The 58277-nt window shown below is 42.1% G+C and overlaps 4 protein-coding genes across 4 annotated transcripts in view; all 4 read left to right on the plus strand.

Annotated features, from left to right (window-relative positions):
• Nucleotides 1-1197: 1197 nt before the first annotated feature.
• Nucleotides 1198-1846, plus strand: LOC136393333 (keratin-associated protein 13-1-like). The gene has a single exon (XM_066365947.1). It carries the CDS (start codon nucleotides 1252-1254, stop codon nucleotides 1738-1740), a length of 489 nt encoding a protein of 162 aa, XP_066222044.1. The 5' UTR covers nucleotides 1198-1251; the 3' UTR covers nucleotides 1741-1846.
• An 8361-nt stretch (nucleotides 1847-10207) lies between these two features.
• KRTAP27-1 (keratin associated protein 27-1) lies at nucleotides 10208-12583 on the plus strand. Its single transcript, XM_066365948.1, has one exon. It carries the CDS (start codon nucleotides 10247-10249, stop codon nucleotides 10862-10864), a length of 618 nt encoding a protein of 205 aa, XP_066222045.1. The 5' UTR covers nucleotides 10208-10246; the 3' UTR covers nucleotides 10865-12583.
• Nucleotides 12584-31368: 18785 nt separating this feature from the next.
• KRTAP26-1 (keratin associated protein 26-1) lies at nucleotides 31369-31966 on the plus strand. Its single transcript, XM_066363742.1, is given in 3 exon segments — nucleotides 31369-31462; nucleotides 31465-31617; nucleotides 31620-31966. Coding segments are annotated over 3 exon segments (594 nt in total).
• A 25796-nt stretch (nucleotides 31967-57762) lies between these two features.
• KRTAP24-1 (keratin associated protein 24-1) overlaps nucleotides 57763-58277 on the plus strand; it is a 684-nt gene continuing 169 nt past the window's right edge. Inside the window, exon 1 of the mRNA XM_066363743.1 lies at nucleotides 57763-58277. This exon is cut by the window's right edge and continues 169 nt beyond it. Within this exon, the coding sequence (XP_066219840.1) occupies nucleotides 57763-58277 (515 nt within the window).

Consider the following 58277-nt stretch of genomic DNA (forward strand, 5'->3'; position numbering starts at 1 on the left):
AATAATAATAAAAAGAGAACCAAATGAAGGGTGACAGAGGACGATTTGGCTTTGAGTGATGGGTATACAACATAATCGAATGTCAAAATAATCTGGAGATGTTTTCTCTAAATCTATGTGCTCTAGTTGACCAATGTCACCCCATTAAAATTAATTGTCTAAATAAAATTTAAAAAAAAGAAAGCAATCAATGAGCAACTAAGGTGCCACAAGGAAGATTTGATGCTTCTCATCTCTCTCTCTCTCTTACTATCTGTCTTTCCCTCTCTCTGTCTCTCTCTGTCTCTGTCACATACACTCACACACACAAAAAAGCTATTTCTTCAGTGGCTGCATTTCGGGGTTTCATAAAAGAAGGTAAAGTGCATAGGCAGGCACATCCAATAACATGCAAATGTTATCACATTGAAATGTGTTTTTTTTTCCACCTTGGCATTTATTTATTTTTTTTAATTTTTATTTATTGATTTTAGTGAGAGAGGAAGAGAGAAAGATATCCAGGACCATTGATCTGTTCCTGTATGTGCCCTGACTAGGGATCAAACCGACAATTTCTGTGCTTTGGGATGATGCTCTAACCAACTTAGCCATCTGGCCAGGGCCACCTGGGCATTTATACTTCATGTGATTCTAAGAGCAGAAAAGACTAGCTTCTCAAGTTGTCAGCACAGCATATGATTCCTGCTAGCTTTGAAGACAGGATCACCTAGGTTACTAACCTGGTGATAATTCCTATCTCATAAGGTGGTTGCAATAATTAAATGATTCCACAATTTCTTTTAAATGTTTTACACATAGTAAATGCTCAGGAAAATACATATAAATATTTGGGAGGAAGGAGCCGATGACCACTGGGAGTACATGGTGGGTAATAATCTTCACACTCATGCCAGAACCCCCCAGTCTAGCTCAGTGTAGCTGGCAGGATGCTATTTGCATCATGACCAGTGTCAGAGGACAAACCACACCTTACTTCTAAATAAAAAGAGAAAAATTTAAAAAAAAGCAGAGTGGCATATAAAACTGAATAATTAGATAGCAGTTAAGAACATGAACATGCTCAGTTGTGATTAGTTATAATTACAGCCTAGATTAATTTGTTCTTTGCATGACAAGGCACGCACAAGAATGGGGAGGGTCAGCATCACAGCCAGGGCGGTGAGGGTATATATACAAACATGGCTGGGAGAAGGCAGGCACACTAGGACACCTTCTCACTGTCACTCAGCTGAACTCACGTCTCCCGTCAACATGTCCCACAGCTGCTGCTCTGGAAACTTCTCCTCCCGCTCCCATGGGGGCTACCGCCGCTACCCAAGCTCCTCCTGTGGCTCTTCTTACTCCAGCAACCTGGTCTACAGCACTGACCTCTGCTCCCCCAGCTCCTGTCTGCAGGGCTCCTCTCTCTACAGTGGCTGCCAGGAGACCTGCTGGGAGCCCACCAGCTGCCAGACGTCCTGCTCCAGCCCAAGGACCCCCATGCTCTGCCATCCCCGCTGGACAACCTACCCTGGGTCTCTGGGCTGTGGGTCAGGCAGCAGCTGCTCCCTGGGCTATGGATCCAGAGGATGCTACCCTCTGAGCTGTGGGTCCAGTGTCTGCAGACCCCTGGGCTATGGGGTCTGTGGCTTTCCTTCCCAGAGATATAGAGCCAGTTCCTGCCATCCAACCTGCTTTTCTTCTAGTAGTTGCCAGTCACCGTGTTACAGAGCAGCCTGTAGATCTGGCTTCTACTACTGATTAATTTATTTAGGATTCTAGTCTGTAACTTCACAGTTATTCTCCTTAAAGTTAATGTCAGCTACTACCTGGAAAGAATGATAATTAAATAAAAATTCTCATAATATTCACATTTATTTCAGAGTACCAATTTTGTTTTTCTTCTGTTTTCTCTCTTCTCTGGTTGAAAATGGAGCAAGAAGTCTTTTTTTTCCCTCTTCAAATAAACTTATTTAATCCAATATCTGATCACAAGCCTTACTATTAATTAATTAATTATACATATATATATATAAAAGGATACCTGTTGATAATTCCAAATTAACTGTTACACAATAAGTGTTTGATTGAAGAAGTAGGTTCCCTAGTAGAAAGAACTGTCTGACAACACAGAGTTAGCTCCCCAAAATTTTTGGCAAATAGAATCAGGGCTTGGCTAGGAGATTATCCTACACTCTTCAGTGTGTGGGGAAGAAAAAATATTTTCCTCTCTAACCTTCTAGAATCCTGGCTGAGAAATCCCTGCAATGTAAAGGCGGATTTACAGGAGAAAAACAAACATGATTTTAAGAACATGTATGTGTCGTGTATACATGGAGAAACCCAGGAACACTCAGTGGCTCTGAAATGTCCCCAGCTGTCACCTTTCATCACATCCCCAGTTAAGACAAAAGAAGGTGTTGGATGAGGGGAATGTGGAACGGTCCCAGGAACAGCACAAGAAATAAGGATGAGGTTGTCAAACAGATTTGAATCCAAGGCTGGCCCGTGGATAAGAGTTTATACTAATCTGGGCCCCCTGCCCTACCTGGTACAGGGAGGGAGACATCCTTCCAATGGATACCTCCCTGATCAATGGAAGTTACTCTTATGAAAGGGTAACTTCTCAGTGTTCAGAGCTTTTCTGTGTCCACTGTTTACTAAAAACAACCTGTCTATAATAACCCTTATGCCAAAGAAGCATATTTTGGGGTGGTATATTCTGTCTACCCCCTCCTGCCTGGTCAGGGGAGCCTAATCAGGGCACCTTAGTTTTGATTAAACTACTAGGGTCTGGCCCAAGAAGAAAAAAAGTTCAAGGGACAGACATGGCACCTCAGCAAGCTGACAAGGAAATTGACAAAATGCTTGTCAATGCCCCCCCCAACCTGGCCACACCAGCCATGATGGGTCTGCAAGGTCAGGATTTTAACTACAGCAGTAACCGCTGAAATGAAACAAACATCTTAAGGTCGGAATCCAACATGCATGCATTTTATTATTTTTAAAAAATGAACAAAATTTCTAAGAGTCTTAAGTGGTTGCTTACTCTCCCTTCTTTGTGTTTGGTAATCACAAGGCCATCGGTTTTTATGGACGTCACCTGAGGCTCCCTGGGAATATATCAGTAACAGGAGTAGGTACTTTGAATTGAGAAGGAAGGCCTTACTTCTTCTTTTTTTTTTTTTCTGAAGCTGGAAACGGGGAGAGACAGTCAGACAGACTCCTGCATGCGCCCGACCGGGATCCACCCGGCACGCCCACCAGGGGCAACGCTCTGCCCACCAGGGGGCGATACTCTGCCCCTCCGGGGCATCGCTCTGCCGCTACCAGAGCCACTCTAGCGCCTGGGGCAGAGGCCAAGGAGCCATCCCCAGCGCCCGGGCCATCTTTGCTCCAATGGAGCCTTGGCTGCGGGAGGGGAAGAGAGAGACAGAGAGGAAGGAGGGGGGTGGAGAAGCAAATGGGCGCTTCTCCTATGTGCCCTGGCCCGGAATTGAACCCGGGTCCCCCGCACGCCAGGCCGACGCTCTACCGCTGAGCCAACCGGGGAAGGCCTTACTTCTTGATACCTAAGGCTTAGGTCTGGGTGTGATAACTAGATAGCCTAATAAATTCTCTTGTTGGGAGCACAGTCATCTATACTTTGAAATACGTGAGAAGAAAACATGTCAGTGGATGTGGGCAGCCCACTGCTCATGGCTCTCACAGTTTTCTCCTTCTTTTTCTTTCTCCCACAGAACTAGATTTGTGTGTCTCCTTCCTTAGTGGCAAGTCAGTCCTTTAAATGCACATGGTTATATCCATGATTTCAGAATTGAATCTGCCTAGTCTGGGGGCACCCTGATTCCCTACTGCAAGAGATTGGTTCAGGACAGAACCTGGGACCTGACTTAAACCAACAAGAAGGACCTATGTGAACAGGTGCTTTCGGTAAAGCTTTTCTTGTAAAGTTGTTGAAGCAACCGTCTCTTCCTCGGGACTTCATCATATATTACGGGGAATGCTGGACACATCTTGCATATGGCGTGAAAATCAAACCATCCTGTGCAAAAGGGCAAAACCAGGAGACCTGCAGAGAAAGAGCCTGGGCTGTCTTGTTTCACGACTTAGGTAAATGTGCCAATACATTTTTCTTATTCCTTAAGCCACTTTGAATTACAATTTCTGTGATTTATAGCTAATGTTCTCATAAACGAGATCCTCATTTAAAACCCAGAACAATCCTTGTCCCATCAATGTAACGTGAAAGATCATTTCATTCCACCCCATCTCTTCCAGCCCTGTCCCACCACTGCCCACAACACCCACCCACCAGCAAGCACTCCGCCAATGCTACTTGCTTCTGATTCCATGAAGATGCACAAAGAGCAGAACCCTTAGACAGTCCAGTATTGAGAAGGAACAGCATATATTCTACCCTTAAAAACCCAGGGAACTATTCTCTTTTCTCTCTCTTCTCCTAAGGATATTCCACAATCGACAGAATGGATTATGCACTACACGATGCCCACCCAGCATTATAGATGCTCGTACCTTTGTTAATTAAAATATTACTGTTTTTAACATTTAATTCAAAGTGTGTTTGTTTAATTGGTAAAGTTTTGCCTATTTACCCCTGTTATATTCTTACTGAACACAGAAGAGTCTTGTTTAAGAGGACTGGGCATGTGGTAAATACCCAACAAAAGTTAACTTCATAAATAAATGAAATGCCACCAGAGTGACAGTCTCCAGGATAGTTTATGTCAAGGACATCAAACATACATTTGTTTTGACTGCTCGAACTCTATCTAGACAAGGTAGTTACCATAATTGTCACCCATCCTCTGGTCATCATTTTTGTCAGAACGGACCCATCACAGCTGCAGTACCACAGACAATATGTGGCCACTCAAAACAAACTCACACCAAGACAGGAAAATAGCTTCATGGAGAGCCAACCTGAGAGGCAGGCCAGCGTAAGGCTTCTGAAGAAGGAACAGAAGGCTGGATGTGATCGCTACAGTCACACTATAATAATGCATGACGCTCTCTTAGCCAGGACATAGTGGAGCAAGGAGCTGAGAATATCAGCTGAAATGCTGAGATGGTCCAGATATTATGGTTCATTTTTTTCTCTAATTACTTATCACTGAGGGCTGCATAGACACTATATAATCCTCTAAACTGTCCTCTTTTTTCCTCCAGTGGCTAAGTGAATTAAAGTCAGATATAATTGAATTGTAAATAACCAAGAAGCAAAATGGCTCAGAGATAGTTTCAGAGAAGAAACCCTATCACATGTGAATACTTTTATTATAATTTTCTAAGAGAATCTATTTATCATTAGAAACAATCCTGCCGGCAAGAGGCCATGTCCATATTCCACATAAGGATCATTATTATGGTCATAATTTTGGTGTTCCATATTCTAAAATATCTTTCTCTGTGCATCACAGTGTCTAAGAAGGATTATATGGTCCTTGACTTATTTTTACAAAATGTCCTATCTAAAGGCAGTTAGCCATTCCCCTCAACACCCCCTCTTTTGAGAGGGACTAATACATTCTTGTCCAAGGAGACATAGTTGATATAGTCTCAGAGTTACTCTCAAATACTACAGAACTATTCATTTAAAGTTGTGGATTTCTGTCAGCATGCATGGCAACCAATAGTCCACCGACATCAGTCTTTTGGTCTACCCTATTAAAATTTCCATAAGTAATCTTAATAAAGATGAGATGATTTAATAAAAGTACACTTTTTTTTTTTTTTGGTAGGTAGATTTGACAGATGCACTTTAATGTCCTCTTGGACTCTAAGATATTTAGATTCTGATAGGAAATCATAGACTGTGTCAACTGGAAGGGACCTTATCGATCTTCTCATCTAAGCTCATTATCGTGTAAGATATCCACAGAGGCAGAGTGATGGGTCCAAACTCATGCAGTAAATTAATGGAACCAACAGGGCCGAAAGCCAGGCATCTTCACTCCTGGTCTAGTTCTCCTCCCTTGCTCCGTACTCTGTCTACATGAGTGACTGCCCGGTGGAGAAGCATAAGGGATTTAAGTTAACCGAGGCCATTTGGCGTACATTTGGCTGATGAGATAAAACTAAGGCAAGGATAGGGGAAATGGATTGTGGGAGAAGTGAGATGAATTATGTTACTTAAGCATAACTCTAATTTTTTTTTACCTTACTAGAGCTGAAAAAGTGATTTAAAGTCCAGAATCACCAGATATTCAAATTTAAAAGCAATATAAACTACTCAAGCTTATAATCACCAAGTGTCAAACTCTTGAGAGATGGAGACAGGCTGACTAGATCTTTAACACGAATGATAAATACTTATTCAACCCTTAAAAGAATGAAATGTGCACCATTTACAACAAGCAACATAATCTCAAACAAAAAGACATTGTTTATTTTGCCTTACAGCTTTATATCAACCTCAGAGTGCTATTGCCATGGAACATCTTGGTCTGCATGAAGATCCTTAACCTGACCAGAAATAATTGTTAATTTATATCACTCAATATGTGGCAGGCAGTCCCGTACATATCACCTCATTTGATCAGTAAAACAATCTCATGAGGTTGATCATTTTTTATTTTAAAAATTAAGAAATGAAGGCATAGACATTTAAGGGAAATGTTTAAGGTTTCAGTTTGTGGTTGTAAAACTTGGCTTAGAATCCTGGCGGTATGACTCCAGAATCCTTCCTTATATTTACTTGTTTATTTGTTATAATACAATTGTTATATTTAATTGTAGGTAAGTACACAGCAAATGTTGATATTCTACCCTCTGGTGGTTAGGAGGTGTCATTGCAGCTGTAATCACCTTTAGACCAGGAAAGACCAGGAGATTGTTCAACATTTTAGTAGCAAAGCATCCAGTCACTATAAGCAATCATATAACTATTTCTACTCATTTCTCAGATGGTAGGCAAACTGCACCAGTACCATTATGCAAGCACCTACAAAACTAATACTTAGTGTTTAGTAGTTTCATGAAAACAATTTGCAAGGTAACCTGTTGTTCTAGCCTACGTCGTTCTGTAATCAGAAGCCATGTAACTCCCTCCATAAATCCAGCACTGGTCAAATCTCTGTTTATTCATTGCCATAATTGTATGCTGAAGTACCTATTAATGCAACACTCAGTTAAGTAGAATGTGCAAGTTAGTGCCTCACAGCAAAGAGAAAAGAACTCTTGGATGGCTTATTCACAAGTGATGGAAACTGTGTGGCATTTGGAGATCTGGAACTGCACAGGCACACGCTAATTTTCTGCACATTGCAAGGTTAATGTGAAGGCTGTCATGAGAGACAGCTGTGTGAGTGCTGGCCCAGGTGATGTCCCACCTCTGCCACTCGGGGTTTCTCAACAGGACTTTGTGCCGACAGAGAAGAGTACCACATTTTCTCACAGTAAAAGCTTTTTGGAACATGCTGACGTATAATCAGACACTATGGGGAATAATTGACTCAGCTTGCCCTGTGCTGATGTATGGCTTCCTTAATAATTTCATTCTTGTCTCACAGAGGGGGCAGCGAAAGGGTAAGTAGGCATGGTTGTTTTGTTTTATCTTATTTTTGAGTTCTGTACCTTGGACAGTTTTTGAAAATCTTGGGTATGTCAACATTTCAGAGCTGTGCCTCTTCATACAGTCAGCTATAATTTAAATACCTTTGCATGTATCACTTTCTATTCATTAATTTATTTTTTCTTTTTAGAGAGAGAGAGAGAGAGAGACAGATAGGGACAGACAGACAGGAAGGGAGAGAGATGAGAAGCATCAATTTGCAGTTGCTTCACTTTAGTTGTTCATTGATTGCTTTCTCATATGTGCCTTGACTGGGGACGGGGGGAGATTCAGCTGAGCCAGTGACCCCATATTCAAACAAGTGACCTTGGATTTCAAGAGAGCAACCTTGGGGTCATGTCTATGATCTCACACTCAAGCTGGTGACCCCCACACTCAAGCTGGTGAGCCCATGCTCAAGCTGAATGAGCCCGCACTTAATCTGGTGACCTCAGTGTTTCTAACCTGGGTCCTTAGCATCCCGGGTCACTGTGCCACTGCCTGGTCGGGCTCTATTTCTTAATTTTTTTACAATCCATTGATGGAGCTGTTTATTACACACCAGCCAGGCACTGTGCTCCATGCTGGGGACACAAAGGTGAGAAGACAAACAGATGTCTTGTCTTTATGGAGTGCACAGTGCAGGAGCAAAGGCACAGGGAAGAAATAAGACCATTACATACTCAGGTATCAGACCCTAAGAAGGGAATCTCTTTTCCAGTGAGTGATGAAGGAAAGACATGGTCAGCAGTAACTAACCCTGAGCCGAGACACACACGGTGAGGAGGGAGCTGTGCACAGAGGGAGAGAGGCAGCGGAGGGACAGGGACAGGGTGAGCTCTGGGGAAAGGAAAGGCTTCGCCCACTCAAGGATCTGAGTGAGACCTGAGAGAGAAATGACAAGGTTTAGAGTTAGAAGAGTAGGTGGCAGACAGGTCTTGCAAGTGCTGTAGGCCAGGCGAGGGGGGACGGATCTCATTCTGAGGTCAGTGAGACCCCATTCATACTGTAAGCAGGAGACTCAGAGCTATGGTGAGGCCTCTGTGCAAGGACCGATACAAACATGCGTGCGAGTTAAGGGGTGTGTGAGGGTTCCTGTGGAAGGTGTGATGAGCCTGTAACCACACAAGAGAGGCCACGCAAAGTGATAAATTATTTGCATGTGTCACAAAGGCACATGCCAGTGCCTACACAGTTTCTCAGGTGGAATGTATTCAGGCGTGGCCTCTGAAAGATTATCCCCAGTCGATCAAAGGTCAAGGAGGAGTCTGTGCAAGAGCTGTCCAAAGTTCCTGAGTGGTGTTGGTGGTCTCCTGACCTCAGAAGGGGAGATCAGAGTGTGCTGCTTAGAATACACTTCTGTTGACTGGCTGTCATAGCTGAGCTGAGTCAGTCACGGAGGGTGGCAGAAAATGTGCTGGTACCTTCTGTGCTGTGAGTGGGAACTGTGTGTGCCCCATGCAGTATGCTGTTATAGGAACAGATCGTCACCCTGCAGTCATAAAACTAAACACCAGATAAACAAAAGTGAGCATATCTGGAACAGGTGTGCTACCAAGTCAGCATATCAACCTTTGAGGAACATTAATAGAAGTAACGCACTACTTGGTATAGAATACATCCTAATAAAGAATGTGCCCAAACAGCTGTCAGAGGTGCTGGGGGTTGGGGGGCTGTGTGGAAACACATGAAAGGATGAAGCCAAAAAAATAACCTCAGAGACACAGACAACAGTGTGGCGGTTACCAGGGGGAAATGGAGCGCAGAGGGTGGGAGGTAGCCGAGGGTAGAGGGGGATAAGAGTGATGGAAGGAGACCTGACTTGGGGTGGTGAGCACACAACGCTATATACAGATGATGGATTACAGAATTGTGCACCTGAAACCTGTATAATTTTATCAACCAATGTCATCCCAATAAATTCAATTTAAAAATCCACTGGTAATTCAGAAGAAGAAACAATCACTTCTAAATAGGACAATCAGGAAAAGCTTTATAAGGATACAACATTAAAACCAGGCCTTCGGTAAGATAAGGGGAAGAGCATGCTAGACAAAGGGTAAGTTTTTATAGGGTAATGGCCACATTCAGTATTCTGGGAAAACAATAAGAAGGGATATTGTTGTAGAGAGTTCTTCTCTCATCTTCTGACCAGCTGGACAGAATCAGACCTGCGTGGAAAGAGGCGGGGGCTCCATTGGATTGAATCGGACTAAAAATGTCTTGGTGGTATTAGCACATTTGGCCAAGGTGGCCTCTCTCAAAACTTCAAAGCTGAATATTAATATCCAGTTGGCTGTTTCCACATATATTTCTTATTGTCCACTCACCATTATGGAGGGTCATAGTGACTAAGGAAAAGAAATACAACAACACTCAGCTTGCGTGACATGCTGGGACTCACATTTGACAAACCCTGCCCCAATGAGTCAGCTTTGGGATGAACATAAAAGCTATTTTAAAGATTCAAAAGGCAGTGGCTTCTTTGTTACTAAGACTCATCTTCATATACAAACAAACAAAGTGCTAATGAGATGTTGTCCCTCAATTATCTCAAGCAAGGAGGTGAAAAGGAGTCTTGAGGAGAAGCCAACACCCAGTTTTTCGGGTATATAACTACCTGAGCAAAGAATTCAACCTTCAGACCCAGCACATTGGGTCCTAATAACAACTTCCGTGGAGGGTTTTACCATTATGCCCCAGAGCCCCTGCCCCTTGCTCAGGAGCTCCTATAATGTCCCACCTCTCGCTGCCATCGTGCATGGCTCTAATCCCATAAGCTTTGATGATGGATTGTTTCTACCCAGCAGCTTCCATGACAGGACCTGGCTCTTGGACAAATTGGAGACCTGCAGAGACACCAGCTGCAGCAAAGTGCTTGACCACGACCAAGAAATGTGCACAGGGAGTAGTGGAATGCAAAGTGCCTGCCCTCCCAGCATCATCCAGACGACTTGTTCCCATTCCAGCTCCTGCAGAAGGACAACACACCAATCAGGAAGCTCCTCAGTCATGTCCAAGTGTGCATCTCAGCCTTGCCAATCAGGACGCAGCCAGCAAACAGGTTTTGTGATCCAGAGCGGTCCACCCGTGAGCCATGTGGCCAAGTGCTGCCCACCCAAGACATGTGTGCCTAAGAACTGCCAAACTCTGGAGTGTGAACCTAGCCAGTGCCACACTCAGAGGCCCAAACCCAGTCCCTGCAGACCCCTGGCCTCGGTCACGCCAGAGCCACACCTCCTGGAACCTTCTTCTGACACTTATGAGCCAACATGCTGTGTGACAGGTGGTTGGCTATTGCCTCATAAGTGAACATGCAGCGTGTGGAGGGGAAATACCATTCTAATTGGGATGAACTGGTTCCTGAGATATCTAGGAATTTTTATTTCTCTAAATACAAATGATTGTGCCTGTGTTTGTAAGTGAATAAACCTGTCTTCTACTGTTTCCAAGAAGCAAAAAAAATTATGGGTTTTCCCCCCTTTTGAGGACTTTTCTGGTGCTGAGCTGGGATTAGAAAGCATGTTAACACTCTAGATCATGAGGACCCTATCTGTAATAGGTCCATAAAAATCCAACCAGAGGCTAACAGGGCTTAAAAAGTCAAAATCACATGTTAGCTACTGGTCATTAACTAAGGAAATACTTAGCACCATGTCTGGTATAATATAATAATATAAATGTAAATATAATGTAACTAATATCAGAAATCCACAAATATTGGAGTATAAACAGAAGCCCACCTAGTCCCATAAACCCTAATGGATTTGACTCTACTAGAGTTTGCCTGTGCAGTTACATCAGACCTCCACTTCAATCTGTGTCTACTTACTGTCCTTTCACTACTGCACCTGCTGTGTCACAATGCTCTTCTCGTTAACGATGCGATCCACTCTGCTATGTGAAAAGGGATGGAGAACTTTGAATTTCACCTCAACAGGCTTCATCACCACACAGCAGCCAGGGATCTTTGAAGATGAGGAGCTTAAGTTTAGCTTGGACAGTCTATTTAAGCCATTCTTCTTTCTCTCTTCACTATTTCTTTAGTGGTTTTCTGCACGGGGAAATGTCCTTTGTATTAAACAAATTTACTTCATGTAAAATTACAAATTTAATTATCATGCTATTATTTTTTAATTGAATTCATTGGGGTGAATGCTGGTTAACTAAATATTACCAGTTACAGGTGTACAATTCCACAACGAACGCATCACTTGTACACTGTATTGTGTATTCAACATTCCAAGTCAAGTATTTGTAGTCAATGCTTTTGCAGGTTTTGTATTACAGGTTTTATTGTTTTTTCACCAGGTGACAATGGTATAAATATTTGGAAGGACATGTTTCTGTACCATTGTTTGTATGTATGAAGCTGAATCAGAGGCCATGTTGTGGGAGGAGCAGATGATAGGGAACACATTCACTGTGGAAAACCATAAAAGCCACAGATTAGAAATGTGTGGTCATTTTTTTGTTAGAGCAGCTTCTCTCCTGCAAAGCTGTGGGTGGACCATGAATGAATGCTCACTGTTCATGACAACATAAGGTCGTGGTTGAGCATGGACTCTAAAGTTAGACTTCCTAAACTCTGAATCTTAGCCGTGCTGGGTGGAGGCTACTGGAATCCCAGCTACGTTAGTGCGGACAAGTTATTTAGCCACTGTCCACATCAGCTTACTCAACTTCAACGCTGAGATGACAATGTTAGGGCCACTGTGAGACTTTATGGGCGATCATTTGAAAGGTCTCAGAACACGACCTTGTGTGCAGGAAAAGCTTAGTAAGATTTAACAGTGTGATTGGCCAGCTCAGAGTCAATATGAAGGGCAGAGTAGGGATCTACAGATAAACACAGAAATCTATGGTTAGTAGGAAAGCTAGTCATCTAAGGCAGTGGCCCCCAACTTTTTTGGGGCCACGGACCAGTTAAATGTCAGAAAATATTTTCATGGACCGGCCTTTAGGGTGGGACGGATAAATATATCATGTGACCGAGACAAGCGTCAAGAGTGAGTCTTAGACGGATGTAACAGAGGGAATCTGGTCATTTTTTAAAAATAAAACATCGTTCAGACTTAAATATAAATAAAACAGAAATAATGTAAGTTATTTATTCTTTCTCTGTGGACCGGTACCGGTCCGCGGCCTCGGGGTTGAGGACCACTGATCTCAAGGATGAGAGATTAGCTGTTTTGTACCTTGACAGTCGCAAATAGCAACTTCTTTTAAGAGAAATGCTTGAGAAATACACTCAGGCCTTGTTGACGAAGGCTGGAAAGCATCTCTGCATCTGATGAAGCCGATGTTGGTTTATCCATCAGGTTTGTGGGTGGGTTAGACACAGGGCCCCTAGGAAGATTTAACCTAAAATCTATAAACCACCATGTGCATAGGTGCTTCCATAGACGGGAGGGGCTGAGAGGCAGCAGAAGCAGGTCTGAAAAAGGCAGAATGAACACAGTGTGATCTCGTCACGGGATAGAGCATAGGGCAGCCACGCAGCAGAATGTCTCTGCAGAGAGAAACATGACAGGAGCTGGGGCCCGGCGTGGGCAGCCACACGCACTGGCAGAGGGGGTACAGGCTGGCTGTGTTCGCATGGTCGCATCTTGGGACTCTGGTCACAGCAATCGTGCAAACACAGGCAAAATTCACTCACTCGTGGTGAAGACTGTCACAACACAGCTCAAATGGGGGCATCTGGCAAGAGTTCAACTCCACTCAACCAGTTTCTGGAGAGAAAAACACGCTTTCCCCTTTGCCTTCCAGGCCTGCGCTCCTTCTCTGGGTGTTCGGAAAAAGAGATGGCGGTGAAAGTGTCTTTGTGTGCTGTGTGCTGTGTGCAGTGTGCGTGTGGGGAGAGAGTAGCAGGCTTAAACAAAGCTTCCGTTTCCCAGTCTGCCTCATTCTCGTTCCCACCCTCACTCACTCTTGACAGGCTGAGTGTGACCCCTCCAGGAAGGAGAATTTGGCTGAAGGAGGGGCCAGCATGCAATTCCACGTTGAAGGTTTTTATGGAGAAAAAGGAACTAAGACCCTTGATGCCGGAACAGAAGGAGGTGCAGTGTCCTGCAGTGACAGGTGCTTGGTGGGCGACTGATTCAGTGCCTTGCATGAAAAGGGGCCTCAGATCAGGACGGACCTTATTCACATCCAAATCCTGCCACCTTCTGGTTGTGTCTCCAGGGACAATGAACATTTCTGAGACTCCATTCCTTCACTATATGTGGAGGTAATGCCCAGTTCTCAGGGCAACGGTGACACTCAGTGACGGCGTGCCCGTTAAGTGCTTCGTGGAGTGTTAGTGTCGATATTTGCAAGACATCTTTCGTACCTCATCTGGTGCTTACTCCTGGGGCCTCACCCTCAGTTTATTCTCATGATTTCTCTATACTGGATTTAAACTTGGGGACAGAGACTAAGAACAGCCTTGTGCTATTGGGGCAAAGGACATATGCTGCTTACATGACCCAGATTCTGTGCAGTTCTCGCCAAAACTGCAGATGTCACTCAGTGGTATAGGCCAGTGGACCCTAATGCCCGGGGCACGGACCGGTATCGGTCCATGGGCCATTTGGTACCGGTCCACAGAGAAAGAATAAATAACTTACATTATTTCCGTTTTATTTATATTTAAGTCTGAATGATGTTTTATTTTTAAAAAATGACCAGATTCCCTCTGTTACATCCGTCTAAGACTCACTCTTGACACTTGTCTCGGTCACGAGATACAGTCCCACCCTAAAGGCTGGTCCATGAAAATATTTTCTGACATTAAACTGGTCTGTGGCCCAAAAAAGGTTGGGGACCACTGGTGTAGGCAACACAGTATTCTGCACAGCTCACAACATTTCTTCCTGCCCGAACAGAAGGGCGCTGGTGGGATTGGTGCATGGACTGTCCTACTCTAGGCTCTTCAATAGGCGGGAAGGTTAACCATAGGTTCTCCGAGAAGCCTAGATTAGTGAATTTCAATAACATATATATTTTTTGATTATGCAGAACGGTGCCAAGACTGTAAAATAGCTCTTATTTATTAGTTCTAAATATGTATTGAATACTGTGTATGTCTTTCATTTTATATCAGTTATGGCTTTGATAAGCAACACAATAGACCACAAACCTATAGATACAAGTAGAGTAAACATGTAAAGATTCTTTAAAATTTTGAATTAAAAAAATAAAACAAAACACCTTTCGGGTTGCATAGCGCTGTCAGTTGCTGGATTTTCTGTACAACCTTCTCTGGTTCTATGGAAACCAGTTCGTTAATGGGGTTCAGAGACTTTTCCTTGGAGGCCAGAGGCAACAGCAACACGGCTGAAGGTAAATCCCGGAAACGGTGACGTTGTCGTTAGTCTTCCATTACTTAATATGCTCTTGCTTCAAGTACAGAGCCAGTGCTCCAGCAGGTGTGCAGGTACTTCTAATTGTCAAAGATAATGAGAAGAAAGGGCAAGAAAACCAAAGAAAAAATCTAAGAATGACACTAAGCAATACACTACCTGTCAGTCCAAAGACAGGAGCTGCGGCTTCTTTAAGTGAAATGCACAGAGAGGACACCTGGGCTCCAAAGGGCTCCCACCACAAACCCTGCCAACCTTTACAGCAGGTTCTGGTGAGCAACTTGCCTGTTTCCCCTGGGGACGAGGTCCACTCATTCTGACACTGAACGGCAGGTTGAAATTCTCAAGAACAAAGTCTCTTCCTCTAGACATCATATGTTGTTAAATTAAATTTCAGGGGAGAGTGAAATAAAGACATTTAAGATTTCAACTCTATTAATATTTGCAAGTGCTGCAGTGGATTTGTTTTGTGACCAGGTTTACAGTGAACCTCAGTAAAAGCTTGTAATGAGCACAGGTGCACCTGTACTGTGCTAAAATCAGAATGTCCATCGCCTCTGAGAAAACTATTTCCCAGAAATCCTTCACAGGAGACAGAAAAGGCATCAGTCTCTTTACATTTTTCAAGTCCTCAATGAGCATCAAGTGGCTTACAGTGGGCCTGGCCCGCCTCCATTCCCCATGTCCTGGGGCTCAGTTGGTTGGGGCTTGGTCCCCAGGAGTCCTGCTTCACTTCCGGCTTCACTATGAGCGACCATAGTGTTCTGAGCATGGATCATGAAGTGGGGCTCGGGGCCCTCAGTCCACATGTAGGGTGCTAGGCAATCGAAAACCCATGTACCACTCTGGACCGCTGAGCTTTCCTCTGAGGATGGATATCAGCCAAGCTCGGTTTTGTTCCAAAAGAGGTCCCATCAGAGCTAAGAGGTCCCCATTCCTCTCTCAGGAAGCGGAGTGAAGTCTGTTGGCCCAAGTGTTTGTGGCTAAGACGCATTGGCCATTCGGCACGGGTGTGCCTTATGTGCCCTCATTTTTATCATGGTCACATTTTCATAGAATCGTGACTATTGCTTCCCGTGTAAGAGATCTTTACCGAGCTTCACACACACAGGTGAGCCAGTATACCTGCCAGGCTGGGGCTCCGCTGGAGCCAACCTGCAGCTGGAACTGCAGCCCAGTGACTCTCTTCCCTGAGTGCTATAGGCTGTCCGCCCAAGAGTCCCTCATGAGAAGTATATTAAGAATATTTAAATGGACCAAGCACAACAACTTTTAATGACCCCTCTATGTGCATTTAAAGGCCACGCACAACACATAAACAAACCTTTATGGGGTCATAAATATGCCTTTTCTTAAGTTCATATAAGCAGCTATTGTAAACATTAATTTTACCTGCAGAATTTCAACCCTCTTTCAGTGGGGGCTGGATTATTGTTTCTCTAAATGCACGGTTTATGGAGTGGTAAATAAAACTATAGGTCCCTATAGTTGGAGAGGTTCAGTGAGTCCTTGTCTGTGGCTATAAGGAGCCATGTTTCCTGACATCTACATGATGGAGTTGCGTTTAGCACCATTTTTTGAAACAGTGATTTAGAATAAAGTCTGTGCTAGATGGTAAAACGCCTAGAAGCCCCAGCACCAAAGGGAAAATGGCTCTACATATGGGTGCTTTGCCTAGAATCTGCACTGAGGTCATCTCGTCTCTCAGTGATCATTCAGCTCCGAACTGTTGTTCCCTCAGGGGGCTGGGTTTGTGTCATCTCATCTAATAACTGTTTCCTACACGTGAGCCTCATGTGCCCTTTGCCTAGCAATTCGCAGTAATGGCAGAACTCAGCTCTTGAAGGACTGCTAAGAATCCAGAAGGGAAACCACCAGCTGCCGACCAACATGCCAGCACCCAGCACCTGAACCACTCTCACACCTCGCCTCTCCACTGTGCTGGGGCCAGAACCTGTCACACCGCCATCGCCCACCTTTGCTTCCACCCTTTGTTCTGGCAACCTGCACTTCAAGCTTTGAACCATGTGGACAGCGACTTTCTCATGGCTGCTCATGCCTGAGCTGTCTCAACTGATGGTCCTTGGTGGGTCTTCACAGCTGCTGGCCCAGAGTAAAGGTTCTTGGCTTGTTCGCTGATGGGCTACAGACCCAGCAGCTATTCTGCTTTTGAGTTCTATAATATTAAACCTTCAGGTATTTTGAGGAATTCCTCATAGCTGTCAATTTCTCAATAAAGCACCTAAATAGTTCTACCTAGCTCAGTTGGGAGAGGCGGGCAGGTTCTCAGAAGACCATGTGATTTGGACTGTTTGAAAGAATATTCTAGCACACCTACCCATCGCTTTACTGTTCAGATTTCAGACTGTTTGTTAACTGAGCCATGGTTCACAGTTGTTCCTTCTCCTGTCAGGTTTTAACGCCCTTTATGCCTTTGAGATATGTTTTCAATATGGGGTCAAGTTGTCTCCTTTATCTCCAAATAACAGACGAGCCTCTACTGGTGACCTTTGTTGTATAAACGCATGACTTTGCACTAATTATTTTCATATTATTATGATTATTGTATTTATACTTAAATTCCTGTTTTACTAAATGACTGTTGAAATTAATAGAGTTAGATATGGAATTACAGAGCCAGAATTTCAAGTAGGAAGCAGAAACCTTTGGGAAGGCGGCTGTGAGAACCGGGGTGGTCCGAGGCGTTTTCTCCTTGCAAGCTAGCATGCTCACCTGCCGCAGCCTTGCAGATGCCAGCAGAAGGAGGGAGATAGCTGGGTCAGACAGAGCAAGAGCAGACGGCCCAGTGTTAGCACTGGCATTGATTGCCTGAACCTCGGTCCTCACGGGGCAACAGGAAGGGGCTCCCTGACTGGCACCAGCTTGCGCATGAGTTATCTTTATAGCAGAGGAAGCTTGGGATCAGGGATCCAGGATCTTGGACATGAAGATAGACAGGAAACATGCCTACCCTTTGCCCCAGACAGAAACCCTATATTTGTTTCCCAAGGCTGTTTTTCGTACAAAAGTGCTTGGAAAGAGAATTTAGAACAGTGGGTACTGGCGTTGGCTCTCAAGACATGCAATAATGCAGAGGACTATGGGGACTTTATTTTTCCTGAGACTGATACTTGTCTCAACACTGCCTGCCCTGGATGAGTTTTCCTGTGAGAGTGCCACTGCCCTGACTTCTCTGACCAGAACCAAATCTATTCGATATGTCTCATTCAAGAGTCAAGTAAAGACATTATTAATATGCCTCCAAGCAGCAACCCACAGGCAGAGGCTGCCTTCCTTTGCCAGAGGCTTCGCTCAGCAAAGTCATCAGTCCCAGAGACTTGGAGCTCAGTGGGACCCCAAAGGTGTCAGCACTTCTCTACACACAGTTCTTCACAATCAGGAGAGCCCCCTGTAAAAGGACAGGCCTGTAACACTCACAACAGCAGAATGACATAGACTTGGCCCCAAAGACCCAACCACAAGGTCATATTATCTACTCTTCCTGACTGGGATATCTCCCAGAACCTCACTCCTGAGTCCGTGTCATCCCTTGTCGTCCAGTAGAGTGGGTGAGACGGTGACTTGGGCAAATATGCTGCAAAGAGCTACAGAAGTTTGAGTCCCTCTTTCCCCCGGCAGCCCCCCCAGCATAAAGGAGTTCATATGGGCTCTGTCTTTCTTGGGGGAAGAGACAGACATTGGTTCTACCCTGACCTATGCTGACTCACCTTCTTCCTCAAAGTGACCGTCAGGATAAAAAGGAAGGAGGGGTCATCGTGGGGGGAGGGAGGAGAGAGAGAGAGAGAGAGAGGATGAATAAAGTTCAGCATCAGTAAACAAAGTCCCTCTAGCTTTGTTTACTAGCAACAAGGCACCTGCTAGGGGTTGAAACAATGTTCTCATGTTTTTAGTTCATTCAGTGGCCCACTTTGGGCAGCCACGGCTTCATTCTGAAAGCTATTTAAACCTCGGGAATCCTTGGATTCAGCAGCCACAGACTCAGGGCTTTCTAGCTGTGGATCCCCAGGTGGTACCTTTGGGTACCTCAGATTTGAGACACATGGTCAGAGTCATGTTTAAAGGAGTGTACCTTCATTGGGGCACATATTGCCTTTTTTTTTCTTTTTCTTACTCAGTTTCAACATAATTGCTAAAGATGATTTCCAAGGTGGAGAGGTAGACTGCGAGAATTTTCCTGAAAATTCCTAAAGTCAGAGTTTTACTCTACGGTGGGTTTTCTTGATCAGCATGATAAACCCAATCCAAGGCACTCAATGCTGCATCTCTGGTGTCCCATAGAAGGCTTACTATTTCTGGGAGATTTCCCCGAGGGAACCAATGCTTTGTTGTAGAAACCAGTACCCATTGTCAAACGCGTTGACCCCTGACCATCATCTCTGAATGGATCCAAAGTGGTCAGGTTGCCAGAGGGGCTGAGCTGGGAGATGGTCCCACTGTTCCTACCCTTTCTTGACAGGAGAGGGCATATCACTTCCCAGTGCCCCAGAGAACCAGCCAGAGTCCTCATAAGTTCACTACTTTCTGATCGTAGCTTTGGCGAGTTTCCTCATTTCAAGCTTAATGTAGGTGCTCCTGTCTATCAGTGTTGTCTGAATGAAGGCAAAAACTTCCTCCTACTCAGATCAATCCTAATTCTGGTTACTACATGTGGGAAAACTTGGGACTGGCTGCTATATTAGAGGGGAGCTAAAGGCTGTTTTGTCAACTGTCTTTTATTATTATTATTAGTAGTAGTAGTATTGATTTTTAGAGAGAGAAAGAAGAAGGGAGATAGAAAAAATTGATTTGTTGTTCCACTTATGTATGAACTCATTGGATAATTATTGTATGTGCCCTGACCAGGGAATAAACCTGGAACCTTGGCACATTGGGATGATGCTCTGACCAACTGAGCTACCCAGCCAAGGCCTGGCTAGCTATCTTTGAATCAGTTTCCCAGGAGTTGACTTTCAATCACTTCCCCCAAAACCTCCTTTTTAATAGACAGTAAAGTATTGATTATCAGACAACAAAATGATGCTCCATTAATCATACATTTTGGTCAACATCCTCACTTTATTCCAGTGTGCTTCCCTCAGATGCTATTAATCAATCTGCAAGGTCATCTTCTTCCCTCTTTCAAAAAGTTACTTCTCTTTGTCAACATCCTGTCTTCATTTCCATGGGGACAGATGAGAATGTATGTCAGCGTTTGTGGAGAAGGAAGTTGACAAATGGGCAAATGATCCAAAGTAGTCACAGAGAATACAGAATTCTTGTGACTTCTCAGCACATCCATTCCATTGCCACCCCTCCCTGCCTTTTACTTCAGTTGAAAATTCTTTAAGCTTCTCATGGAATGAGCCAACCATTTACTTCTGATTTAGCTATTAGTCCTGGGAACACTTAATGTTCTTGATTGCCAAGTCAATATATCAACATAAAGTCACCACTGGGCCAACAGGGTAGTTAATAGGCTCTGTAACACCATGGTCTCTAGCTCAAGCTTCTTCAATTTCTTAACATCTTTAATTTTATGCATGACCATTAAAGCCCAAAGCCAGTTCATTCATGGCCAATCTAATGTTAAAATGTTATGTATTGGATGATTGTTATGTAAGGTACTGTTTTCTTTGTCATGGAATTAGGTCCTCCATAGTCTTTAGTGATGGTTCATATGTTTTTGCTACTGAACTGAAGTGGTCCCTTTGCCTACATGCATCAAAGCCCAATCAAATGCAAACAGGAGTTTGCAGCCACCAAAGTAAGGGTTTATTAGTTGAGAAGATGGTGGCAAGCCCAGAATCACAGGTGAGTTAATGCTCAAAGACCTGGCTCCCTGATGGCTTTCAGGGGATGGGTTACATAGAGGAAAATCATTATTCATGGTAATTAAGGAAGTTGGGGCCATGGGCTCTACTGATTGGTTGGGCCAGGGTAGGAAGTCATTGATCAGTGTATCATGGCCTGATGTCAGCTGTGGTATGGTTTTGTCTGGTTTAATGAGGGTTTTGTCCATGAGCCTGGAGCTAAAACACAGCTGAGGTCAAGATGATGCCTTTATCCTGACTGAAACTCAGTCTCTGTGGTCAATAGACCCAAAGCACTGTTCTTAAGGCAGTCTGATGCTGACCAGAATCTGATGTCTTAGGGCAGTGGTTCTCAGAGTATGCACCTTAGAAGATTTCCAGGTGCATCCTATGCTATTCCAGAGAAATATGTGCCTGTTGGAGACCAAAAAACCAGCAGGGTTTTTGGAGTTTAGATTTTTGGGGGACAGAGGCGTGGAGAATTGGCTGTAAGCTGACAGTCTGCCCAACACCCCACCTCACTTGCCTGATTAGGTTGCAAAAAGCTGTTAAGCTGTGGTGCTGGATTGTTTACACTACCCCTCATGTTCCCCGGAAAGACTGGAGGCAAGTTTCTTCTATTCTTTGTTTGGTGTAAAGTTAAAATGATATATATGGTGGGGTTTTTTTGCACTTGGTTAAATTCTTAGGTTGCCTTGGAAACATGATCAAAGATCTCATTGATTTGCTAATGGCCCATTTTGCCCTATAAATAAAGCAAGATTCAGTTTTTGGGCGCACTTTGTTCTTGCCAGCAGTAATTACAGGGCCCTCCCAACCCCATATTTCCTTAATTCCATATATTTTCTTAATTCTGCACCATTCCCACTCGGGACCTGGAATTATTAGCTGCACTGGTTCACGGCATGTGCCCAGATATAAAAATAAATATAGTTACTCTATTATACCATTCTATTACAGAAATACTGCTCTTTTTGTTAACACATCATTATTATATTTATTACTAACACATCATTATATTAGTTTTAGATAAATACACCCAAATAAAATGAATAGATTTCTCAAAAAGAAGCATGATATTAAAGAATCTGATTCTGGGAGTGAGCAAAAGTTAAGTGTAAATAAAATAGAACTTGAAGGCTGATGGGGAGAATTTAATTTATAGCATTTTCCATCACTTCACACTGAACAATATGATTGGATTAGAAACCCATTCATGGGAGCTTCAAGTGATTCTGGTTTAACATTAACAGAAGAAGAACTGGCAGCTATATCCACTGATCGTGGATTAATGATTAAACATAAGGAATTGTCTCTTAAAGCCTTTTGGATTTCTATAAAAGAATAATATGTGCCAATGTCTAAAAAAGCTTTGAACATTTTACTACAATTTTCAACATCCTATTTATGTGAATTAGGATTTACTACCCTCAACACAATTAAGAGTAAAAAGACAAGAATTCTTCAATGTATTGACGAGAAAATGAGAGTTTTCAAATATATGCCCAAACATTGAAGAAATCATTAGGAAACATCAAGTTCATGTTTCTCATAAACACAAGAATGAAAAAACTTAACACATTTATGCTGGGACCTGCCGAATTTACTAAATCTTACTAAGAATGTATCTATATATATAAAAAGATACATTTTTTTGTGTTTTTTTTTATTTTTTAACCCCTCTTTTTTATGAATTCTAAAAAGCATAACTCAAAAATGTAACATAAAATGCTTTTAATGTCAGAATAAATTTAATTTTGTCATATTTATTTCATTTAATTACCATAAAAGCATGCTTGAACTTTGTATTTTTTTCTTTAATATTTGACTTAATTATTATAACATCTTTCTCAGAAATTTGTATAAAGTGTGCCTACAATTATTTGTAGGATTTTAAATGTGCCTCGACTTCAAAAAGTTTGACAACCACTGTCTTAGGAGCTTAATGATCAAAAAAGAGAGTGGACAGACTGAAAGGAGAAAGGGTCATGTTAAAGAAATGGAGTTTCTGTGCACTTTTAAGGAACCTACTGAGTTAGGATATTTTTTTTAAGTTAAAGGTCCGTTGCCTACACAATCCAATCCACAAGCCACCCAGACAAAAAAGGGCCCTCCGTGCTTGTCAGATGTTTTTACATTTCTCGGGAAGGGCACTGTTGGAGAGATGAGGTAGTGATAGTAGAACAAATATCCTTTTCCTACTTCCAACATGAAAGAATACATAGCTATGATGTATGGTGCCCAGGTCTCAAAATCTTAGAGTATGTAATTAGTGATTGACTCAAATATAAAATAAGAACATTTCTAGAGGTATTTATCCATGAAACAAAGGGGATATTTTCAAATATTCAGAGAAAACTTTCAGGGAAAATATCCATTTAGAAAAAAACAATATTATTTTATCAGAAACTGGGAATAGGCCTGACCAGGCAGGCGGTGTTGCAGTGGATAGAACGTCGGACTGTGACGGGGAGGACCCAGGTTCAAGATCTCGAGGTCGCCAGCTTGAGTGCAGGCTCATCTGGTTTGAGTAAGGCTCACCAGCTTGGACCCAAGGTTGCTGGCTCGAGCAAGGGATCACTTAGTCTGCTGTAGCCCCATGGTCAAGGCACGTATGAGAAAGCAATCAATGAACAACTAAGGAGCCGCAACGAAGAATTTATGTTTCTCATCTCTCTCCCTTCCTGTCTGTCTCTCTCTGTCCCTCTCTCTGACTCTGTCTCTGCCACAAGAAAAAGAAAAAGAAAAAGAAAGAAAAAAAGAAACTGGGAATAGTTTGTGAAAGAGACCAGGGTGAAGACTTGAATCACTTAAATGTCAGTCTTTCAACTCAAGCAGAGTGCTTCTCTAGCTTTTATGTGGTGTTATAAATAATGCTTCAGAGGAGACAAATGGTTTAGGAACTCCGATTCTTCACTGGCCCTGGCTGCTGGTCTATCAGGAAGCTGAAGGTCTGTTAGGGCCAAACTCCTATTGATTAGTGGGACTGCGGAGTTGCTGACCAGTCATAGTGTTGCCATTTTGATCTCAGGCAAAGTCTCTCCCTGGGGCTGCTGTGTGCCTACAGCGTCTGGGGTACAGAGAGACCAGAGGAGCCTCGTGCTGTGAAAGGGAGGAACAGAAGGGTGTCTCTGTGACCAAGAGGTGAACCAAGCTCTCTCTCTGCCTGTAAAGTGTGTGTTAAGTGAGAAAACACAGGACATGCCCTATGATAGACCGAGGTCTCCTCGTTCTCTTAAGAGGTTTATCTGTAAATTTTTGCTTTCACTGTGAAATCTCTCAAGGAACCAAAGACAACAATTAGTTCTAATTTATAGCGCAATAGACCCAAAGGGTTAGAGATGTGCATCTACACCCAAATGAGAAGATTAGGAGCTATCAGAAAGTATGGCTTAAATTAAGACAGACTCTACCAATCTCTAACCAATTTCCCTCCACAGCCATTTATCACTGTACACATTTATCTGCATGTAAGTCTTCAATCTGATAGAAAAAAAATTAGTTGAGGTAAAGTAAAAGAAAAGAAAATACATAAACTCAATAGATAAAATCATTTACTAAAGCATTTCCATTCATGGGTTTAATAAATATTTGCATAAACTGACAGAGTGTTGGACATTTTTAGCAACACAACACAAATAAGGCTGTAAGATCTTCGATATAATTATCCCCAAGAAGCAAAAATGAGATGCAAACTGAATAGACTATAAGGCATGAAAAGATCAGTGTAATAAGAGGTATGTGAAGTAGAAACAAATATGAAGGGAAAAGAAATTACTTCTGGTTGGGGAGAAGCGAAGCCTTCCTGGCTGTGGTTGTATTTGAATTAGGCTATAAGGAATAAGTGGGTGTGGGTAAGCAGGGCCAGGGGTGGGGAGAGGGAAGTACTCAGGGCCACAAAGAGAGACTTGCAAGGCAGGTGAGGATTCACTGAGAATGGAAAATTGGATCATCAGGAGGCCCACAGAGAGAAGACCTGAAGGACTGACCCTTGGCAGTATATGTTGGACTCATATTCTGAATAGCTTTGAATAACAACTTTAGGATCTTTGATCTTATTCTCTGGGCAATGACTAAAGAAGTATTCAAGATAACTGTAACCAAAGGGAGGGATATCACCTGAGCTATATTTTAGGGATATGATAGAGATCAGAACATTGGTAAGGGCAGTTTTAAAATAGATTAAACCTATGTTTAATCCTCTTTATTCCCAGAAAGGGGAGGGGAGTGAAGAGGGTCAAATATACGGTGATGGAAAATGATTTGACTTTGGATGATGGGCACACAATGGAATGGACAATTCAAATGCTATAGAGATGTTTACCTGAAACCTATGTGGTTTTATGGACTAAAGTAGTCATCCCCCACCCCATTAAATTTGATTTCTAAATAAAAATAAAAAAAGTTTAAGCCTTTGTGACTAAAGGAATATCATACCATCATTGGAAATAAAATCTATAGAAGGAGAAATCAACTTTGGAGAAAGCACTACATATATATCAATATTGAATTTGAAGTGGCAGGTGTCCCAGGGGAATGATCTATCAGACACTTACACACTGAGGAACAGAGATCAAGGAAGAGATCAAGTCTGTAATTGTGAACCGAGGAATGAATCCATGTAACGCTATTAATTGAACCTTTAAGATTAATGAAATGTAGATACGGAAGGCAGAAGAGAATTAAGAATGACCTATATTCTAGGGAATGGAAAGAGAAAAAGAAAGTAGATATGGAGACAAAATGGGCAATTCTGTAACATAGAAATAGAACTGTAAGCAATCCTGAAATATAAGCAGAGTGAAGCTTCAGGTAGAGAGCGTGGACAGCAATGTCAAGTGTGCTATGGAGCTAAGATTGAGGGCAAAACTTGACACTGAAAGCTGGGAATTTATCACTGGTGATCTTTAAGACAAGAGCACAGAAATTGGTGGAGGAAAGAAATTAGCTTTCAAAAAATAGATGGAGAAAACATAGGAACAAAGCCTTTAAGACCGAAGGCTGAGCAAGGGTTTCTTAGACACAACACCATAAAAGTAATAAAATTGCACTTCACAAAAATTAAAATCTCTGCTCTTTGAAAAGTCACTATTACAGGAATAAAAAGACAAGCCACAGACTGGTAGGAAATATCTGTAAATCATATATCTAATAAAGAAGTTGTATTTAAAATAGTTAAAGAAAAAAAGAAAAAATAAAAAAAATAAAAAAAATGGCCCTGGCTGGTTGGCTCAGAGGTAGAGCGTCGGCCTGGCATGCAGAAGTCCCGGGTTCGATTCCCGGCCAGGGCACACAGGAGAAGCGCCCATCTGCTTCTCCACCCCTCCCCCTCTCCTTCCTCTCTCTTTCTTCCCCTCCTGCAGCGAGGCTCCATTGGAGCAAAGATGGCCCGGGCACTGGGGATGGCTCCTTGGCCTCTGCCCCAGGTGCTAGAGTGGCTCTGGTTGCGACAGAGCGACACCCCGGAGGAGCAGAGCATCGCCCCCTGGTGGGCAGAGCGTCGCCCCCTGGTGGGGGTGCCGGGTGGATCCTGGTCGGGCGCATGCGGGAGTGTGTCTGACTGTCTCTCCCTGTTTCCAGCTTCAGAAAAATACAAAAATAAATAAATAAATAAATAAATAAATAAATAAATAAATAAATAGTTAAAGAACTCTCCAAACTCAACAATAAGAACACAATCAACCTAATTTTGAAAACGAACTAAATGGTGAGCAGTTTCTTTACTAAAAATGATGCACAGGTGGAAAATGAGCCACAAACATGCCCAGCATCATCCATCAGTAGCACATTTACACCACAGTGAAGCACACTATAAATGTAATGCAACGACTGAAATGTTTGAAAGTCTGTCCTTACCAAATGTTGAAAAAAAAAACAGTAAGAAACTTGAACTCTTATACACTGCTGGTGGGAATATCATGACACAGACCTTTGGAAAGAAAATTGACAGTTCCTAAAAAATTACACACTGACCTATCACATGATCAAATCATTTCACTGTTAGGTATTTCCTGAGAAATGATTGCATGTGTCCATGCACAAACTTGTACACAGATGTTCATAGTAATGGTGCACTTGCCATTTCCAAAAGTTGCACACAACCCAGTAGTTCATCAACAAATGAATGAATAAATGAATTACATTGTCCATACAGTGAAATACTATGCAGAAATACAAGGAATGAACTATGGACATATGCTACAACTTAGATGAATCTGAAAATGTATATAGTGAGTGAAAGAGGGAAATAAGAAGAGAACATAATGTATAATTTAATTAAATAAAATGTTAGAACATGCAAAAGATCAAAAGTAGTAGAAAGATCAGAGGCTGCCTGGGGACAAGAGAAGGGAAGGGAAGGGGAGGGGAGGAATGAGGGGCAAGAGGAGAGGTTGGGGAATAGAGAAAAAAGGAATGGGAAAAATTGGGGGTAATACATATGATAATATCTTGCTTTTGGTATAGACAAATGTCAAAATATCAAATTGTATCCTTTAAATATGTTCAGTTTACTGTATGTCAATTATTCCTCAATAAAGCTGATAAAATATATAGGCAAAGAGAAAATTGAGAAGGACCTTATAAAGGTGAAAAAGACACAATTCAAGGACTTGCCTATAACTAGTAGAAGGGCTACCTCCACCTACACTCTCTATTATACAAAGAGGATGTGTGAATTAATACAAAACCATTTTCTGACATAATCTGTGGAAAATTGTGTATAAATGAAGTGGGCATGAGTGGAACAAATCTTATAAGAATCATATACAAACCATATGTCTAAACACACGTAAGAATGTTATACTATTGCTTTTTGTTTGTTTTTTTACAGGAACAGAGAGAGAGTCAGAGAGAGGGATAGATAGGGACAGACAGACAGGGACGGAGAGAGATGAGAAGCATCAATCATCAGTTTTTCGTTGTAACACTAGTTGTTCATTGATTGCTTTCTCATATGTGCCTTGACCGTGGGCCTTCAGCAGACAGAGTAACCCCTTGCTGGAGCCAGCGACCTTGGGTCCAAGCTAGTGAGCTTTTTTTTGCTCAAGCCAGATGAACCCGTGCTCAAGCTGGTGACCTCGGGGTCTCGAACCTGGGTCCTCCGCATCCTAGTCCGACGCTCTATCCACTGCGTCACTGCCTGGTCAGGCAGAATGTTATACTATTGTATAATAAAATTTTAGTTGAAAGTAGTTTACAGTCTGACAATCTTATCTGTTATCCCAAACTCTACATCTATGTTGCTGATCACGGAATTATTTAATTTTCCAATTGATTATAATTTAATGATTTGACTTATGACTCCAACAAGATGTGCTAAATTTAAGATTCTTCATTATGTTGAAGGTTGCTGCAGACTGACTCCAAATAATTGGTTGTCTTCTCTAAGCCAAGCTATGATAAATATTAATCAGGGATATTGGAATAAGCAAGAGAAAAACTTGACAAAAGGTGACCCTCCTTCTGTCTTTGTGTTCTTTTATATTTCTTGAAAGTTGACACTCACTGGTGAAAATGAATGGATGGTGAGAAAAGTATATGAAAGGGATTATTGGCTTGACTAAGTAAAGGTCAATTTTTATTTGACAAAGAAAACCTGAGTTTTATTTTGTGAGAGCTATGATGTTAGTCAGCAAATATTTATGAAGAATCGACTAAGTTTCCTGAGATGCACTGAGAATAACGATCCCACCTACTGAAATAGGGACATGGTAAGGGTTAAATCAGTTGATACACATAAAATGTGTAGAACCGTGTTTGGTACATAACAAGGGTTTGATAAACTGCAGCAAATAAGGGTTCTATAATATAGTCGGACATAAGACACACAGAAAAAACGTTCTATCTACAATGCAAAGGAGTGTGTATGTACGAGTTAAATAATGATAATCGTACAAATTTAAGGCTAGAGTGACTTCGGTTGGCAAGAAAGTATTTGTAAAGAAGGGACTAATTTAGCTAAGGTCTAAATGCTGGATAAAATTAAAGAGTCCTTCCACAGGGGAGAGGGCAGGATGACTGAGGAGGTGGTGTGACATGAGAATGGATGTAGACTGATTGGAGACATGAACAGACAGAGATGGGAGAATCTCTGCTGGAAGCAGAGGAGGGCTCACCGAGTGTCTGGACAGCTCTGTGAGCAAAGCAGTCATGGACGTTTTTGAATAAAAGAGCCATATGATAAAATTAATTTTTGGAGTAATCTAAATACAGCATTTAAGCCAGAGAGGACAATAGCCACAGGAGTCAAGGTGGAAGGTATGTATTCACCAAAGAGCAACACAGCCCAACTTAGCGATTGCAGTGAGGACAGAGGGGAAAAGGGTGAAGTCATCATTTTAGCAGGTCAAGTAAAAAAAAACAGGACCATAGATTTTTATTCTTTCCAAACTATGCTGCAATTTAATCATAGCACTCTCTTCTTGAAATCAAATCTTTACTGCATATAAATCAAAATCTTAACTATCGCCTGGATGGCTGAATTAGATTCAGCCCTGCGGGTCTAAGCTTAATTACTACAACTTCTAAAAACCCTCCACAGAAAGCACCTTGTTATCATTTTTCTGTCTTTTCTACCTTTGGCCACGGCCCAACATTTCCTTTCCCTTCCCCAAACCCCCGACATTTTCTCCTCCCTTTCAAAATTCATACCGCATGTCAGTGTCCAGGCAAAGCTGAGAAGCAACCTTTGCCGTCTTCTTCTGCGTACTATTCATGGAACTTAGTGCACAATGACATGAGTTGTGTGCCTCTGTTATCACTTCTGCAAAAGCAAAACTGGGTGTGTATGGAAGCAGAGATCAATAGTATCTTGATTTCCAGCATCCATCATAAATAATGCTCTGTGCACACAAGATGCTTGATAAATCATTGTTAAACGAATGGGTGTGAGACACATCATTTACCCGCATACAAGAGCAGGACATCAGGGTTGTTCCCCTAGATCAGGAGAGAGAAGGACCCCCAGTTCACTGAAGGAAAAGTGACACAATGGGTAAACCTGAAGGAACACACGGGACATCGGTTCCCCAGTCTGCCTCTGGGTGCTCACATCCGAGAATGTTCACGGGAGCCTGGGAAAGAGGCACCTGCTGCTATGCCCATGAGAGCTCTTCCCTTTGAGTGACACTGTCACTATTGAGTAATGTCGCTTCACCAGTTGTCATTTTGAGGCACAACTTACTCTCAGGGCACTTTGGTTTCTGAATGCCATGGATGCTGGCAGTGTTACCAGGCCGCAGCGGGAGAAATGAGTCTCACAGTGGTACTAAGGAACGGAAGCCAATGCCACATTCGGTGAAACAGGCAGAGGACACCAAAGCAAAGGAACTATTAACGGGCTGGTACAGTGTCTTGTAGTCCACATGAACTTGACTTCCATCTCAACAGAGTTTTTAAATGACACTGAAAATTAGATATTATTAGCATTCTCACTGGTCTGTAAAATGATACTGATCATGACTGGGGCTCAAATTGCCCAGGGGCACATAGTTCACAGATGATGACATCATATACACAGGGTGGGGCAAAAGTAGACTTACAGTTGTTTGTATGGAAAATAATGCAATAATGAATAAATAATAATAATACAAGAATAAACTTTCACGCACTCATGACTGTAAATCTACTCTTGTAACCCCCCCCCCCCGTATTTATATAATGCTGTATTAGATAAGGGGAGAAAAGACTTCTGAGGGTCAAGGGCACCCAAATAAATGTTCAAGTGTTAGAACCCCCTTTGTTCAAATGTTTTCCCTTATTTCATTCACTGAAACTCTCTACACCTCAAGTTTTCTCATATAAATACCAGAAAGAGTTATTGAACTTATTGGGGTGACATTGATTCCCAAAGCCATACAGGTTTCAAAGGTACAGCTCAACACACCATCTCCACACCACATCATGCGCCATCACCCCAAGCAAAACCTCTTTCGGTCCCCATTTACACCCCTTTGCCCGCCTTCACCTTCCCCCACCCCCTTTTCCTCTAACCCTTACTGTTGTCTGTGACTATGTATCATGTATATATGTATATAATATATTTTTAGGATAGTACACTATTTTTAAAACTCTTTCTGCCCCAAACCACAACACTTATAAGATTTTTCACATTCTTTTACACCATACTTACTTTGAAATTTCTTACTTTTGGCAATTTTCCAAAAGAATAGAATTTCTCCTGAAAGAGAAATAATTTGCTAGTGTTTCAAAGAAGTTTGCGATAATGTTCACCGACATTCCCAGAGAAGGACTCTAAGAATGCTCACAGAGTGGGGCTTGTACCTGGAGGCAGCGAGCACCTTCCAGCAAGGCTGTTTGGGCTGGATAATCTGGGAGGGCAGCTCCTATGAAAATTCAGTCATGCTGCTTTATAGATTGATTTAGGGAAAAACCCTGGAAGGAACAGCTGGAGGGTATAATGAAGCCTTCCTGTGCAGCCTCACAGAGCAAGCAGGAACCTCCACTATTTAGGGATATATAAGGGGTGAAGCCAAATGAGAGGAAGAGAAACTGGAGACACTCCCTCCTTTCCAGTAGACCACACCTGCTCGCAAACCCTCACAATGCCTGTCATAACTGCTGCTCAGGAAACTACAGCTCGGGATCCCTCAGACATCCTTGCTGTGTTCTTCTCGCCTCCCCCACCACCCTCTGCTCCATGAACGTGAGCCAGGGAGATGTCCTCTGCTTGCCCAGCACCCTGCTCATGAACACCTGCCAAGAGACCTGCGGTGAGCACACCAGCTGCCGGCCCCCCACTGTGAGCCCAGCTACTGTGATGCCTCTGGCTGCCCTTCCTCTGCCTACCAGGGACCCAGACCCTGCTCAGGAACCAGCTTTCTCCCTGTTGCATCCTACATCCCCAGCCCCTGCCCCCTAGTGTCCTGTAGACCTCTGAGTAATGTGTCCAGAGCAGCCGACCCCTAAGTCTCCTCACTTATGGGGGTTGTCTGTTGGCTTGTGGTTCCCACCCACTCAGTGCTGTGTCTAGCAGCCTCTGACCTCTGTGTCCTCTCTTCACTCCCTGGCCACCCCTGACCCACGTGTCCCTCCCTTGTTGTCCATCTTGCTCTGCCCCGGAGGCCAGTAGCTTCCTTGATCCAGCTAATGATCATCCTGGGGACTCAGGACAGACTCCAAAGGCTATTGCTTCTTTCCCAGTAGTGACTGCCGGTTCTTGTTCTCTGCGCATCTGGTCTAGTGCGAGCTGCTCCTGTCACACTTCTGCCCCCTCATCTCTCCTTGACAGAAAATGATTGAGTTTACAATGCAATTCATTGTCACTCAGGTGTGGGGAGAATTTGTTCTGTGTTGTAAAGAAGAAGGATAAGTCAAAATTCAGAATCTGGTTCTTCAGTTTGCCTTTTATTACTTCATTTCAATACAGAAATGGCCAATCTTAACTGCTTGCAGGATAAATGGATAGGACATGGGACACTCAGCCACCTGATCTTATATAGGGGTGGGGGGGCTTGGTGGTTTCTTCCTTGAGCTGCTTTCTAGATCCCTGATTCTATGAGCTTTAGACCCAGAAGCCCTTATTTGGAGTTATTTGGAAAAAATTAGGATCGATCTCCTTATCTCTTCCTCCTAGTGGACATCCACCTGAATGGACTTCCTAACTGCAAACTGAACCTTATTTTACTCCTGCCTACACCTTGGGTGGCTTCCTCTGACTATTCCCACTAAAAGAAGTACGGACCCCTCACAGTGATATCTGGTCCATCGCTGTCTCTCCCCTCCCACCTCTCTGGCATCGTCCCCTCCTCAATATTGTTCCTGCCATCCTGACTTACCGGTGGGTCCTCAAACACACTGCTTTTACGAAGTATCCGCCTTTTGGGACATGTTATCATCAAAACCAGACTGCCCTGTTAATTTAGCTATTTTGAAAAATCCTACTTTTAAAAAACACAGTCCAGATGAATTTATTCAGCTGTTGGTTCATTCAACAACAAAAAAAAATGTTGTTACCTACTTCCTAGGTCCCAAAGCACCCTTGGCCAGGCACAAAAGACATGGAGGTAAACAACACAAACCTGAACTATCTCAGGGTTTACCAGAAGTCACATTCGATGGAATTTATCTGTAAATTTTCCCCTCGCTCAACATAAAATGTGGAGTGGTACATATTCCACAAATGAAAATAAAACGAGACTGTAAAGGCATGAATGTTCACGTGTTTGAGGAACTGAAGTATCTAGAAACTGCAGCAGCCTGCAAGAGAAACAATGGTCCTGAGGGCTGGCTAGGACTGTTCCCTTTAGAGGAGACACATGCCTCCTCCGGTTGTGAGAACCTATCTGTCATCCCTTCCCCACCCTGCAGCTAAATGCCTGTTCCTCTTATCACTGTGTCCATGCTGCAGTTCTAAAACCCATTCTAGTGCATTCTTTGCCATACCTCCCGGCTCTCCTAGATATTTTCAGCTTGTGACATCAGCACACTTTATTTCTGGAAACCTTTCCCAAGCCCTCTCCTTTTCTCCTGACTTCAAGGAGTAAATTTTATTGGCTTAGCGTGCCTTCTTTCTCAGATATATTTCTATTGTCAACTGTATCAAACTGTTTTTAATGTTTTTAAGACTTTAACTATTCATTTTTGAGAGGAGGGAGAAAAAGAGAGAGAGAAGTGGGAGGAGCAGGAAGCATTAACTCCCCTATGTGCCTTGACCAGGCAAGCCCAGGGTTTCCAACCAGTGACAGCATTTCACATCTATGCCTTATCCACTGTGCCACCACAGGCCATGCCAGGACTATTTGTTTCAAAAATAATGTTAAATGAGATTATAGGTGTCATGTAACATACACTCTAATGTGTGCACAAATCATACTTTTTGTCATTATTTTAGAGTGTACTCTTTCTACCTATAACAGGCAGTTTGCTGTAACACACATGCCTGTCATGGCTGGCAGCAGCCTTGTATGTCTTGTGTTACCACGATTACATCATTTTCTCTTGTGCCCTATTTGCTCTCGTGTTGTTTGTAGAGCAACGTGCTGTGCAGGCTTGTTACCTAGGAGCAGCCAGCTTGGCCACACAGGCTGAATGTGCAGCAGGCCATCTGGGGTTAGCTAAGCACAGTGAAAAAAATCACCTAAGGATGCATTTCTCAGCAATTATCCTGCATGGTTGTGTGCTGTGTCTATGAGATTCTTCCATACTGTCAGGTTTACCAGTCATCTATTTTCCTGGCTATATAATATTTATACCACTAATACAGCCATTGTGCCATTGATGATCAATATGGGTTGTTTCCTCTTAGTTTGGACCTATTGAAAATAATGTATAAAATACTTTTTAATATTTTAAGTATCTTTAAATATACCTTTGAAGACATTCTATTGGGTAGCAGATTTAGGAGTGGACTTGATGAATTATATTAGAGGTGCCTGCTCAGCTTTATCTGATGCTGTTGTAAATTACTGTTCCGCTGGGTTTACATAGAGACACCAAGTCCGAATAAATTTTTAAGGAGTTTTATTTAAAGGAGGAGATTTATTAATAAGCCGGCTGCATATGACAAACATGGGGTATAACTGACCCAAATCGTGCAGTCTCTAGTATAGCTCTGAGGCTGGTTCTATACACTTGATCACATACAGGTTGGCGGGAAAAGGAGGAGGAGGGGAGCATGACATAATCATTAACATTCATTTATAAGATTTATAAAAAATATTCTTACATATTAAAACTTACAAGGTAACACAATAGCAAAATATGTCATTTGATATAGTAACAGACATTCTTAAATCTTTTAGTGTCCATTTGTCATTCCTTTGTCTAGAGGTATATACATTAATCACATGTTTTCAGGATGGAAAGGGGGCTTACATGATGTCAGGGGATAAGTGTTTGTAAATCGCCCATTAAAGAGAGAAAGGGGGAGAGGAAAGGGCTTGCCTAATCTTTCTTCCCTTCCTCAGCACCTGGCTAGGTGTTTACCTTCTTCCTCACAGGTGTGGGGGGAGGGAGGGAATCCAAGTCTCCTTTCTACCTCCATTCAAAACCCAGCACAAAATCTCTCCATTTACAACACAATGCTGTCATCCATCCTGAGCTGGTACAAATCACACACAAGTATAAAAATTATATTTACAAAGTCTCTCTGAATGCTTAGCCCAAATTATAAAATGCCCTTTAAGCTCCCTAGTAAAAGGGGGTTTCCTACACAGTATGTCTCTGCAAGCCAGGAAACTCCCACACTCCTCTCCCCTCACTCTCTACAGAAAGGAGAGGGCAAGAAACCTGACTCTTTCTCCTAAAATATTAATAGTAATTTTTCCATTCTTTGGTTCCTTACCACAATGCCATGACAACGCGATGCCCGCATTGTGCTGGTGCTGGTTTCTGTTTTCAGAGCGTGAGAGCCACACTCCCTCTGCGTCCTCGTCCATGTTTGCATTGTCTGTTGGTTTAACTTCAGCCATGCCAGTGAATACGCCATTGTAACGAAGGCTGGTTTCATTTTGAGTTTCCCTGATGACTCACCAGATTTAGGGCATTTTTCAAATGCTTTTTGACCACTTGAATATATTTTTGCTGTAAAGTAACCATTGATATTTATGGTTATGTTTGTGGGTGGTATGTCTGCTTTTATGATGGAGAGAGTTCTTCATGCAATCAGTATATTAGCTCTTTGCTGGGTGTATATCTTTTTTAATATTTTCTTTCAGATTGCTGCCTATCTTTTCACTTTCTTAATGGTGCCTTTAGATTAATAGTAGTTCCTTATTATTAGTCCAATTTTAAAAAAAATAAATTATTCAATTTATCAACCTTTTATTTATGGTTAGTACTTTTTTGTCCATTTCAAGAAATCTTTGTTTACCCCAAATTAATTCACATACTATAGGTTAACTTTGGAAACTTTTATTTGTTTTACCTTTAACTTTTAATAAACTATCAATGTAAAATTGATGTGTGTGTGTTGTATGTCTGTGTGCTGTGTGTAAGTTGCATGTGTATCTGTGTATGTGTGTGTCTCTGTGTGTTGTATGTCTGTATCTCTGTTATGTGTTGCAGTGTGCATCTGAGTGTGGTGTGGTGTGTGTCTGTGTGTGTTGTGAGTCTGTGTGTGTGTGTGTGTAGTTGGGGCCAAAATTCCAGTTAACCAACATCATCTCCTAAAAGAGTCTCCTTTTCTGACTGCACTACGGTTCAGTGCTCCCTATTGTTTCATAAGTTTCTATATATGGGTGTGTCTACATCTAGATTTTTTACTTTGTTCTATTGACAGTCTGTCTATTTTTATATCAATATCATGCTTAATTTTTCACTGTTTTACTTACATTCCTGAACATTCCTCTAGACTCTAGGCTCCTTGAAGACTGCCCTGTGTCAGTGTATGACCAGATTCTCTGTCTGTGTTGGTTCATATTTAAGTAGATTGTTCTGGTCAGATGGTTGTGGAAGCTAGGGAGAGAGGTATTTAGATTCTGGAGAGGACTGATGAGAAATTCCACATGTTAGTTCCCCCTTTGAAGTATGTTCTGTGCTGGAAATAAATGATCACTCTCACCTCCCCATAGTTTAGAATCCTCAGAGATGGAATTTAAGGGAAATTCTGTAACTCATATCAATGATCGATAAGACCTGCTAATATTTATACATTAGCCCACTTTTGATAATTATGTGTTGTCAGCTATGGGCCATGCTTTTTGCTTAATTAATTTAATTATTTTAATATACAGCAAGGTAGCTATAATTGTTGTTAATTTAGCCAAAATTATGCCAATTGTAAATTACTGATCTAGTATTTATTTACAACTTTTCTCAAAGCTTGTGCTTCTCTACTAAACTATATTATGGTTATTATACAAATATTTGTTTATTTGAACCAATTAATTCCAGATCAATATATTAGCTGATACTGTCTTCTGTTTTCATGTTATATTCTAGAGTCAAACTAAGTGAAGGATAAGTATAAACTCCTTTTTCTTCACAAAAACTAAATATTCTTTACTACTATCCAAGCATCAATGTGTTGATTGTGATTAACCCTCTAAGATAGTCATCTTCAAATTGGATGTCACAAGAACTTACTTCCATTGGTCAAACCATGAGCTCAAATAATATATTGCCCCTGCTAAATGAACTCTAGTCAAGAATGTACATTGGGTCTCCCTCATAAGTAATGGTGAAGCACTGTCCCTGAAGTTCAACATCAGACAGAAACATCTGGTTCCTTATCTTGCCCCAAACAGATTGAGGAAAAATTTAGCTTTACCTAGGCTCTTAAATGTAATGGTTTCAAAGGCAAATTAAGATGACGATACATAACACATTGTTTGTTCTTATTTTTGCCAACAGTTTCTCCATTAAATAAAAAGAACACTTGGCCCTGGCCAGTTAGCTAAGTCACAGAGTCGTCACTAAACACCAAGGTTGCAGGTTCGATCCCCAGTCAGGGCACATAGGAAAAACAGTCAATGAGCATACAACTAAGTGGAACAACAAATGAATGCTTCTCTCTCTCTCTCTCTCTCTCTCTCTCTCTCTCCTCGTCCCCCCCTCTCTCTGTCTTTCTAAAAATCAATTTTTTAAAAAGTAGAAGAGTCCTTTCCATTTGCTTAATGAAATTTTTTTCTGGTAGATAAATGTCTGCTATTGTCAAATCAGTGTGAGCTGCCACTCTAGGGATGATGATGGCCTGAAGAATATGGCTATAATACAAATTTATTAATTGATTATAGAGCTTTCTCGACAGTGGGGTGAAAAGACTGCTGCATTTTAAAGTGTGCTTGCCACCCTTGTTTCTGGTAAAGGAGCCTAGTCTCTATTCTGCTACTTGTTATCAAAATGAAAGAATGCAGTAACACATATCTGTTTCTCCCCTTCTTCCCCCGTAGTGTGAGGAGAGAACACACAAGATGACAAAGGAAGGCAGGGAGAAGGAGGAATTGAAAAGGGGGGAAAAATAGACTGCTGAGAGGTAGAATCTGTAACTACAATTTAAAACTGTTGTCTAAAATTGTATCTCCAAACAAAACATCATTTGTACATTTAACATTATTTGTTCCCTAAAAATTCGCCATAATTTTGAAAGCAAAGTTTGGTCTAACAATAAAGAATCAATCTAAGCTACTCCATCTCAGGGCTCATTTTCTTCTGGGTTCTTAGAAGAGGATCTCATTTTATGAAATATATTTAACAAATAATGTTAAAAGTGAAAATCAAGTTCTAAAATCTATAATGCTAAATAATCAATAAAAACATATAAAATTGGAAACCTTACTAGTCATCTAAAATGTATATTAGATCACCCTGGCCAGTTGGCTCAGTGGCAGAGTTTGGACCCTGCTTATGAATTTCCTGGGTTTGATTCCCAGTCAGAGTACACAGGAGAGGTGACCATCTGCTTCTTCACCACCCCATTTCTCTCTTCTCCTCCCATAGCCATGGCTGAACTGGTTTGAGTGAGCTGGCCCCAAGCACTGAGGATGGCTCCATGGCCTCTGCCTCAGGTGCTAAAAATAGCTTGGTTGCTGAGCAACAGAGAGAGATCCAAAATAGGTAAGCATTGCCTCATAAGGGACTTGCCAGGTGAATTCCAGTTGGGGCACATACAGGAGTCTGTCTCTCTGCCTTCCCTGCTCTTAAATAAATAAATAAATAAATATCAATAATGAGATATTTTCCATATCAAATTGATATTTCTTTTTAAATAATGTTAGCAGTATCTAATGGTATTGAGGATTTGGCGGATCAGATTGTCCTACATGGTGTTAAAAGTGCAGATTTTGAAACATGTATCAAAGCCTTTAAAATATTGTGATTGAGTAGATTAGTATTTCTTTAAGAAATAATAAACTAAACAGGAATATAGCAGAAAGTTTTCAATGGAAAAGAGCATCCTCCAAATTCCTACTGAATTCACTGGTTGTCATGATGATCTATGGAAATACTTGAAAAACATCTCAGGCCTTTGGAAACCATTTCACCACAGGTAAGGAGTATTCCCATACATTGGAATTTTATATGCTAGCATTTTATCTGGGGAAATTTACATTTAGATACAACCTGGATATAATTTTAGAATAAATGCAGTAGTTTTGTCTTGAAGAAATTAGATTATAAAACCCATCATATTGTGTTTATTTTTCTCATTTTACAGATACCCAGAACTGTGAACATTTCAAGACTCTGGCTTGGTGAGCTATAGCCTACTATTCAGTATAATGTATCCACCACTTTTGACCCAAAACACTCCTTATCTTTCCCTCCCCTCTTGCACCATGATCTGGAGAAGGAATTCCTTATCAGCTAGTTATAACCCTGACTTTTGGCTGGAAGTAATAACAGGAATGTAGGTAAGTGTATGGGACAGGAGTGAGTGAAAAATACAAGTAAAACTTTATGAGAAGACTGGAGGAGGTTTTCGTTGGCAACCAAACAACTGCTAATGGAATGCTGTCAGATTAAATAATCTTAGCAAGACAGAAGTGAGTGTGCCTATTGTACTGCCAGAAATCTGTGAGGGCATGTAGAAAATTTATCTAGGAAGAGATAGGCACCTGACATGGGGGGGTTGAGAGCGGAGGTGAACACCATATAGTGTACAGAGACATGTTGTAGAATTGGGCATCTGAAACCTGTATAACTATGTTAACCATCCCTGGCCAGTTGGCTCAGTGTTAGAGCGTCGGCCTGGTGTGTGGATGTCTCAGGTTTGATTTCCAGCCAGGACACACAGGAGAAGCACCTCTCTGCTTCTCTACTGTTCCCCCTTTCTTTTCTCTCTGTCTTTCTCTTCCCCTAGTGCAGCCAAGGCTCCACTGGAGCAAAGTTGGCCCAGGTGATGGGGATGGCTCCATGGCCTCCACCTCAGGCCCTAGAATAGCTCTGGTTGCAACAGAGCAACTCCACAGATGGGCAGAGCACCATCTCCTAGTAGGCATGCTGGGTGAATCCTGATCGGGAACATGTAGGAGTCTGTCTCTCTGCCTCCCTGCTTCTCACTTTAGAAAAAAAAACACCCAAAAAACAAAAAACTATGTTAACCAGTGTTACCCCAATACAATTCAATTAATATAACTATACCAGGCTAGAAAATATAAAATCAATATTTAAATATATGTAAAAATGGAAATTGATTTTTTTAAGTGAGAGGAGGAGAGCTATAGAGACAGACTCCCACATGCACCCCAAACGAGATAACTGATTTTTTTTATGCATTGGGTATATATCTACATAAAAATAGGGGTTCAAATGCAATGACTTGGACTTCTGCATCGAGTCAAGATTGGATACCAGAGACAGGAGTCATTCTTCCACCTAAAATAATTAAAGCCCTAGTCAGTTGGCTCAGTAGTAGAGCATCGGCCTGGCATGTGAATGTTCCAGGTTTCACTCCCAGTCAGGGCACACAGGAGAAGTGGCCATCCCATCTGCTTCTCCTCCCCTCCCTCTCTCTACTTTTCTCTCTCTTCCCCTTCTGCAGCCATGGCTCAACTGGAGCAAGTTGGCCCCAGAAGCTGAGGATGGCTCCATGACCTCTGCCTTAGGCCCTAAGAAGAGCTCAGTTGCTGAGCAACAGAGCAATGTCTCAGATGGGCAGAGCATCGTCCCCTAGTGGGGTTGACAAGTGGATCCCAGTTGGGGCGCATGTGGGTATCTGTCTCTGCCTCCCATACTTTCACTTAATAAAAAAATTTTTTTAACATATTTTAAATTCCTAGGTAAACTGTTTGGAACATGGGTACTCAGGACATTGACCAACAGGCAAAGGAGTTCTTTTATCCCTGAAAGACAGAGATGAGAGAGTCAAATGGAAAAGGTGTGCCAGAGACTGTGAGGGCTCACCAAAACCGTGGCAGAGTCTTAATGCTCAGGAAAGTGTCACCTAAAAGAGCTGGAGAAGAAATTCTCAGAGCTCACAGAGGGCTGGGGATTGTTAATGCTCATAGCAGATGGTAGAAAATTGGTGAGGAACGTGGGTGGGTTTTCTTGGTACTGGAGCTGAGGTAGCCCTAGATTTAATGCTCCTTCACTATCAATCACAGTGATGAAAAGCAAGACCCAAAAGGATCAAACTATTCTCAAGGAACTTGACTGTGGCCCAAGAAAAAGCTCATGAATATTTATAGGAACACAAAAAATATTCAATGCATAGAAAGCTAAATCATGGTATCTGGCATCCAATAACAATTCCCAAGCATGTAAAGAAGTGGGAAAGCAAGAACTATAATAAAAGAGAAGAATAAGTCCATTGACATGGGCCCAGAAATGGCGCAAATAAGAGAATGATAAGACAGACCCTGGGACAGTTAGCATACCTGCATTCCCTGGGTGAAGAAGTTGGAGGAGAGATTGCTCTCATTAAATAAAGAAACAGAGCTTGACCAGGTGGTGGCGCAGTGAATAGAGCATCAGCCTATGATGCTGAGACCCAGGTTTGAAACCTTGAGGTCAATGGCTTGAGCATGGGCTCATCCAGCTTGAGCGCGTGGTTGCTGGCTTGAGCTTGGGATCATAGACATGGTCCCATGTTCACTGGCTTGAGCCCAAAAGTCACTGGCTTGAAGCCCAGGCCACTGGCTTGAACAAGGGGTCCTTGGCTACGCTAGAGCCCCCCAGTCAAGACACATGAGAAGCAATCAATGAACAACTAAGATGCCACAACGAAGAATTGATGCTTCTCATCTCTCTCTCTTCCTGTCCATCTGTCCCTATCTGTCCTCCTCTCTGTCTCTCATTAAAATAAAAAAATTAAATAAAAAAGATTTAGAAACCGAAGACATAAATAAAAACCCAGATGAAGCTCACAGAGATGAAAACAATGGCTAAAGTGGAGAACAATGAGCAGCATTAATGGAAGAGGAACCTCCACAGAATGAACTGCACCTACATTTGAAAACAGCAATAGACCATCTGGGATATAACCCTCCCCACCCACTGTGAGAGAAATGACTCTGAAGAAAACGCACAAACAAGGTGATGGGGAGGTTCCTGGTTTCCCAAGCTTCTACAGTAGAAGCAGAATCCCATCTTGTCTCATATTTTGGCTGTGATTAATCCCCATCCTTGACCTTTCCATGGCCAGTGAGAATCTGGTACCATCTGCTATTTCTAATTCCCTGGCTGGGATCCTTGGCCTATCTGTGCCCTGTTCCTGCTGCCACTGGATGCAGACTGGGTGCAGACTGCTGCTTTACCATTCAGATGACTTTGAGGCTGATATCAAGGCTAGAACACTACCCGGTAAAAGATCTATTATTTCCCCAACTCAGGATGTACCACCAAAGGGGAGTTTCCAAAGACATGGTGATATAAGTCACCTCCCTAAATAAAATTCCTCAAAGAACGTGTAAAAGTCAATTTATCCAAATAAGGCAGTCAGGATTGAGCTATAGAGTTCAATAACATTACTAAGCTAAAATACATATTTTTTTCTCTTTTTGGTAGACTAGTCTAGGAATTCCCACTTCCTTTCCATTTATAAACTACATTCTGAGTCCAAAAATCAACAGACAAATAAAACCTTGGAAAACAACTTAATCATAAATTAGGTTGTCTTTCTTGACTAAATAGTCAGAAAAATAGAAATTATTTAAAAGCCAGCTATGTATGAAAAGATGCTCATGGAAAAATAGTAATAATAGAAATAAGTTATAAACATAAACACTCCGTATATATGTACAATAATATGCTGAAAGCATGCTGGGAAATATAGACTCATTTTTATATTCTATCCAAATATATGTGGTGACACCTTCAGTTTTATGCTGATAAAAGATAGACCAGTGACATATAGTCTCTTTGAGTATGGATCTTAGCAAAGATTGTCAAAGCTTTTCAGCACAATTCTTTAACTGGAAAAGACACATTTGAATATGATTGATGTCCAGGACAAGTTTCCCAGAAGGTGAATTAGGTTTTGAATTTAAGTTGTGTCTCCAAAGAATGCCAAATAAGTTCCAATTCCCAAGTTAAGGATTTTCAACATTTACCCCTTCTAAAAATACAGTATTATGTTATTAAGTACTGACATATACATATTTTGATTTTATGAAACAAAATGGCCATAAATAGATTTTCCTCCAATATATGAATTCATTTGCAGGTTTTTCAAAAAACTTCACAAAATTGTCAAGACTGATAAACGCAATTCCTAAAAAAGCAGCTGACCTATACTGGGAGACAACATTTACTTTGGGAATATTGTTACTCAAAGGATGTGACATAGATAATAGATATTTTATAGAGTGGTGGGAGAATGGCTGGGTAGAAAATGGTTCCACAATACAAGCAGGAGCCTGGGCTCTGGAGGGACCACCAGCACAGCTGAGACACACAACAGTGCAGCCAGGGCCAGTCACCTTTCCGCCACCTGCTCCTCACTGCTCCATCGTGTCTCATGCCCTTGGGATCTCTGCCATGTTCCTGTCACCTCACCCTGTGCTCCCAGCTGCACTGAGGTGAGCTGTGCTGATGCCTCCTGCTCTCCTTGGAGCAGCCTGGGCCACAGCTCACTGCATGACAACTGTCACAAGACCCTCAGTGAACCCAGGTGCTACCAGCCAACCACCACCTGTGACAGCAGCACCTATAGGTCTCCTGTCTGCTCTTCCATTGGTTCTGAAGTGTTCAGACACCATGAAGAAACTAGTCGTTTTCCTGTCACATCCCGTGGTTCCAATTCCTGCCACCCAGTGTCCTAGAGACAACCTGTGAGCAGCCATTTTCCAAATCACTGTCCTCTGGTCATCGACCCTTGAGTTACCCTACCTCTGAGCTACATGACCTATCGATTCTAACATCTGGCTACAGTACATGTCTGCTTGCTACAAACCCATAAACTATACGCATGGAGATTTTCCAACCCTACTCCTCTTCCTTCAGTGATGGTGGCACCTTTATTAAAGATAATCATGAAGAGCAAGAAACCACTTCATGCTTATAGTCTGAGAGAGCCATTCATGTCGATGACTCTTCTTATTCTACGTGGTTTATGCTACCTCTTGTAATTCTATACTAAATCCTTAACAACACTTTTCTTTGCCTGTTGTTCTTAGCACTTTTACAAACAGCAACAAGAAAAATAAGGTTTGGTGTTTTTCAACCTGGATGAAATTGCTTTCCTCGATTTCCTTCCTAATTAAATCACAGCTTTGCATTCAAATCCTGCTTTTCCTATGTTATATTATATTTATGTGTACCTTATTTTATTTCTACTTATTCTCTTGGGCCGTGTCACATGTTTTATGGAACACTGATGATTTCTGTGTCCTGGATTGATTATGGAGAATGTTCAAAATGTACAGAGGTAAAGAAAATGATTCATTAAAAGGGACTTATGTAAAATAAATATTAAAAGCACATGGAACAATATGACTTGGAGACTGTCAAAGTGTTCATGCAGCACATGGCTGCATTTGGCATTGGGACCCTTCAGGTTATAGTAAATATTGCCTCAGAAAAACATTACTAGTTGGAATAGGTTAAGTATTGTAACAGATTAGCCCAAAGCTTTAAACACATCCTTATTCTTCTAAAAACACTAGGCAAGGAAGAATGTCAGGAGAGAGACCCTCATTCCTGCAGTCATTTAGACATTGGCTGACAAGAGAGTTAAGTCTTTAAGATGTGACTTTCAAGATGGCCATAGGAACTGCCTACATAACCCAGTTCCTTAGCTTCATCTGACAGTGAGAGAAACCAGGAAGAAGAGGAGACTACGGAATTTGTAGAGCATCTGACAGTCTTTGAACAGAGATAGATTTCGGTGGAAAAAGAAAATCCCTACCTGGCCCTGGCTGGTTGGCTCAATGGTAGAGAGTCGGTCTGGCGTGCAGGAGTCCCAGGTTCGATTCCTGGCCAGGGCACACAGGAGAAGCGCCCATCTGCTTCTCCACCCCTCCCCCTCTCCTTCCTCTCTGTCTCTCTCTTCCCCTCCTGCAGCCAAGGCTCCATTGGAGCAAAGTTGGCCCGGGCACTGAGGATGGCTCTATGGCCTCTGCCTCAGGCGCTAGAATGGCTCTTGGTGCAATAGCGTTACGCCCCCAGATGGGCGGAGCATCGCCCCCTGGTGGGCGTGCCAGGTGGATCCCAGTCCGGCGCATGCGGGAGTCTGTCTGACTGCTTCCCCATTTCCAACTTCAGAAAAATACAAAAATAAATAAATAAAGAAAATAAGATAAAGAAAATCCCTACCTACTACCATATTATGCCTAAAATTCCAGTTTATACTTCCATAATTTCTTGGTTTGCAGAACTCAGACACTTGATACTCTTATTTTCATTTATCAAACCTTATTGTGCTTTCAACTTGAGCTACAACCACAGGACTGAAACATTCACCTTCTAGGAATGGTTCGCAGGTCCTGTGCCTATTGTATACAATGAAATAAATGGATGTTCAAAATGTAATGATGTTCCAGATGGAACTACCAAGTCTTTGAATGAGCATTGTTTGTTCTGGGCCAGGTCAATAGACACATGACAAGAACACACACATTCCAATTTTCCACGTTGGAATCCACATGGAGAAGGTCACAGTACTTCTCAGATAGGATGGGTGGGAAATTGACAACCAGGGCAATTAAACCAGTATGACAATGACTTCCAATTCTTGTATGAATACAGGAAAATCAGTGGAATATGTAAGGCATGCAAGGATAGGAGGAGATGTAGGAAACGCCTCTGAGACAGTGGTTCATGCTATCTGTCCCAAACACACAGTCATTCCCAGGAGGAAGGGGGGTTCCAGAAGTGAATCGCTCATGCCAAGTCTCGGAGATGGAAAAAGCAAGGCTTTCAGAGATTTAAAATATTTATATTAAACTGAAATTTGGGGGGTTCTGAAGCCAGATAATGGAGGGAGGCTGAACAAACATCTTGGTGCCAGATATTGAACACTGTACAAACCCCATTCAGATGTGTATAGACTTTATCATGTAGGCAACAGTCATAGAAATCTGCTCTGCAAAACACTCGAATGAGAATATGAAGACTGCACTAGACTTATGAACTCTACATGAAATTTAGTTAATAAATTATTATGAAGACAAGATCTATTTTCACTATGGACTACAAAGAAATATTTTAGGTTTCTTTTTTGAAACTAAATGTAGCATGCCTACAGGCTAAGGAAGAGGTTTTATAGAGTGGTCGGTCATCACTTCTTTTTTTTTTTTTTTAATAAATTTTTATTAATGGTAATGGGATGACATTAATAAATCAGGGTACATATATTCAAAAAAAACATGTCCAGGTTATTTTGTCATTAAATTATGTTGCATACCCCTCGCCCAAAGTCAGATTGTCCTTCGCCACCCTCTATCTAGTTCTCTGTGCCCCTCCCCCTCCCCCTAACTCTCCCCCTGTCCTCCCTCCCCCCACCCCTGGTAACCACCACACTCTTGTCCATGTCTCTTAGTCTCATTTTTATGTTCCACCAATGTATGGAATCATGTAGTTCTTGTTTTTTTCTGATTTACTTATTTCACTCCTTATAATGTTATCAAGATCCCACCATTTTGCTGTAAATGATCTGATGTCATCATTTCTTATGGCTGAGTAGTATTCCATAGTGTATATGTGCCACATCTTCTTTATCCAGTCTTCTATTGAAGGGCTTTTTGGTTGTTTCCATGTCTTGGCCACTGTGAACAGTGCTGCAATGAACATGGGGCTACATGTGTCTTCACGTATCAATGTTTCTGAGGTTTTGGGGTATATACCCAGTAGAGGGATTGCTGGGTCATAAGGTAGTTCTATTTGCAGTTTTTTGAGGAACCCCCATACTTTCCTCCATAATGGTTGTACTACTTTACAGTCCCACCAACAGTGAATGAGGGTTCCTTTTTCTCCACAGCCTCTCCAACATTTGCTATTACCCGTCTTGTTGATAATAGCTAATCTAACAGGGGTGAGGTGGTATCTCATTGTAGTTTTGATTTGCATTTCCCTAACAACTAATGAAGCTGAGCATCTTTTCATATATCTGTTGGCCATTTGTATCTCTTCCTGGGAGAAGTGTCTATTCATGTTCTCTTCCCATTTTTTTATTGGATTGTTTGTTTGTTTGTTGTTGAGTTTTATGAGTTCTTTGTAAATTTTGGAAATTAGGCCCTTATCTGAGCTGTTGTTTGAAAATATCATTTCCCATTTAGTTGGCTGTCTGTTTATTTTGATATCAGTTTCTCTTGCTGAGCAAAAACTTTTTATTCTGATGTAGTCCCATTCATTTATCTTTGCCTTCACTTCTCTTGCCATTGGAGTCAAGTTCATAAAATGTTCTTTAAAACCCAGGTCCATGAGTTTAGTACCTATGTCTTCTTCTATGTACTTTATTGTTTCAGGTCTTATATTTAGGTCTTTGATCCATTTTGAATTAATTTTAGTACACGGGGACAGGCTGTAGTCGAGTTTCATTCTTTTGCATGTGGCTTTCCAGTTTTCCCAACACCATTTGTTGAAGAGGCTTTCTTTTCTCCATTGTGTGTTGTTGGCCCCTTTATCAAAGATTATTTGACCATATATATGTGGTTTTATTTCTGGGCTTTCTATTCTGTTCCATTGGTCTGAGTGTCTATTTTTCTGCCAATACCATGCTGTTTTGATTATCGTGGCCCTATAATATAGTTTAAAGTCAGGTATTGTAATGCCCCCAGCTTCATTCTTTTTCCTTAGGATTGTTTTGGCTATTCGGGGTTTTTTATAGTTCCATATAAATCTGATGATTTTTTGTTCCATTTCTTTAAAAAATCTCATAGGGATTTTGATGGGAATTGCATTAAATTTGTATATTGCTTTGGGTAATATGGCCATTTTGATTATATTTATTCATCACTTCTTTTTAAACTTTACAAAGTATAAAAAAAGTGAAAACAATCTTGAACAGATTTTGGTTGGGAATGATCAAGGTGATGGTAGAAATTGGCAGAAGAGTGTGAGGGACTCATTTATCTAGACGCTGTCTAGCCATTGGAGGAGTTGGGAAAATTGCCACATAGACCCCTCAAACTCTTGTCGGCTCCAACCTCTTCTGTTATCTTTCTACCAGGAACAGGTCTCATGCCACGTGAAGTGATCTGGAGCTTTCTTTGAGAAGAAATGTGGTGCACTATTTTGATAATTCTCCATAGGAGATGTCATATAATTTTCCTTCCATTACCTGAGCGAAAAAAAAAAAAGTAAAATTCCGAGGTGAGGCTTACATTTCATTGGCACTGAATATCATATTTGTGGTGATGTTTCAAAAATATATAAAATATTTAAAAAATAAATAAATAACAACTGTGCTCACCGCCCCCGCCCCCACATGCTTGCAGGGATTTGTAAGATCCTTCTACTCTTCCTTGTAGCTCTATAAGTGTTTTCTTTTCTTTCTTTCTTTTCTTTTTTTATATTAAGTGAGAAGCAGGGAGGCAGAGACACAGACTCCCACATGCGCCCTAACCAGGATCTGCCAGGCAAGCCCCCTAGGGGGCGATGCTCTGCCCATCTGGGGCCACTGCTTCTTTGCTCAGCAACCGAGCCATTTTAGCTCCTGAGGCGAAGGCCATGGCGCCATCCTCAGTGCCCGGAGCCAACTTGCCATGGCTGCGAGAGGGGAAGAGAGAGAGAAAGAGGGAGAGAGAAGGGAGAGTGGGAGGTGTGGAGAAGCAGATGGGTGTTTTCCTGTGTGTCCTGACAGGGAATTGAACCCTGCTTTTCCAGAGGCTGGACCGACGCTTTACCACTAAGCCAACTGGCCAGGACCTATAAGTATTTTCAATATCTTTCCTCAGGAAAAATAATGTGTCCACCTTTCAGACTTGTCAATGGACAACACGGGGATGATGGGTGAAGGTGTGAAAGGATTCTGCAGAAGGGCTATGGATGTCACCATGGCTACCGATGTCACTGGGCCTCCTTCAGGCCATGTTTCCCAAAAAAACTGGAACTATGGTGCAACAGAAAAGCATCAACCAAAAAAAGTCCATCAATGATGCTCTCAGAGGCAAAGTGGCTGCTTGGAATCTTCCCTCCATTCATTTTCAACATTAATACATCAACACTGTCCACCAGGAAAGCAGCTTGAAAAGGGATATTTCAGGTGCTAGAAGATTGCTCACTCTAGGAAACAGACCTTTATAAAGATTAAATTATATCTTTGGAGGAGAACCTAAAATAAGGTCCAGAGATAGTTTCTTCCATGGTATTCAGATAAGAACTCTTCTGATAGCGTTCTTCATGTGATATTAAAATGTTGCTTTATCCTTGTTCAGTTTAATTGCCTAAAGACCAAAGTGATAAGTAAATTATCTCAGGTGAAGACATCCATCATTCATGCTGGAATTCTAGTGCACAAGTTGATGGTTTTGGTGATCGTGGTTTATCCTTTTAGTTCAATGCCACCATCAAGAATGCATGTCATTTTTACTAGTGACAGCAAGTATGTAATCAATGTTATTACAATGCAGAAATATCACATCCTTTTCCTCAAGTCTTTGGAAATCAAACTCAAGTTCTGAATATAAAAAAATATTAGGTTGTCAGGGTGGAGCTCTTAAAAATGCACTCTAAGATACTTACCTAAAACTGGCCGTCAGGACAAATATACAGAGAGCGACATCACACACCTGCATTCTCAGCTGAGTGTTAACAAAAAGAAACAATATGAGCTTTTCCACCTGGCAAGTTCAATACATAGGAAGGATTTTAGTACATCGACACTTCTTCCAAGACATTAAGCCGCTTCCTCAAAGATGAAGACTCTGCCTTCCTAATTATGCTGTTCCCTGTGGATAATGGCTAGACTAAATGTCCATGTACTCTTTTCTACCAGGCATTATTGAGGTGTGGGAACAGAAGCAAAGTGATAAATTGTACAGGTTGTTATATCCCACATTCTCAAAGCTGACACACAGAGGGACAATCAGGATGGCCGATTGGTAGGAGATGCAAGCTGGATTGGAATGGATGGGTGGGGAGTGATCCTTACGGGCAGCACACGATGAGCTAATGAGACATAAATGTGAGCACACTGACATAAAATATGGAACAGAGGAGAATCCACAGAGATCTGCAACCAGGGGCATCAGCAATCTGGTCAGTTTCTTGTAGACTCACCAAGCTTCTGTCTGCTGCTTCTCTGAATCCCTACTTCAAGTCCCAGAAGCTGCCCAACATCTGCTAGGCCACAGCCCCTACGGCTGCTGCTCTCTTGGAACTTACCCCCATGTTCCTGCTATCACATCCACCACTTACCACTCTGCTGGTGGGGACCATGCAATGCTCCCTGCTTGCCCAGCCGAAACAGAACGGGGCTCTGGATGGCTTCCCAGACACACGCAGGAAACCCTCTATCTGTGTGCCTATGACCCGGGAAATTTCTGGCTACCTTTTAACCACTGTGTCTTCAGGCCCTGCAGGACATCTCATTGTCTCCCCATAGGTGCTCATCTCTGCAGGTCCCGCCAACCAGCAGTATCTGATACATGTCAGAGCTGCTTTGAGGAGTTGCTGACCCAGCACCACCTCTGTCTGGCTGTCAGCCCCAGAACTTCAGCTGTAGGTATCCATACGGAGTTTTGTGTCCTGCACCCATGATCCATTGAGACATTTGCCTGTTGTTGGTCCACCTCTAGGCTATGAGTCCAGCAGCTGCAGAGCTCAGGCCTTGTGTTTAATCGTTTCCGTCCTGTTTCTCATACGTACAACAGTTTGCAACCTGCTCTTCTTCCGGGACCTGGTGTTCTTCATTTATTAGAAGATCATGCTGATTTGTCATCCCAGCATCTTGATATAAAAGATAGCTTTGTACAGAAATGTCACCTTTAGGCTGATAAATTGTTCTTATTTGCCTTTAGTTTAGCTACTATTGTAATCCACAGTTTTTTACTTGATCAAATTCCAAGTGGTTCTGATTCTTGGCTTATTCACTAGAACATTCTCACTAGCAGGCTTCTTCATTTCTATGCCGTTAACATGTTCTCTTAAGAATGAAGTCTTGCCTGACCAGGCAGTGGTGCAGTGGATAGAGCATTGGACTGGGATGTGGAACACCCAGGTTGCCAACTTGAGTGCGGGCTTATCTGGTTTGAGCAAGGCTCACCAGCTTGAGCCCAAGGCTGCTGGCTCGAGCAATGGGTTACTTGGTCTGCTATAGCCCCCGGTCAACGCACATATGAGAAAGCAATCAATGAACAGCTAAGAAGCTGCAACGAAGAATTGATGTTTTTCATCTTTCTCCCTCCCTGTCTGTCCCTTTCTGTCTGTCACAAAAAAAAAAAAAAAAAGAATGATGTCTGTCTTTATCATTATCTCTAAATAAACTTGTTTTGGGTGATTCAGAAGACAGTATCTTTTTTATTTTTTATTGTCTCCTATGCAGTAAAAACCTTTCAGTTTTGCTGCACCAAATATATTTAATGAAAACAAATGTGGAGATGGTCTGAAAAAAAGCAAGACAAATACCTCCAAGGTCCTCACTGAGGTGGCACATGACTTGAGAATAAAACACGCACCTGTGATTCCTAACACTTCAAAGGGGGAATTATAAAGGCTGTTGTCCAAATAGACTGTCATATTACAGCAACAAACAACTGGAAAACTTCAGGAGCTTACATTGCAATGGCTTCTTCGTCTCTTGTTCTCCACGTTCAATGTTCTAGCTACCAGAGCCTCTTTGTTCTGGGATCCATCCGAGAGAGGCTCTACTACCTGGCATATTTCCAGTAGAGGCCTGGGGAAGATAGCAAGAGAACTGCCCAGGAACTTTGCATGTGTCTTCTAAAATATCTCCAAACAGAGCGGGTCCATCCTACCGGCGGGATTAACCCCACAGCATTCCATATTTTAATTCTCAGCAATGGAAAGCACAACTTTGGTTTTTACTCCTGAATTAAACTGAAGAAGTCCTTCTCTGACCCCATCCTGGATCCTTGCATAGAGAACATCACTGTTACCTGGTACTTATCTCTCTCTTGTATGTAACTATTACACATGTCACATATGTAACTAGTTCCATTTCCTCAGCAGGGACCTGCTCCTATTACAAGCAACTTCTCAGGTCTACTGTGCCAATCACCATCACTGTGCCACCATATCTCCAGATCATCAGCAATCACCGACAAACAGACCCAGGAAAAATACTATTCTCCCCATGTTTACCGATAAGGAAACTCAAATAGGGCAAGCAAGTTGCCTGAAGACCCACTTAAGTTGCGTTCCAAACTTTCCTTGATCTTCTGCATCATCTCCAGTCTTTTTTAGTGAGGCGATGACTAACCTGGAAGCTGTCAGTAACTTGGCAGCTGTGGTCTTCAGCTCTGGGACTATCAAATCTGAACTGTGAATGAAGCTATTTATCTTTTTTTTAAATGTTTATTTTATTGATTTTAGAGAGAAAGGAAGGAAGGGAGGGAGGGAGAGACTGAGAGAAGGAGAGGGAGAGAGAGAAAGAAACATCAATCTGTTCCTGATTGTGCCCTGACCAGGGATCGAACTGGCAACCTCAGCACTTCGGGACAATGCTCTAACCAACCAAGCTATCTGACCAGGGCAAAGCATTAGAGATAGAACTGGAACCCAGGAGATCTGCATATTGAACCCTTATTCTCTTTGTCTCTTATTATTAGATTCAGTGGGGTAACACTGGGTGATAAAATTATAAAGGTTTCAGGTGCACAATTTCACAACACATCTCTGTACACTGTATTGTGTGTTCATTGTTTCCCCACCCCAAGTCAAATCTCCATCCATCATCATTGGTGCTGAGCCCTTATTCTTAATAATGGCACCAGGCAAAAAGGAATATGGGTTAAATAAGAGTGGCTTTTAGAGACCTCTTGTCAAACGTGCCATTTTTCATAGGGTAGAATTATTTAGCTTTAGCATTAACTTTTAGAAAAGACAAAGGTTATTGTGGAGGTTTTTTTGTTTTGTTTTGTTTTATCTTTAGGTGAGAGGAGGGAGATAGTGACACAGACTCCGCATGAGACTGGACCGGGATCTACCTAGCAACCCCATCTGGGGATAATGTTCGAGTACCAGGCTATTTTTAGTGCTTGATGCTGACCCGTTCAAACCAACCAAGCTGTCCTCAGTGCCTGGGGCCATGCTCAGGCCAATTGAGCCACTGGCTGCAAGAGAAAGGGGGAGATTGTGGTGGGGAAGAAGCAGATGATTGCTTATCCTGTGTGCCCTGACTAGGAATCAAATTTGGGACGACCATACACCAAGCCAATGCTTTATCCACTGAGCAACCGGCCAGGGCTGACAAAGGTTATTATAAATCTGTGTATTTGCAACATCAAAGTAAATTAAGAGTAATACAATTTTTCTTCAGTCTAATGGGTGACTAAAATTTCCCAAATCAGACCATAGAAAATTAAAGAAAAAAGTAGCATTCAATTTACCTCTACTACATACTATACACTCTTTCCGGTACTTTCACATTTCTTCTCTCCTTCCAGACTCACAGTGGTCCCGCAAACAATATGCTACTAGCTTTGGCTTTACAAAAGCAAGCACTGAGGTTCGGGGCTGCACACAAATAACTATGTTTCAGTAGAACTTAAAACCAGGGTAACTCCTGGCACAGCCATGAGGTTCCTCCAGCTTGAATGTTTCTCTTACCAACCTGCATCTCATTACATTCATACCATGCTTTCCAGAAAGCCACACACAAATCAAACTCACATTCCTGTCTTTCCACCCACGGGCAGTTATTATTTTTTTTAATGTTCTTTCTGCGTCTATGTATGTTGCCTAAGTTTTTTTAGTGTGTTCATCTGCCTTCAGCTTTGAAACTGTGTGTGATTTGTGATGGCAGCCATGTAAATGTCGTTAGGGAATCCAGTGTTTTAAGATGGCCACTGCTAAATGCAAGCATTCTTTTGACTCACTACTACTTACAGTGTAATTGTTATGTAAGCATGGATTTGCATACAATTTGCTTTCTTAAATCATGAAATCACTGTTGCATCATTTAACAGCTTTTTGGCAAGTGGAATTAGAACATAATTATATATATATATATATATATATCTAGATATAGATATGGATATACAGATATATGCACACGCATAGTGGCAAAAAATAAATTTAAAAGGACGATAAAATTTCATCATGACCTAAAAGACTAGAAGGTGACCTCCATTATTTTCCTGAAGGGCCATTTACTGGAAAATTTAGCTCTCTCTGATCTTCTGTGTTTACCCTAAAGTATTTGTAACCTTTGGGGAAAACTGGGGAACAGTTCCATAACTCTCTTTTAATGAGCTGCAAAGAGTTGGCTGTCTCATTAGATAAAGAGGGTTTGTTCTGTATTCTTCACAAGGTGTTGGGTTTTCTCCAAAATCGCCTGGTGGCTAGAAAGCTTATTTCTTGCATCTTAACCTCACCTGGTTTACAGAGTACATGGTCCTCAAATTACATAAAGATTATCGATGAGTTACCTATCTTTTTCTGACACAGTATATTAGTCTCCTGTGGCTGCTATAACCAATTACCACAGACTTGGAGGCTTAAAACAACAGAAATCTATTCTTTTACAATTTTGGAGGCCAATGTCCTAAATCAGTTTCACTGAACTAAAGACAGGGTGTCAACAGGTCTGATTGCTCCCACAGTCTCGGGAAGAGAAGTTGTTCCCTGCATCTTCCAGCTTCCAGAAGTCGCCGGCATTCCTTTGGTGATGGCAGCATCGCTCCAATCTCCGCTTCCAGTCATCTCTTCACCAGCCCCCTCTGTCTTGTCTACCACCTCCTTCGTATGAGGACCCTGGTGGTTATAGAGGGATCACCCAAATAGTCCATCTCAGGTCCTTCTCAATCTCATCTACCCAGTTCCTTTTGCCACATAAGGTAACATTCATGGTCTGAGGGTTGGGGAGTGGGCATCTCAAGTGGGAGTAATTCTGTTCTTCTCTCTGGATACAGAAAATATTACAAGTTAGAGAACTAATGGAAAGAAAGGTCCTTTGAGTAATTAAGTGAAATCAGGGTACTACGCATGCTTCTCCAAAGCCTTCAGAGAACAATGCCACCCCAATGACAATGGTCCTCACTTTCTGCTCAAACCTGCCATTGTGCTGACCTTGATACTTGGTTGGTTATGGATGCCGCCTCCTGCCAACATGGAGACTAAGGTAGGAGACAGCTCTGCAGTGGGTGATTGGGGTGTGATGGGTACCTACGTGTATGATGAGTGGGTAGCAAGAAAACACAAAAAGAAAATGAGAGGCCAAAGTAATTTATTGCTTTAGGTCTTATATTTAGGCATTTGACCCATTCTGAGTTAATTTATATGTCTGGTGACAAATCACTGTCTAATTTCATTCTTTGTCATGTGGCTTTCCAATTTTCCCAGCACCCTATGATTTCATGCACATGTGAGATATAAACCTGAAAGAAGCAAATGAACAAACAAGAACAACAAACAAAAACTTATAGACACAGACAACAGTATGTGGTTAAGGGGGCGGGGTGATGTAGGAGGCTAGTGAACCGTAAAGGGGATAAAATATATGGGGACAGAAGGAGACTTAACTTGGGGTGGAGAACACACAACAAAATATACAGATGATGTATTATAGAACTGTACACCTGAAACCTGTATAATTTTTTTAACCAATGACACCCTGATAAATTTTTTTTTGAGCTCCTTAAATTGCCTTTCTATGTTTTCTTGTATATCTCTGAGTATTTTTAAGATTTCTATTTTAAATTCTCTGTCATTTGACTCCAAGGTTTCCAATCTATTAAAAATTTTTTCTATAGATTTTTCCTCATCTATCTGTGCTACATCTCTGTCTATTGTATCCATGATATTTGAATTCCTTTTCCTTAATGGCATCTGAGGGTGGTTTTGTTAATAACACTTTTTGTTCAGTGTGTGGGACTTACGGACGCTCCTGGGATCATTTTTTCTGTCTCTAGTTGAAGAACTTGTTGAAATTTTGGGGAGAGGTATCGGGAGCACTCCTCATGGCGCCCTTTCTCTGATGTCACTCCGACACCCTCATAAATTTAACAAAAAAAAATTTTAAAGCAAATTAGTGAAGGTGGGCTAACTCTCCTTTGCAAATCTCAATGTTTGATTGTTTAGAGTATTTACTGGACCACAATAAACTTAAGTATGGTGTAAAGTCCCATGCTGTGAATACTGGTTATGCTAGGTGATGGTCCACATAATTAGTTTTGTTGGACTTACTCTAGTGTGAATAATATTAATTTAAAATGATCTATTTAATGCTGTTAGATGGGAGTAGTTAGGCTTTACATTGACTGAGTTATTCACTCTGGCTTTTTTCCCTCTTAAATCTGCTGAAGGGGAGCCTAATGTTAGGCTCGAGGTAACTATAATATAATGAAGAGATGCAAGAATAAAGGTCCATCAACCCCTGGCCTCCAGTAACTCTGTGAACAGCGGGCCATGCAGCGGGTAGTTTATTTTCTATTTTGCCTGCAGGACTGAACATTTCCACACAGAATCCCAGGATACCCTATAGCCAGACAACAGGAGGAAATTATGTTTCCCTGATCCTGGCCTTGTCACCTCAGCTGTGTCACAGGGCAGCTTGCTGCATACCGGCAGCTTGAGGAATAAACACTGAGAGAGATGCCCACAGAGGAGATGAGGCTTAAGAAGAAATGTCGGGAGAATGTCTGTGGGTTTAAACTGTGTGTGTGTTTAAGAAAGCTTTAGCTGAGGAGCAGAGAAGAGGGAGGAAACCTAATTGTCTCCCCTGAGGACAGTTTGGAAACTCTCCCTGTGGCTCATCCTTCCCTCCTTCCGAACTCACTGCCGTGGGGAAACATATAGCTGTTTCTGATTCATGGAGGCCGGTTCTATACGGCTTACGGGCTCTGTTTCCAGGAACAAAATGTCAATTTTTTAGTTTAATGAAAATCTGAAACCATCTCCTTCAGCCTCCACCGTAAGGAATAAAAAGTGTTATTTAATACATACAGTGCTTATGAGGACTATGCAGGTTATTCAAATAAAATTTTAAACACAGTCACTCCCATTCGTGAGTCTAGAACAAAAATAGCTACATTCTTTAACACAGGGATGAAATAAAGCCCATGTTAAAAAAATAAAAATATAAAAAGACTAGTATAACTTATTTTGGAAGAAGTGTAGAGAAATGCTTGACATCTGACAGCATTTGGGTTTCCCAGCAGAAACAATGGATAATCTTCATCCGTTAAGAATGTACAATCTTGAGAAATCTGCCTTTTTTGGTATTACATATTGCAGAAACTCTTTAAGAAAGAGGTCTCATAGATATCTGGGTTACTTAGCAACCACTAATCCAGGAAGACAAATTCATTTTTGGCCTTGACTAGGTCATTTAGTCTCACTGGGATTGCTGTGTGTCTTACAGACGGAATTCTCTAGATGCACCAGAGGAGAAGTTGTCACCAGTAAATGGCCTGGCGCTTTTAAAGGATAATACCTTATTTTGGGAGAAACAATTTCTTCTCATAATGCTTACATGTTCTTCTTCACCTCTCTCATGGGCAACCCTGTTTGGACAACCAGAGAGAGAGAGAGAGAGAGAGAGAGAGAGAGAGAGAGAGAGAGAAAGTGTGTGTGTGTGTGTGTGTGTGTGTGTGTGTGTGTGTGTGTGTGTGTATTCTTTCAAAACACAGGGTCAAGTCCAGGATTCCACAGTTGTCGAACAAGTGGAAAAGCACAGGTCTCTTGTTTTATGTGACTCCTCATTAACCTTTTAACAACCAGGCTACTGGGGTCCACATACACAGTAACTCTCTTAACCACGAACGGAAAGGGGAGGTCGTCTTGTGACCATGAGCATCACTATCCTCAAAGCTGTGGTCCGCAGTCCAGGCGTGGCGGTGGATGGCCCAAGTGGTGGTTACAGACATTTTGAATGGTCACCCTTAGTTTTATAGGAGTGTGGAGACACTGATGGCTGCAGCTAAACCACACACTAATGAAATGTAGCCACACACTTGTCCCCCGGGGGTCAGAAGGAAGAGAAGCTAGAGAGGCTTCGGGCAGTCCCCAGGGGCGGTATAAGAAGTCCCAAGCCGCCACTCATGTCTCTGCAGTGCAGGTGCCGAGCTGAGCTGAAATGCATGTGGGTTCCATGTGGCTCCTGGGCTCCCCGGGGGATGCTGGCCGGGTGACTACTGCTGCTACCTTCGGCCCCGGGGATATTAGTCCTGCCTTTGGGCTCTGCTTGCCCAGCAGCTACCAGGGAACACTCTGGCTCCTGGAGGATGGCCAGAGTCTCTGCAGCGACACACTCAGCGGCCAGCCCTGGACCAGCTGCCTGCCCCGGACCAGCTGCCAGCCCTGTGGCTCTCCAATCACAGGGAAAGTGGACACTGTGATGGAGCATTCCAACGCTAGACCCCACCCCAGGTCATGTACCCAGACCGAGGGCCACCCACCCTGCTCCCACACTCCTCACCGAGGCGCACTTGCATCTTGCCAAACCCTCAGCTGTGCCTCCCAAAGCCTGGGGCCACCTCACCGCTTATCCAAGACTTCCCGACCCTTAAGCCACCACGAACTGGGGGATTTGGGGTACAGAAGATACCCAAATCTCAGCTTCCTTCCTGGGGGTTTCTCCCCATCCTACTATGTTGCCAGCAGTGG

This window comes from Saccopteryx leptura, chromosome 2 (assembly GCF_036850995.1).
Source record: "Saccopteryx leptura isolate mSacLep1 chromosome 2, mSacLep1_pri_phased_curated, whole genome shotgun sequence".
Classification (NCBI taxonomy): domain Eukaryota; kingdom Metazoa; phylum Chordata; class Mammalia; order Chiroptera; family Emballonuridae; genus Saccopteryx; species Saccopteryx leptura.

Excerpts from the sequence above, each read along its gene's own strand:
- LOC136393333 (XM_066365947.1), top strand. The coding sequence starts at position 1,252 with ATGTCCCACAGCTGCTGCTCTGGAAACTTCTCCTCCCGCTCCCATGGG.
- KRTAP27-1 (XM_066365948.1), top strand. The coding sequence starts at position 10,247 with ATGCCCCAGAGCCCCTGCCCCTTGCTCAGGAGCTCCTATAATGTCCCA.